At 49.1% G+C, this 64,692-nt stretch overlaps 4 protein-coding genes and 1 pseudogene across 4 annotated transcripts in view; 1 reads left to right on the forward strand and 4 right to left on the reverse strand.

Moving 5' to 3' along the window:
* Nucleotides 1–309, reverse strand: part of LOC122473619 (keratin, type II cytoskeletal 2 oral-like) — a gene marked incomplete at its 5' end in the record, with an annotated part of 12,531 nt that extends 12,222 nt beyond the window's left edge. The window contains 1 exon segment of the mRNA XM_043564264.1: nucleotides 40–309. Coding sequence (XP_043420199.1) covers nucleotides 40–309 — 270 coding nt within the window.
* Nucleotides 310–8,813: 8,504 nt separating this feature from the next.
* LOC122473620 lies at nucleotides 8,814–9,425 on the forward strand (annotated as a pseudogene).
* A 4,406-nt stretch (nucleotides 9,426–13,831) lies between these two features.
* Nucleotides 13,832–24,054, reverse strand: LOC122473453 (keratin, type II cytoskeletal 2 oral-like). Its single transcript, XM_043564024.1, has 9 exons — nucleotides 23,440–24,054; nucleotides 21,438–21,658; nucleotides 19,678–19,738; nucleotides 18,894–18,989; nucleotides 18,129–18,293; nucleotides 17,894–18,019; nucleotides 16,818–17,038; nucleotides 15,140–15,174; nucleotides 13,832–14,720 (listed from the first exon to the last, which is right to left on the reverse strand). Exons 1-9 carry the CDS (start codon nucleotides 24,052–24,054, stop codon nucleotides 14,380–14,382), a joined length of 1,881 nt encoding a protein of 626 aa, XP_043419959.1. The 3' UTR covers nucleotides 13,832–14,379.
* An 11,514-nt stretch (nucleotides 24,055–35,568) lies between these two features.
* Nucleotides 35,569–41,796, reverse strand: KRT3 (keratin 3). The gene is made up of 9 exons (XM_043564021.1): nucleotides 41,035–41,796; nucleotides 39,779–39,999; nucleotides 39,179–39,239; nucleotides 38,734–38,829; nucleotides 38,291–38,455; nucleotides 37,742–37,867; nucleotides 37,190–37,410; nucleotides 36,759–36,793; nucleotides 35,569–36,271 (listed from the first exon to the last, which is right to left on the reverse strand). The coding sequence occupies exons 1-9, from the start codon at nucleotides 41,710–41,712 to the stop codon at nucleotides 35,922–35,924; spliced, it is 1,953 nt and encodes a 650-aa protein (XP_043419956.1). The 5' UTR covers nucleotides 41,713–41,796; the 3' UTR covers nucleotides 35,569–35,921.
* Nucleotides 41,797–53,266: 11,470 nt separating this feature from the next.
* Nucleotides 53,267–60,070, reverse strand: KRT4 (keratin 4). The gene is made up of 9 exons (XM_043564022.1): nucleotides 59,521–60,070; nucleotides 57,498–57,712; nucleotides 56,489–56,549; nucleotides 56,007–56,102; nucleotides 55,326–55,490; nucleotides 54,941–55,066; nucleotides 54,302–54,522; nucleotides 54,015–54,049; nucleotides 53,267–53,906 (listed from the first exon to the last, which is right to left on the reverse strand). The coding sequence occupies exons 1-9, from the start codon at nucleotides 59,980–59,982 to the stop codon at nucleotides 53,719–53,721; spliced, it is 1,569 nt and encodes a 522-aa protein (XP_043419957.1). The 5' UTR covers nucleotides 59,983–60,070; the 3' UTR covers nucleotides 53,267–53,718.
* Between the last annotated feature and the right edge of the window lie 4,622 nt (nucleotides 60,071–64,692).

Genomic DNA, 64,692 nt, shown 5'->3' on the forward strand with positions numbered 1-64,692 from the left:
TTCGTGTTCTCAGACCTCTTCCCCACCATGAGCCCTCACCTTGTCGGCGAATGAAGCAAACTTGTCATTGAACATCTTGATTTGCTCCTTCTCTTGGTCTTCACCCTCCTGATCTAGAAGGTCAATTCCCATGTTCAGGGGCTGAAGGAGGCTCTGGTTGATGATCACCTCCTGGATGCTGAAGGGAAAGCCCCCTGAATCCCCAAGGCCCCCTGATCCACCAGGAATACCTCCAAAACCACATCTGTCTCCATTGCCCCTTCCTCCAGCCCCACACAGGCTTCCTCTAAAGACACCTGAGTAACCCCATCAGAGCCCCCAGCCTGGACAGCACATCTGGCCACACTGAGAGAGACCTTCCTTCTCCTCCCAAGGCTGTTACATGCTCTGGCTGCCAAAGGCACCCCCTATCATGGCACAGGCTGTGGAGGCACTGCCTCCCCCAGAGCGTGAGGCTAAGTGGGACCTGGTGGGGCTGATACAGCCCTGGCTGGATGCCACGACAGCAGAGCGACCCCTTGAGCCCTTGGTGGCCTGGGACAGCCTGCTGGACTGCTGGCTCATTACTTTCTCTGGGCACAGGAAGATGTCCTGGTTCAGATGTCTCTGAGGAAAGTGCACCTTCTGACACAGGGAGATAGGTGGCCCCTTTTATAGGTCCCAGTGAACTGGTTCATTAATTGGATGATTTCCCAGGTTTCATTCTCTGGCTACAACTAATCCCCACACCAATTTCATTCGCTGTAATCCCAGAGTCTCTATTTCAAGTCTTTCCTGTAATTAGCCTTTTACAGACTTTGCGCACTACTGAACCAGGGCCCTCCCTTGATGAATGAGCTTGGCTCCTGCCAGGCATGGCTCAGTCCCAGGGCCCCAGGCACCAGCTTCTCAGGAGGCAGCAGGTTCAACTGGGTGACTGTGGCTTTTTCATTCCCCCAAAACTCTGGGCGTCCACTGGTGTCACTGTGCTGTCTGCCTCCCAGACGAACTCTACACAGGAGTCTGGGAAGAGTTTGGGAAGACAGAGTGGAAAGTGGGCTCCCTCCTAACTGTAGCACCTACAAATCTCACAGTGTGTCCCCATGGAATTCACCAGAGAGCCTCTGCTGGTGCATCCCTGGCTCTACAAGCAGCACCTCTGCTACCCCAGTCACAGGGGTGAGAATGTTCCAGACTGACCCAGAGGCCTGAGTAAGTGGACTCAATACCAAAGACATTCATCTGAGCATAAACAGTGTTCACTATTGGGATGACCAAGAGATCTCTACTGTCTCCTCTGTCTCCCTGTGGCTCCCTGCATGGTTTTATTGCTCCTGTTCAACTCACTGCCCTGGGAGCCTCCACATCCCCCTTTTCACTCCCATGCCAGGTTTCTTCCCTTTTCAAACGTGCCTCCTCGGTTCCCTTTCCAGAAAGCCTCCCCCTTTCAGGCTCCTGTGGGTTCTGCTACCTGCATTCCCTTTCTTCCTCTTTCCTGCATGAAGGCTGCAGCCCTGTCCCCTCAACAATAGACACCATGGACAAGGGTGGGGGGGTCTTACCTGTCTGGTGCAACAGTGACCCCCATCACCCAGCACTGCACCTGGGCCCAAGTTTTGTAGAATGAATGGCTACCCAGCTTTTCCTGCTTCTGGTACTGCCCCTCTACATGGGTCCCTGTGTGTGTCCCACCTCCATTGTCACACTGGATAAGAAAGCCTTTTCCCTTAGGACATTCCTCCCACCCAGATTGTCTCTTACCCCAAGCTCAGGACTGAGCCTGGCACATGTGAGTTCAGGATACGGTTTTAAGACAAAAACTGGTAAATTAGCTGCCATTTGTGTGGATGGCTTCTCTCTCTGCTAAATATGCCAGCTGTGTATCAAACCCATTTTAAGCGCACAAGAAATGCAACCAGATAGCCCATGGGTGGGAGAAGGGACCCGACTCATCAGAAGGCCTTGAACCTCCCTTGAACTCTCACATTCTCTTATCTTCATAAGCCCCCTTAATCTCACCTTGGATGCTTGTTGTGGCAACCTGACCACCTTCGGAGCCTGGGAGAGAGGCTGCATTGTCCTCAAAATTAAAAAAAAAAGTGATTTCATTAAGAACTCCACACTTGGGGTAATAGCAAAAGCCACCCTAGCTACAAGGAGAGATCAGAATCTGGTGGTTTCTGGTGAACCTGGGCCAAGGAAAAGGACCCACTACAGTGGGAGGGATGCCAGAAGACCTTCCCAACAGAGAGGTTGGGAGAGCTGGAGCACTCGGGGCTGCTGTGGTATCTCCCCTGGAAGGAAAGGAAGTCATGATTGGGTGTCAGACATGGATCCATTGCCATCTGACCCTGTGCGAGAGACCTGAGTACCTTCTAGTCACACGAGGTGGAAAGAAGGAAGGGAAAAAGTCAGGCAAGGTCAGGGGCACTAGAGTTGACAGAGTTCTTTCTGCTTCCAGTAAGAGCTTACACTGGGCTTGGAATACACATTTCCTCACACCTCAGCATCTGCATGGACCTAACACCATGCCTTGCCTCTATAGACAGCACCATGGGAATAGCTCACCAGATGGCAAGTCAGCTCTCAAAGATTTGTGGGAAACGTACTCATTGCAAGGCACACAAGACAGCACAAGAGCTAAAGTTTAGGCAAAAACAGGTCTATTCAAACATTTATTGAGCATCTTTTGGTCATAGAGCAAGGAATTCAGAGGAAAAAGGAGATGTGTTCTATATATGTAGGAAGCAAACAGTCTGACACTCTCACCCAGAACACGAGACAAGTACAGATGGCGCCAGTAATAGCCATGTGTCTATTGCAGTTATAGGAGGGGATGGAAATGGGATCTGTGGAGGGAAGTTAGCCATGGAAGGTTTCCCAGAGGAGACATCATGAGCCAATTTGACAAAGAAGATGCACAGCATCCCATGTTGGGATGAAAAGACTTGCAGGAACCAGCCTGTGCAGCAAACATTACAGTTTTATTTGAAGCAGGATCATCAGAAGCTACTTAAGGCAACAGAGGGTAGTATGTTATATACACAGATGCGGGGGCATGTACCAGCATGACCCATTGCGTGGGACGAAATTATGCCGGTCATGGCAACCTGGAAAACTATGGTGGGTCATGGAATTGGACATGGTTCGCTTCTCCCCCAAAGACCCACCCAGAACCTCTAGTCTCTCCTTGCTCCCATCCACCCCTACATCACTGCCAACATGATCTTATACAAATACCACTTTCAACCTGTCACTCTTCCACCCAGAAAATGACTAGGCCTCCTGTTCTAGAAGAATGAGCTTCTCCCTTGACCTCTAATGCCCTTCCTCCTCTGCCTCTTATTCTTTCCTCCTTCCCCAGTGCCTCCCTTTAATATTAAGCCCTTACCACTCCATCCAAGTCAGTTTTCTTGCTATCGTTTGGTGGGAAGTTGGATCAAACCACTTCCGAAGTTTCTTCCACCCCCTGGGTTCTGGGATGCTATGATGCTTCCCCACTTTCCCTCGCCTTCACCCTTGAAGACTTTTGCCTCTGAGAGTATGACCCACCCTGCATCCTGACCCAGGAATTCCTTGATCTCCTCAATTACACTCATCTTCTTCCTCCTCCACCTCAGCCACCCACTCAGGGCCATGCCCTGGGTCATCACAAAGAAATGTTCCCTCTTGGAAGCTTAAATCCCAAATCCTACTCTCTGGCCATAATCTTTCATCCTTCAGTTTACTCCCACCTACCTCCCACCACACCTGCTCTCCAGTGTTATAAATACTACCATTGTCTTCATCCCTTCATTTTCTCCTAGCCTATTAGCCCTCTCACGGCCTCTTTTCCTGTTACTCCCAACCTAAGCATTACTCATTCATTCAACAAATACCTTTTTAGTATCTATTATGTGCCATGCACTTACCAGGTGGTAGGGAGTGGTGAACAAAATTAATACTGTCTCATCCCTCATGGAACAGTCTACTGACCATCTGAACAACCTTCTCACCAGCATCCTCCATTTCCTTATTCTGCTATCTTCCACCAGTCACCTAACGAAGTCCCATGTCTAGGAGGAGGCTACAACGTTCCTTTCCCCTCCTATCCCAAGAGCTGAGCACTGCCGGGAGAATCACACAAGCATATAATCTGGGGCACAACAGAGTCCTGATCTCCACTTCAGCTGGGGGTTCAATCCTCTCTTGTCCTGTCATCTTCTCATTCATGCCCTTGACCTTTGCCCCAAACTTCCACCACTCTCTTCCAGCCGCTTCTTAGTCCCCACTTTCTGTTCAAAGAAGATGACCTGGCTTCCTACTTCCCTGGGAAAATTCAGGTTATCATAAGTGATCTCCTTTTGGCATCTCTTCCATGCCTTCACTCTTAGCTGCCTCCACACCCACCTTATTTTTCTTCCTCTTGTACAGGGTTACAAGACAGCCTCCCTACCCACCTCCTCTAGTTTTTTACTCAGTTACCCTCTTTCCCACCATGTCCTCAATCTCTCTTCTATGCCCAAGTCTTTCCCATCTTTAAAGTCCCTATCTTGACCCCATGACACCTTCTTGCTATTATCCTGTCTGTCTCTTACCCTTCTCAACTAAAGGTCTCAAACGGGTAATCAAAATTCACATTATCCATTTCCCTATCACTGGTCAACTCCTAAACCTATGAAGTCTTCTTCTGCATATAATCACCATATTATGGGCACCACAGTCCTGAGAGTACATTCTTTATGGCTTCCTAAAAGCCAAATGCAGTATAAACCCTTAGGCCCTCATCTCCTCATAGATCTCTCTGCTACAGTTGAAACATGGTAGTAGCATGTTTTCATGAAAACCATGGTTTTCAGTATCACTTCACTAACTTGCACATATTTTTTTGAATCTCGTCATTCCTTAAAGGGCTATAATACACATAAATAGGTTCCAGTCTTCATTCTCATGTAACTTGGCAATTTTCTTTCGGATGTGGTGGATAAACCATGGATAGATCCAATTTATCAGGAATTTGGACAGAGCATTCCTTGCCAAAGAAAGCACATACCCATTCTTTGCAGGCTGAAGTCAATCTAAAGCCCTACGATTCTGTGGGACCCTGGGCCACAAGGGTAACTTGCTCACTTGGGTGAGCAAGTTAAAAGAAGTGGTGGTGTTATTACTGTCTCGTTCTAGAAAGACAGTGCCAACCCTGGATGAAACGGTGTAGAAGCAGGCCAACTACAGAGACTAGAGACCAATGAATCAACAAGGAATTAGAGATATTTCCCCTCCTCCCAGATCTCAGAGTTCAAACACAAAACCACCTGGGTGGCCATGTACATTTATGTGGGTTGTGTCCTTCACAAGAGTGATAAAGAGCCAAAATTTAACTTATGCTCTGGTAACCAACCTGCGTGTGGTGGCATGGGCTGTGTCCATCTGGAGCACAGGCATCTTTTACTTTACACAAAGTGTTGTCCTCTGCCAAGCCTGTAGAGCTGTAGCTGCACAGAGTGGACACCTGTTTCTAATTCACAGAAAGACCAGCCAGGCCAAGAAGACCTTGGAACACCAGAGTTGGACATAATAAGCCTTGGGACAAAAAGAATCCACTACTAGAAAACATTTGCTTCTCTTGTATCCCACTGGTATTTGGGTCAGTCAAGTCATGTTGTAGTAAAACTACCTGAGTTCAAATTCTGACTCTCCAGCTCCTAATTACATGATTTTTCATAAGTTGCTTAATTAGCACGCTGTGCCTTGGCTTCCCTCAATAAGCTAAAGATAACAATATGATCTACTTCACAATGTGGTTGTAAGAATTATTTTAGAACAGGCCCAGGTGTATAACAGCGCTCAGTACACATTAACTCTTAGCTAATAGTGTCATCCTATGTATAATGACGGAAGATCATCTCTTGCATATCAACCAAACAACATAACTGCCTATTACCAGGGTCCTTATCAGGGGTGTGTGTGTGTGTGTGCATGTGTGTGTTTGGCGGCGGTGGGGGGGGGGGGTTCCCTGTTGCTGTTTAGTGTGTTAAAAAGAAAGCCACAGTCCCTTGGGGCGCCTGGGTGGCTCAGTCAGTTGAGGGTCCGACTTCAGCCCAGGTCATGATCTCGCAGTCTGTGAGTTCGAGCCCCGAGTCAGGCTCTGTGCTAATAGCTCAGAGCCTGGAGCCTGCTTCAGATTCTGTCTCTCCCTCTTTGCCCCTCCCCCACTCATGCTCGCTCGTGCTCTCTCTCTCTCTCTCTCCCTCTCTCTGTCAAAAATAAAAACAAAAACAAAAATTTTTTTTAAAGAAAGAAAGCCACAGTCCCAAAACAGAATCATTTAGGACAAGTCAGCAAACCAAGAGTTACTACCTAAACTAACTGCACTTTTTAACCGCCCCCCCACCCCAGAAATGTAACCTTTAACTAGCCAATGCAGAATTTTCTCATCAATACTAGGAAATTTACTGATAAACATCTTCCACTCCTCTTAAAAGGGTTACCTTGTCTGAACAATGATTCCTTGCTAATAAATTCCTTTCTCCTTTTTTTATGCCCCCTCTCTGCCTTAAAAATCCTTTTGTTCAGTTCAGTGGAGCCTCTCTATACTTGTTAGTCAGGATGCAGCCCAATTCTTGAATCATTTAATAGAGCCAATTAGAGGGGCACCTGGGTGGCTCAGTTGGTTGAGCTTCCAACTCTTGATATCAGCTCAGGTTGTGATCTCACAGCTGTGAGACTGAGCCTCACGTTAGCTCCATGCTGAACGTGGAGCTTACTCGAGATTCTGTCTCTCCCTCTCCCCCACTCCCCGGCTCACACGCGCATGCTGTCTCTCTCTCTCTCTCTCTCTCTCTCTCTCTCTCTGTAAACATTTTTCTAAAAAGCCAATTAGATCTTCACATTTACTCAATTGAATTTTGTTTTTTAACAAGTGTTTCTCTGTTTCAAAAAGGCAGGCATGTGGGTGTGGGTATGTGTATGTCTGTGTGTATATGTAGGTGTGTGATGGGTGAGGCAGGAGTTACAGTCAAAAGACTCAGATACATCAGTCATGTGCAGATGCAGAGATTGGGTAGACCCATTCAACTCTATACTAAAATTTGTATTTAATTCTAACTGAACAGCAATAATTATGCAAAGCTTAAAATAACTGTTAGAAATGCCTCAGGTCCCAGACTTTCTTTGTACTTCCATCACAAAAGATTATTGTCGGACAGCTAAGACGCTGCATCTTAATTACCAGTTTCTCAGGGCAAAAGGTGCATGAAATAAATTTATGGGCATTCAAATGAGGACTGTGTAGGCTTCGACTGCAAGTAACCGCATCTTTAATAAGGCAGAACCTGGCTTGAAACAACCAAAAGACTAGTCTAAGCAGTAGCATGAGAAGGAGCTCTAATGCACACTTTTGTCAATTGCTCTCCCCAGATGCCAATAAAGGGTAGAGTGGGGGAGGTGATCGATCCCCAGCAGCTTGGAGGCAGGGAAAATGCTTAGGAGTTTATCTCTATCAGCCAGGGATCAGCTAATAAGGGTCTTGACTTCTGACCTTTGCCAGAGTGGAGTCCTCAGAAACTCAACCAGGGGGATAAAAAAAAAATCCAGAATGGTCAGACAAGGCAGAAGGTGGGCTGGGGAGACACATCAATCCCTGCCCCAGCCACAGCCCAGCTTTTCTGAATATTCCAGGCAAGGTTTACAAGTAATCAGATGGCAGCAAGCCAGGGAAGCCAGGGAAGCCCACTTCCCTCCGATTCCCTGAAGAACTTTGTAATGACTTCTCTGGTATAAGGCGGGCTGCCCACTGCCTCTGGTTCTTCACCTCCAGGGTCTTCAAAGATCTCAGGGTATTCTCCACTCTCCCCAGGAGAACTAGCTCTTACCTGAAGAGAGGCACCCTTCAAACCCCAGTCAAGCAGCCATCTAGCTGCTCCCTCAGCCTTTGCCTCAGGTCAGATTCCCCACCAGACAGACTCTGAGATGGAGATTGCAATCAATTCTGTAAAGGAGTTATTAAAGCAGGATTGGGAGTAGAGGGCCATTCACAACAGACCCCTCATCCCTACATGACTGACCCTGCTTGTTTCTCTCTTAGCCTCCCCACCCCACTCCATAATCCCATCTGCCACAGCAGACTTGATTTTGGAAGTGACTCCTCCCCATTTGGAACTTGGCCTCACGTTCCCACAATCCTGTTAGCCGCCTCTGGCCTCCCTCTGCCTGGGCCAAGTCCTGTCTTCCTCACCCCACTTCCCCCACAGGACACTCATTCTGGCCCAATTATGACTGTTGCCCAGATTTTGGCCTCCTGAATGGCTCGAGTGCTGTTGGAATCCTTGCCTCTGACAAGTAGATTAATAAGAAAACCAAAATGACTATCCAAAGAGAAAATGGACTGCACAGAGACAATTCACAGAAAATGAAAATTAAATAGCTAATAAATGTATTCATAATGTTCAATCTCATTAGCAATCAAAGAAATGAAAATCAAACCAAGAAAATTGTCGAACACTTTAAAAAGAATACTGCAGTATTCATGCAGCTGGAGAAACAAAAAGTCTTACGCATTACCTGTAAAAGTACCAGCTGGCATACTCTTTCTGAACAGTAGTTTGACAATATAAATCATAATTTTAAAGTGGCCTAGCAACTCCACATCTAGGAAGTTATCTTAAAGAATGAATAGGACAAGTGTTCAGAGACACGTGTGTTCATTGCAGCGATGTTTATTATTGTGGAAAAAGTGGACATAACATAGGCAACAAAATGTGCTATATCCACATAATGGAAATTGTGCACTCATTAGGAATGATAACCTCGGCCACTGTGACAGGAGGCAGGGCGTGGCTCCTGGAAGTCATGGGGCCATGGGGCCCCGGTGCAGGGCAGCTGGGCAGAGCATGGAGGCCTCTGGGCCCGAGCACAGGTGCAGACTCACCGGCCTCAGACTCCAGGGAGGCCGACCAGCCACTAGCCAGGGTGGAATGGAGGCTGCAGAAGTCTTGGAAGAAGAGAGCTTTGCACTGTCCACCTCTTCCGCCTCTGAAGCTGAATTTGCTGCTGTGGTTGGATCTATCGAGGACATTGTCATGGATGCAGAGTTCCAAGTACTGCAAAGAAATTTCATGGACAGATACTACCAGGAGTTTGGAGACATGGAAGAGAATAAACTCACCTACACACCCATCTTTAATGAATACCTCTCTTTGGTAGAAAAGTATATTGAAGAACTGCAGCTGACAGGGATTCTGGGATTCAACATGGCTGCTTTCACAGCAACATTAAAGCACCATAAAGATGAGATGGCTGATGACCTATTCGACATGCTGCTCACATTTACAGACTTTCTGACATTTAAATAGATATTTCTAGACTACAGAGCAGAAAAAGAAGGCTGAGGACTGGTCTTAAGCAGTGGCTTAATAGTGACTTTGTTGTGCAAATCCTCTTCGGTGGCAGCTTCCCAGAACAACCCCTAGCACTAGCTCCCACCTGTGGGTAATGGCGGCCTTCTGGACAACATGGGCCCAATAGGCCAGGGGAGGGTTGCTCCTGATGACTGGAGACCACACCCTGGAAAGACTGACTCTTTTCTGCAACTGTTTATTAATGTTAGGTATTGATGGGTTGAAAAGATAATTACCTGATGCTCCCAGGACTTCTCTTTTTCCTGAAATACTTTCTTCTATTCAATAACCCCTAGTACTCCTGCCAAAGTAGACACCTCTCTCAGGTGTTTCGGAGAGTCAGACTGCTCTGGGACAAACACTATGTCAAGCATTTCATCTAGAAGGCCCCTTCCCCCGGAATACGTGTTCCTGTGACAACCAAGAGGAACAACACCATCGTAAACTCTCCCTGTCTGCAATACCACAGGCAGGTTTTGCATAAATCTCCCCCTGCTCACAGCTCTTTCACTTGATTGAGAGTTTCAGTCCTTCAAACCCAGTGACCCACCTGTGTGGAGTTTTTTACTATTTAGGAATGCTTATCTATGGTGTTAAAACAGCTGGCCCTGTCTTCAGATTTCTGAAACTCCTATTTTCAGCCCACCATCATGGGAAAATTAGAACTAGTCTTGGCTATGGGAATAAACTAAAACATGATGTCTTTTACCCAAAAGCTACATGTGAAAATCAACTCTTAGTCTTGGGTTTACAGTTCTTTTATCACTATCTTCTTCTAGTCTTGATGGAGTCCTACTGCGGCAAAAGAAGCCTTTTTTTAAAAAATAAGAATCATTTTTGAAAAAAACATTTTTATAGATGAATACTCACACTAATCTGGCAGATTTAATCTTAGAATTTCTTTAATTATCCAGTTAAAGATCTAAGTATTAAATGGTTGTACTTTTTTTTTTAAGTTTATTTATTGATTTTGAGAGAGAAGAAGGGAGACTCGGGAGGGACAGGGAGAGAGGAAGAGAGAGAGAATCCCAAGCAGGCTCCGCACTGCCAGCACAGAACCTGATGTGGGGTTCAAACTCATGAACCATGAGATCATGACCTGAGCCAAAACCAAGAGCTGGATGTTCAACCAACTGAACCACCTAGGCTCCCCTAAATATTTGTACTTTTTAGTTGTTAGCACTATGAAGGCAAAAATACTTTCTTCATTGGAGTTACTATTTTACTGAATATCAGCGAATATATACTATAGTCTGGAAACAGACTAAAGTTATCCTTTTCTTATTGCATATTAAGTATTTATGCAGATGTGCTTAAAATCCTTCCTGTATAAATTACTTTGCTAGGTTTTGGGTTGGGGTTAGAATGAGTTTGGTAAAAATGTGATTCTCCAAGCTCTGCCCTTCCAGCTCTCTTCTTCTCCCTGCCAAAGTGGTATTCATTGGTCTAACTCGGTCTGAATAGGAAGGGATAGCAAAGAGCTTTAATGGCCTCTGTCTGGCTTAGGTTAGTAAAATGTTTGGTAGAATATTAATGACCAGAAAACATGTATGTCACACCTTTAGAAAGAAGGAAAAAATAGTAATTTAATTCCCAATGTGTACCTTTGGTTTTTTTTTTTAACTAAAAATAAGAAACTGCACTGAAAAAGAAAATCTCCATCTACATTGGTTGTTATGGTAAGATACTATTTGGTAAGTTTCTTCCCAGCTAGACTGTAAACTCGATGAGAGCAGAGACTGTATGTGTTCTCCACTCTATTCCTGAGCCTGGCAAAGTGTCTGGAGAATGATAGGATCTCACTCTAGTGTCGACTCGCTTAATGGATAAATTCCACAATAGATTAAGTGAAAAATCAGGTTACAAAGCAACATGTATTTTAAGGCCCTATTGTGTAAAAGATGATATATTTACATGTACCTATCCATATGTATGTGTGTGCGTGCATGTGCATGCATACACATAGGAAAATGTCACAGGATTGTGGAATTATAGATGATCTCTCTTTTCCTTTTTTTTTTTAACTTTGCTAAATTTTATGCATTTTTTGCTACAGGTATGTGCTGTTTTTGTAATCTAGAGGAAGACCTTTAGAAGAAGAGGGAAAGAGTGGGGGATAAAGAATAAAAGATAAAAGATGGAGAATGAAAAAACAGTTGCCTCCAGGAGACAGATTGTTTAATCCTAAAGACGTAACTGGTAGGATTTCAAGCTTCAATTTGGAAAGGCTCCTGTCACCTCTCTGACCATTACATAAAGGTGAATACTACCTACTCTATATACCCTGGCTACCTTCAGAAGCAAAGAGCTGCCCCAGCTCTGTCTTCACATGGGAGATGGATTTGAGGGATTCTTCATGGCTCAGAAAGCTCAGAATTGCCAGCTTTCCATATTAGAGATATTCCATCCTCTCCAACCCTTAGCCTGGCCTCAGACATGGTGCCCTCACCTTGGAAGCTTCCCTGCTTCACCGGCACATGGTTTAGTCCCAGCCTGTATCAAGAACATGAAATGTGATGCTAGCCCTAGAATTCTCCTGGGCTTTGGTCTGGACATCTGCCCTGTAACCTTGCCCCACCTCCATGTTGCCCAGACTCTCCTTCCCAGGACTGCTCCAGGCTTCTGCTCCAACATACATTGATTGACCCCCCACTCCCCTGATTCCAAGTATCCTGTAGTCTTTTGCCAACTCCCTCCATAGCCCCCTTGCAAGAGCTCATAAGAAGGTACCAGGCTCTCACTGTCAACTTTCAGCTTCATCCTGCCTTGGAGTGTGACCTATTCTGGGGTGGAGGGAAGTCCTACTCTCATTACTCTCTTCATTCTTTCAGTTGACCCCCAAACTTTCACTGTGTGCCCCACATACTTTGCAAGGCCCAAGACAGCACTCAGGAACAAGCTCTCCATACGTGGAATGGATGGATAAGAGACTGAGTGGCCATCCCCAAACCCTGCTGCTTCAGTCTTATGAGAGCTGGGTTAGTCCAGTGCAGTCAGCCTCTACCTGGAAAGTTAGGCAGCACAAGGAGCAGAGCATCTGGGGTGTCTTCCTAGGGATTGGTGATGCTTCTTGTAATGTCTCTAAAAGGCCAGTAAGAGCAGCAATACAGAATAGACTGTTCTACTTGCACAGTACCTAGAGCTATGCCAAGGGTATATGGGGAAGGAGCTACCTCCTGCCAGCAGGCCTTGAAAGGATAGGCAAGGATTTATTACACTCTCAAGTGTAGGAACTTTAAAATTAGATTCCTCCAAGGCTTGAGACCAGGTCTGCTATATTTTGGAGATCAGATGGGGTAGAGCGTAGAAGATCAGATCAGACACAAGAACATGGAGGCCAGGTCCTGGTACTTTTCTTGGACCATCAGATAAATGTACAGATGACCTCTCATTAGTCCAGCTCTGATCTGACTTTGGGAGGTGTGGGGAGATAATGTATGATCTACAGTGACCATGCTCAAAGGCATTTTACCATGCTCAAAGGCATGCAGATGGGATTGGATTTGGGAGTCGGGGAAGGAACAGAGACTCCACTGAAGTTCTCAGTTTCCTGGTTTCCTTCAGTGGCTGTCTCATTGCCCCTCTCCTCCCCAGGTTTAGGTTTCAGCTTCCTGAGAACAGCTGGGAAATGCCAGTATAGAGCGAGTATGCATCTTCCTCAATCCTAATTTTTCATCCATGTGGAGAGAATTCCACTAGTGGCTCTACTACTCTCTCTCTCTTGCCTGATGTGAGTTTGGAAGGAAGGAAGGGCATGCATAGCTTTGTCCCTTCATCTCTCAAGATCGGACTACCCAAAGCAAGCTTATGCTTTGCTCTCCTATGTCCCATGAGGCGTCTGAACCCATAGGAAGGCTACAATGACCCTATATTGTGTCTGCCCAGGTAGGAAATCTGGTCTAATCCTGAGGTCCTATAAATGAACCCCATCCCACCAGAGATATAAACAGTATTCTCCAGTATCTGCTTTGCTGATAATAAAGGCAATATTGGCTCTCCATTTGCTCATTCCTTTGTCTTATTTTTTAATTGGCTCAGAATCTGGTCTGGGAAAAGAGGCTGTCATGCATTGACCTCTTCAGACTCTAGGAGCTGTGTTTGCAGAAAGAGAATTTGCTGTGTCTGGCCAGCATGGGATTTGGAGCAAAAGAGCCACGGTCCCAGGAGAATCTCTTCCCTTGATGAACTGCAAAACCCTCTTTTTCCAAGACTGGATCCCAGAGGTCTGCTCAGAGGCAGGAGGATGGATGGGAAGACTTCCATGGGAGTGGAGGGGTCTTCGCTTAAGCAACATAAATACTCTTGGGCAGACCTATCACAAGAACCCAGCCAAATGGATAAAGGAGAAGCTAAGACTATTGAGCATCCCTTATACCTACCATAACTTCTGGAAGACCACCAACCACACCTAATTTCTCTCCTCTCTTGGACCTCAGTTTATTCTATGACTCCCTGAATGAAAGCCAAACACCAGAATGTGAAATACAGTGCAATTTATTGAGAAAAGAAAGTGCAACATAATCATCACCAGAGGATCCACAGCTGGGGGAATTAAGGGGACAGAGGCAAGGTCAGGACATGATGCCAATGTGAAGAAGGCACCCTGAGAACCAACAGTCTAGAGAACTTGACCATTCACCCTCTAGCACCCCCGCCTCCTCAGCGGGGCTGAAACATGCCTACTTCAGACCATCGATCGACTCCCAGTGAGAAAGGGAGATGGGCCAGGGTAGGAACAGGCCAGGCTGGAAAAGCCCACAGTGGTATGGGCTCAGGTATTGCTACCGTCATCAGGAGCCATCACAGGCTCATCTGGGGGCATCATCCTCTGGGACTAGCAGCTGGACCTTCCTAGCCTAGGAGAGGTCTTGGGGATGGAGGAGCCAGGAAGAAGTTCAGCCCCTTCTCCGGGGAACTTGAGGAAAAGCGAGGCTGAGGTTGGCATTTGTTGATGCCAAGCAAAGTAGGAGGTGCTGTGGCAGGCCGAGAGGGATGCAGGTGGGCGTGGACACGTGACCCCAGAGGATCACTTGGAGCAGTGCTGGCTCGAGCTGGTGGTCTGGGAGAAGCGGATGCTGGTGCTGCCTCCACTGCCAGACTTATAGCTGCTGCCTCCCGAGGTCTGGATGCCACCAGAGGCGGATCCAATTCCACTCCGGCTCACAGAGCTGCTGCCTCCGCTGCTGAGCCTGCCCCCGTTGCTGCCACTCTGGTAGCCGCCGCTGCTGCCACCACTGAGCCCTCCATAGCCACCACTGCTGCCTCTGCTGCTGCTGCCGCCTCTGTAGCCACCGCTGCTGCTGGCACTGACCCCTCCGTGGCTTCCAGCAGAGCCGCTGCTGGTGCTGGTGACATTGCTGATCACCGCTGCAGAGAACAGGCACTCAATTCAGGCAAAAGCCTGGGTCTGCATCACAACTCTACCCTGCTTGGCTTGTGAATTGGAGGAAGGTGCTTAACTTCTCTGAGGCCTCAACTTGTAAATAAATGACAAGTGTGAGCCTGGCTCTCTGGCGTCCTTCCCCAAGAACAAGAGCCAGCAGCATCCATGGAAATTTCTGGTTCTCCAACCTAAGGAATTCCCCAAGACCATGGGCATTTTAGCTTTGGCCTTAGAGTTTCCCAGCCTATGTGAGGCGGGGAGTGTGTGGCCATGGCCCTAGCACTGTTTGGTGGCCTGGTCTCCTTGTATGGGCCAGCCTCTCCTGCTGTAGATCAGTCAGTGAAGGTGTCTCTGTGGCCACCCTTTTTGCAACCCAGGAGAGAATTTTTGAAGGGCTACTTACAAATGCACACGGCACTCTGACACTCTCCAGACATCCTACAAAGGAAGAGAAAGAGATGTGGACTATTTCTGCAATGAATCATTAGCCACAGAGCTGAGGGTTCATTACCTTGGGAGCCACGTTCCCCTATTTGCCCTACTAGAGGTCAAGCTCTCGGGGGAAGAAGGCTATTCCAAGTGTCTCTATGACCACATCTCCCCAGGAAAAGGAGCTTGTGGGGCCAGGGGATGGGGTTGAGGTGCTCAGAAGCTTCACCAGCCATCCTCCATTTCTCCATCTGTCTGCCCTCTTTCCCTTAGTTTCCAGAGCATCTGTTCCAGGCAAAGTGCTCAACTACCCAGCCCCCAGTTGGTTAGTCCTGCCTCACCACTCTTCCCCTACTGAGACCGTCTTTCTTCCTCCCTCACCCAGCCCTGGTTTTCTTCTGATTTTCCTCTCCCAGGAAGCCTTCTCCAGTGAGCCTTCCCGGGGTGGGGGTAGGGGTGGTGGTTCAAGGTAAGGTAAAATGTGAGAGGGGCTGACACTCAACACATGAGGAGCTTGAAAATGTCCTGCCCACACAGCCCATCTTTCTGTGCCTCATTCATGTTCATGGAGCAGGCACGTCCACACATCTGAGCAGACATGGAGTGTGTCTGCACCCCTTGCCAGTGTGGGCCCCCCTGTGGTCGACCACTCTGTCCTTATCCCACAATCCCCAGTACACATAGCACCATCTTCACTCTCACACCTGTCATTGATTTATTAAAAAAAAAAAATCCATAAGCTTCCTTCTCACCCCTGAGTTCTGCTTCCTCCATCAGATTGGGAGCTGCCTGAGGACAGAGGTTCAACACAGTATGCATGGAGCAACTAGTCAGCAGAAAGATCTCTCAATTCTTGACAATCCTTTGGCATTTGATATCCACTCCCTAAGCCCTTAACTGCTGCTTGATGCTGTGCTATTTTTCCAGAGTATGTGTGCATCGGCCACCTGCCCTGTGGACTCAGCCTCAGGGGTGGAAAGTTACAAGACTCTCTCTACTGTGCTGTCCAATATGGTAACTACTAGTGACATGAAGCTAGTCACATTTATTAAAATTAAATTAAGTATAAAACTCAGTTCCTCAGTTGCACTAACCATTAGTACTCAAGTGACTAATGGCTATGGTACTGGTGAGCACATAAAACATTTCTGTCATCTCAGGAAGTTCCAGGGGTACCTGGATGGCTCAGGTGATTAAGCGTGCAACTTTGGCTTAGGTCATGATCCCACAGTTAGTGAGTTTGGGCATCGCATTGGGGTCTCTGCTGTCAGTATAAAGCCTTCTTTGGATCCTCTGTCCCCCTCTCTCTCTGCCCCTCGCCACCTCAAAAATAAATAAACACTTTTTAAAAAGTTCCAGTGGACATCACTATAACTTTTGTCATAACCCCAAAGCACTTTTCCATACTCATTGCTCATAAGAATGATCAACAGAGCTGTGTAATACATATATCCATGGTAAATAGGAGAATTGGACGATCTTGATTGACAAAAAAAAAAAATGGGGGGGCACTTGAATCCTAAATTCTGTTGTTCAGGAGGTTCCTTACCCTGTGTCTGAGTTGTCCTCTCCAATCATCTTGCTCTCTTTCTTCATTATCAAAGGTCACTCTAAAATCCTATCTGGAGAATGCTGGCCCCACAGCCCCTCACCTGCATTCCTCGCCCTCCAGCAGCTTGCGGTAGGTGGCAATCTCCATGTCTAGGGCCAGCTTCACGTTCATCAACTCCTGGTAGTCCCGCAGCAGCCGGGCCAGGTCATCTTTGGCCTTCTGTAAGGCAGCCTGCAGCTCTTGGAGCTTTGCATTGGCGTCCTTGAGGGCCAGCTCCCCACGCTGCTCAGCTTCAGCGATGGCCACCTGCAGGTTGGCGTTCTGGGCCAGGAGGAGGTAGGAGACTAATTAGCATAGTGATCAAGAAACAGCTGATTTTTCCTGAAAGTTCTTTTCTCCATTCAGCATCCCTCCATCCCTTACCACAATGGCACATGCCCAGAAAACAGAAGTCCATTTTGCAATTGGTCTATTTATCTATGGCCCACTGAAACTAACTCCTGTCTCATCAAGAAAAGGAACACTGGGGCACCTGGGTGGCTCAGTCGGTTAAGTGTCCGACTTCAGCTCAGGTCATGATCTCACAGTTTGTGAGTTCAAGCCCCACGTCAGGGTCTGTGCTGACAGCTCGGAACCTGGAGCCTGCTTCAGATTCTGTGTCTCCTTCTCTCTCTCTGTCCCTCCCCCCACTTGTGTTCTGTCTCTGTCTCTCAAAAAAAAAAAATAAATGTAAAAAAAATTTTTTTTAAAGAAAAGGAACACTGATTCGCTGGTAAAGGCAGTAGTGGTAACTGGTAACTGGTTTTTTGCAAAACTGTTAAATACTCCCCTGCCTAATCAGTTTATTCCAGTGACACAAATTAGCCATTGAGGTAATGTGAAGCTCATGACCAATAGTTCATGGAAGGTAGATCCTACTGAGAACGGAGTGTTTAAGGCCCTCCCTACAATTGCAAGATTTGCTGGGAAAGCCAGCAGGAGCAACCATCTCTCCTTAGGGAACTTGGAAGATTTCCAAGGGAATCTCAGGGAGAATGGAGTCTCCCAGAGTCTGCTGTCCCACATGTGACACCATGGAAGGACAGAGAAAGCGCGTGGCAGAGGCACAATTGTTGCTACTCTTTCTCCCCATGGCCCAGAAGACCTCCAGGATCTCTCCAATAGGACCAGACCCACCTGCTTCTTAACATTCTCGATCTCGGCCCGCAGCCTCTGGATCATCCTGTTGAGCTCCATGATCTCACTCTTAGTGTTCTTGAGGTCATCTCCATGCCTGCCGGCCGTGGTCTGCAGCTCCCCAAGCTGACAGAGGGGAAACCAATCAACATAGCTTCACAAAGTGTTAGAATATTCTTGATGAAGGTCAGCGGGACCTAAACCTAGAGTATGCAGGCAAGGAGAGGGCTCCCACCTTGGTCTGGTACAGAGCCTCAGCCTCTGCCTTGCTCCTCTGGGCAATTTCCTCATACTGGGCCTTGACCTCGGCGATGATGCTGTCCAGGTCCAGGCAGCGGTTGTTGTCCATGGACAGGACCACGGACGTGTCACTGACATGACTCTGCATCTGAGACAGCTCCTATAGGGAACACGGATGGTCATTCTCACCATCCCTTGGCCCCAGGAGATGCTGGGAATGAATAAGTCCAAGAATCTTCTACCAGCAGAGATATCCCAAAAATGGGGCCAGGAATGGAACAGTCAGAAAAATAAGCTTGCATTTCAGGCCTGGCTAGAGCCTAAAAGATGCCAGGCAACAAAGTTAAAGAAAAAAAGTAAATGTGCAAATAGAATAAGGTTGTCAGCCTGAGAGTATCAGTCAGTGAGTTCAACTGTGTGGGTTTCCAGGGGACTGGAGTAGGGAGGAGTGCTCTGAAGGAACTAGCTGTGATACTGGCATAGGAGCCAGAGGGAAGGTGTAGAACAAAAAGGGCTGAGGACAGAAGGAAAACAAAGAAGTCAGAGAGGGACCCTGGCCTTGTGGCCCAGGTCTATGCAGGCTGGGTAAGCTAAGTTAGCATTTCCCAGGTGGGGTGTAGCTGAGTTCCGAGCTCTGTTGCTGGTTTTGTGAGTGTTTTGCCCCTTAACTATCCCCTAAGGTCTTGCTTGGGAAGCATGCCAGAGAAGATGCAGGCAGGAAGGCTCTGGAGCTCAGCAAACCAAGAAATCAAGGAATCACCATCTCATAGAGGGTCCTCAGGAAGTTCAGTTCATCTGTCAGGCTGTCCACCTTGGCCTGTAGCTCCACCTTGTTCATGTACGCAGCATCCACATCCTGCGAGGTGTGCAGACGGGCAGTCAGACACCCAAAAGAATGACCCGCAGCCCCCTTACCACCCACAGCTCTTTCCTAAGCCTTTGTCCCTCCTCTTGTCCCTCCCCTGTCCTCCCCCTAATTTCCACTTCTCACCTTCCCTCTTAATAGAAAATCAAAGTGGTTTTCTTCCCTTTAGTTGCTTTGACCAACAAAACCCTGATGCTTTAACAAAATATAAACCATATTAGCCAGGCATGGAGTATGGGTAGATAAATCACATTTATCTAACATGTGACTTCGGAGGTTTGGTACCAGGTAACCAGCCTTCTGAATAGAAAGGAGGATATTCTATTCTTCTCACTACTTCATCTTTACAATCAAGTCAGCTGCAAATATTGGCTGATTGTTCTTATTAATACCATCCAGGGTACCCTGTAGGCTGCAAACCTTGATTAATGCTACACATAAATTCTTCATTATTTGTTCGCATTACTGATCAGTTCATTAGTCACAGTGACATTGTAAGGCGTCTTTCCTCACCAATAACCTATTTAGAGCTGTTTCCTTCGTTTCCAAAACTGTCAGGAAAAATATAAACCCCACACCCAGCATAGGGTCACTGTGCCCCAGAGCTGCTGGCTCTGCTGACTCCATGAGGGTGGTGCCCAGAAATAGAGCCTTGATCTGTTCCTCCCCACTTGCTCACCTTCTTGAGCCCCACAAACTCATTCTCAGCCGCATTGCGCTTGTTGATCTCATCTTCATATCTGGGACAGAAAGAAGCACACATTTGGACAGTGACATTCCAGAAATAAAAAAAAAAAATTGATTCTCATCAAATTGATTCTGGAAGATTCTCATCCAGAATCTTCTCACCAGGGGACAGGACCAGCTTCATGGGCGTGTGACCTGTGCAGTTTACACAGGTCCCTGGGTTCAGGAAGTCCTAACAGTTTAATGTTCTGCTGGCACCAACCCGATTTTTTAACAAGGGCCCTGCATTTTCGTTGTGCACTGAGCCCCTAGAATTACATACATAACCCATCCTGCTTGGAGACCTTTCAAAGCTCAGGCGGCTGCCTCGTTCTCCTTCCTCCAAGCCCAGGTAACAGGCTGAAGTGTGGGGAGATGGGAGGGGGAGGAGGGGAGGAGGGGAGGAGGGGAGGAGGGGAGGAGGGGAGGAGGGGAGGCGGGGAGGAGGCGCCAGGGGCGTGACTTCTTGTCTGGCTGTGACAAAGGTCACAAAGCGCCATGTGTGTACGTGAGACCCAGAGAGGTATTTGCTCAGACTGGGTGCTTCTGCCTCTGCCCTCTCTGTTTCTCTTTCCATTAAGAGTTGTTTCTTACAGGAATTTGGGTTAAGAATGAACTCATGTCTCCTGAATGCACCAGAGTTATGAGATTCCTGCTCGTTAATGACTAAAATCTCACCCAAAGGGTCTGGATCTCATGAAGACTGAAAATGGAATGATTCCAGGAGAAAAGGTTTCTGGGCAACGTCAATCTGAGTTGCCACTGGATTCCCAGAGCTCAGCACTGAGCCTCGCACAGAGCGGTGCCTGCCAGATTTGTGCAGTTGACCCAAGATGGGGCTTCCTGGAAACGGGTGAACCCACCCCTGTGGGTCCTGACCCCATAGATATCTGGAGCTCCCTCCTCACCTCACAGACCTCAGAGGGTATCAACTACAACCCCAGACATGCAGGACAAGGTCGATTGAAGCTACAGAAACAGAGTACTAGACTGGACACATTGAAAGAGTGTTTTACAGGGGCGCCTGGGTGGCTCAGTCGGTTGAGCGTCCGACTTCGGCTCAGGTCACAATCTCGCGGTTCGTGAGTTCGAGCCCCGCGTCAGGCTCTGGGCTGATGGCTCAGAGCCTGGAGCCAGCTTCCGATTCTGTGTCTCCCTCTCTCTCTGCCCCTCCCCCATTCATGCTGTTTCTCTCTGTCTCAAAAATAAATAAACATTAAAAAAAATTAAAAAAAAAAAAAAAAGAAAGAGTGTTTTACAAAGTGTGGCCCTAGACCATCTGCCAGGTGGTCTCCCCCCTGGGAACCATGGGGCACTAGACTCCTGGGACCTGCCCCACACCTACTGATTCACAATATCTAGGTCTGGAGCACAGGAATATGTGTTTCTGACAAGCTTCCAAGGTGATTCCCATGTACAGTAAGTGTGGAGGGCTCTTCATCCCAAAACGTTTTTAATTCTGGGAAGATTCTCTCATCCACCTAAGTTAGTGTAGGAGGGGCCTGCCCAGAGCCTGAGAAACGTGTCAGAATCAGCCACCTAGAAGTCTCAGTTCCCACCCTCTGACCCCTTCCGCTTGGTCATGCCTCACTCAATAAGTCCATCCAAGAATATTGACTGAAGGTGCAGTCAGGGACAGTTAAAATCTCAAACCAGGGCTACACCTCCCTGCTAATCCCCTGGAAGGCGGAACTCCCCATTTGGGGCCCTCACTTCTTTTTGAAGTCCTCCACGAGGTCCTGCATGTTCTTCAGCTCTCCTTCCAGGTTCCCCCTCTCCCCCAGAACCAAATCCAACTGCCTGCGTAGGAAACTGATGTAGGATTCAAAGAGAGGCTCCAGGTTGTTGGGGCCTGAGCCAGTGCCTGTGGTCTGCTGCTGGAGCAGGTTCCACTTGGTCTCCAGGACCTTGTTCTGCTGCTCCAGGAACCGCACCTGCATCAGGTGAGAAAGACAAGGAGTCAGTCTCCTGAGATGGGCAAGTGGGGCCACGCAGCCCGAAGAGTAGAAAATGAACCCCGTTTTCCAATCAGCGATAGCCTCTGTTGTGTTGTGTTTTGTTTTTAACTTGGAAGAGTGAGAATTTAGACGAGGGAGAGCTAGAATGTTTATACCTAGTATCTTCACTTATTCTATTTCAGTTAATCCTCACAGCCACCTGTAAAGGAGGTGTTACTATATCCCCTCTGTAGACAAGGAAACAGAGTCTCAAACAGTTTAACTTGCCCAAAATGATGTGGCTACTACATGACAAAACTAAGGGTCACACCCAGCACTACCTTATTCTACTAGGATCCTTTGGAACACCTCTACAGGAGGCCAGCGTAAATAAAGTTATTTATAATTGTTTTTCAAGTGAACGTTTTACCTCCCTACAGGCAGTGAAAATAGTCAACAAGGTCTAACTTTTCCTAAATTGGGCCATATTGTCCCTAATTGTTTCCCCTTCCAGTTACTCAGCTTACAGCTGACTTGGGTTTAACTTCACACTCCCGGTTCATTCCCCCAGACCCAGCACACCTTTCCCTGCCCCAGCATAGACAGCTCGAATCAAGAAGGTGAGCCTGGGTGGCTCAGCTGGTTGGGCATCTGACTTCAGCTCTGGTCATGATCTTGCAGCTCATGAGTTCAAGCCCCACGTCGGGCTCTGTGCTGACAGCTCAGAGCCTGGGGCCTGCTTTGGATTCTGTGTCTCCCTCTTTCTCTGCCATGCTCCTGCTCATGCTCTGACTCTCTTTCACTCTCAAAAATAAACAAACATTTAGGGGCGCCTGGGTGGCGCAGTCGGTTAAGCGTCCAACTTCAGCCAGGTCTCGATCTCGCAGTCCGTGAGTTCGAGCCCCGCGTCGGGCTCTGGGCTGATGGCTCAGAGCCTGGAGCCTGTTTCTGATTCTGTGTCTCCCTCTCTCTCTGCCCCTCCCCCGTTCACTCTCTGTCCCAAAAATAAATAAACGTTGAAAAAAAAATTTTTTTAACAAAAATAAACAAACATTTAAGAAAAAAAAATTTATTTAAAGGTGAGTCAGTTGCTGAGACCCACCACTAAGAGATAGTTCCACAGTTCTTAGTAATGCAAGTTTGAGTTCCAGCTCAATTCCAGTTCAATTATCCAGAAGTTGCTTTGCAAGAGAAATTGAATGTTAGCTATAATAAGCTCATGGCTAATACCCCAGTCTTAAAAGGGAGAATGAGCATGTTTGGACCCTCACTTCATTTTCCCTAGTCCTATCCCTAGAAGGAAATTGGGAACTGGATTCCCTTTCCTTCCCCTGTTTCACAGCTAGGAAAACGGGGTCTGAAGAGCAAAAGAGTCATGTTCGCTGTCCTAAAGGGCCCAAGGCAGAACCAGGACAAGAAGCCAATACCTCAGGGGTGCCCAGGTGGCTCGGTTGGTTAAGAGTCCGACTTCAGCTCAGGTCATGATCTCACAGTTCATGAGTTTGAGCCCCACATCGGGCTCTGTGCTGACAGCTCAGAGCCTGGAGCCTGCTTCAGATTCTGTGTCTCCCTCCCTCTGCCCCTCCCCTGCTCATTCTCTCTCTCTCTCTCTCTCTCTCTCTCTCTCAAAAATAAATAAAACATTAAAAAAATTAGAAAAAAAAAAAAAGAAGAAGCCAATACCTCGCCTATGAGCCTGGCAGATCCTACTGGCATCTTTGTATACCAATCCCCTGGCAGCCAAAACCATCCACGCCACCTTTGAGCTTTGCCCTCACCTTGTCGATGAAGGAAGCGAACTTGTTGTTGAGGGTCTTGATCTGCTCCTTCTCCTGGGTCTTTACTTGCCCAATCTGGGGGTCGATTTCCACATTGAGGGGCTGCAGGAGGCTCTGGTTCACAGTCACTTCCTGGATTCCCCCAGGGAAGCCACTAGGACCAAAGCCACCGGGCCCACCAAAGCCACCGGGCCCACCAAAGCCACCAGGCCCACCAAAGCCACCAGCCCCTCCAAAGCCACCAGCTCCACCAAAGCCACCAGCCCCTCCAAAGCCACCAGCCCCTCCAAAGCCACCTCCCATTCCTCTGCCACCACCAAAGCCACCTCCATAGCCACCCCCAAAGCCACTGCCACAGCTGCTACGCCCTCCCCCAAAGCCACCAGCCCGGGAGCCACCAGCCACGCTGATGGAGATGCTCTTGTTGCCACCCAGGCTGTAGAGGCTGCGACTGCCAAAGCCACCCACACCACCCCGGAACCCGCAGGCCCCTCCGCTGGCTCTCCCCGAGCGGGCCACACAGCTCATCCTGCTGCTTCCTGAGACCACGGCAGAGCGACCCGAGAAGCCCTGGCTGCCGCCACTGAAGGACTTCTTGCAGACTTGTCTGTTCATGGTAAGAGAGCTTGGAGGTCAGCTAGCAATCCCTTAGCAAGAGCCTAGAGGGATGAAGGCAGAGGATGGGGACAGAGAAGAGGCTGGCCTTTATATACTGAGGAGTTAGGCTTGGCACAAGGAAAGGCAAGCAATTAGCTGAGAGTCATCTTGGGTTTGGTTTGCCTCCCAGGCAATAAGTTGCTTCTAGATTTGCAACACACCTCAAAACTAATCCTCTGGACCAAAATGACTTTGCTTTTTTAGCTTAATCACCCAAACTTGCCACAGCTGACAAAAGACAGGAGCTCTGCTCCCTCCCTTCCTGTGATCTCTTCAGGGGGCCTAGGGAACTCAGACAGCACCTGACCCAGCAGGATGAATTGGATTTTGACACCAGGGAATTAGGAGCCACTGAGCTCCATGACACAGGGGTAAGGACCAGACAACCTCTTCCATATGGGCTGAGTCCCTCCCTGTAATGCCAGAGTGTCGAAGCCCCAGTGACATGTCATCTGTGCCCACCTCTTCAGAGAAATATCCAGAGGAGGGCTTGGAGTGGGGGAAGTGGGGAGAAGAGGTGCACTGATCCCACAGAGTCCACTCTGGCACCACTTCAGTCAAACGCATCCATTTAAGCCAGCCTGTCATTTGAGATGAGCAGTGCTGCTCATGGCAAACAAAACAAAGATAAAATGACCCATGGGAAAAGTGAGGGTCATATTTGAAGCAAACAAGTATAAGGCTTGGGAAGAGGACAAAGACAGGCGCAGGGAGGAGCCTCAGACCAAGCTCCTCCACCACCACCCTTGACCCACAGCAGGTGATTTCCGGATCCAGAAGCAAGAGAGGACAGAATGTGGGGACCCTCCAGCTGGTGGGTGGAGTAGTTTGAAAGATCCCATTCATCTCAGGATGAGAGTGTGTGCTGCGTCAGTCCTGGTGGCCTTAGGATCTCCTACTCCTCCACCACGTGGTCTGGGTTAGATACCCCTCCCTGTTTTCCCACCATACCCTGTACTTTTCCCATCATGTCTTAAAGTAAACTTATATGTTTACTTGTCAGTACCCCTGTAGGCCCTGAGCTCATCAATGGAAGGGATTGAGTCCGACTCATTCTGAATCACCAGCTTCTTGCATAGGGAAAACACACCACTGATGTGTGTTGTTAACTGACCAATGACCTGTGTCTAAGAATAGAACCATCTAGACCCAGATCTCACCTCAGTTTTATGGAATGAAAATCTTCAGAGCAGAGGCTTGAGTGTCTATATTTTTAATAAGCCCTACAGGTAATCCTTATGATCAGGGGAGTTTGGGAAGCCCTGGTCTAGACTATGGGTATTCCATCTGGGCCAGGGAGTTAGGGGGAGGAAGGGTGGGGGATACTTGGTAGCAGACTGGGTACACTGGTACACTACTGTTCTAACTTCCAACGGCTCAACTATCCCCCATCCCCATGCCAACCCATCTCCACACCCAACCACACCACCCATGGCAAGAACATGTTTTCAAGTTGTTATCCACATTGAAGACTCTACAAGGTATGACGGAGCAGGAGGGAGTGATTCTGGACTCCCCAAGAAGTAGGTGGTTGGTATTATCTCCAGAATTGCAATCAAATCAGCAGCACTGTGTCTTTCTGGAGGGGTTTCCAGACAAGGCAATCTGGGGCAGAGGATTAGCCTGAAGATCCTCAAATCCATCAATTTTAAGTACTACAGCTAATTCTTAATTTTCTGTTCTGCAGTTTGGCAAGAGCCAGTCTGCCTGGTTAGAATCCCAGCTCCACCACTCACTACTAGCTCTTTGACCTTGGCCATTGCTTAACTTCTATGTGCCTTGGTTTTCTCAATGATAAAATGGGTATGATAATGGCGGGTACTTCATGGGGGTTTTGTGAGCATTAAGTTAAATAAATATAAAATGTGTAGCATGGTGTTTGACACCTAGTAAGACACTGTATACTGAGCTATTGCTAGTACTCTATTTAGAGATATGGAGAAAGGAGATAACTTAAGTTTGGACTTGGTTGTTCTCAAAACAACTTTGCACCCCTGAGCAGCTCACCAAAGGATGGTAGCAAAAGGAAGCCAAGTGAGGATGGAGAGTAAGAAACCCAAGTTGGAATAGTAGAGAGCATGACCTCTGCTGGGAGGGATTTGGGCTGGTGACCTTGGGCTGTGATTTAGCACACTAAGTCTGTGTTCTCATCAGTCAAATCCCTTCCTACCTCAGTGGTTTGTAGGGAGCCTCGTAGGATATAACATAAGTGAAAGTCCCTTGAAAATCATTAAATGCCTCACAAGAGTAAGGTAGCTGTGGTCTAACAGAGAGCCTGTCATCATGAACTTCAGACCTGGTTCAAACCCCTTGTTTACTTCGCACTATGGAGTGACCTTGGACAAGGTACTTGACTTCTTTGAGCCTCTCTTTTCTTATTTGTAAAACGAGGATCCTACCCCACCTGCAGGATTGTTTTGAGATTTAAATATGGTCCACCAACAAATGTTTGGATATTGCAGTCAATATTATCCATCCATAGACAATCCATGAAGGGGGTCTGTGTTGGGCTCTTCACTGAGACATTTACTCCACCCATCAACTGATGAATGCCAGCCCCTCTTGGTGAGCTCTTTAGTCTCATTCTTTGGAATTCCCTTAAAAGCAGAAGAACAAATACCTCGCTGGGAAGAGAGTTGAGCCAGGCTCACCTGAAGCTCCAAGTGAGAGCCCAAAGCAAACAAAACCAGACATCAGTGTCTCTGATTGTCTTCCCCTCCCTTGGCTCCAGTGCTGAGGCAGCGGATGGCAGTCTCCTAAGTGTGGCTTATGTCAGTCACCCTAGCCTATAATGGGGAAGAGGAATAGAGAGACGCAATGGGCAGATCACAAAAGCACAGGTTTGGGTTGGGCTCCCCTAATCCACATTTCCTGAGCCTGCCAAAGCATCGCTTTCTTTAGCTGGTTGGGTTTGTTCTCTCAGCTGTTGACTGAAGCTGCTAGAAGGAGACAGAGTTAGCATCTTCGGCAATATTTCTCTTATTCACTGCAGGATCTTTTAGAGCAGTGGCGTCTCAACGGGCTGCCTGCTGCCAGTAGTCTGAGCTCTTCTAATCCCTGGCCTTCCAGAACCTTCTTTATAAAAGTTGCCGGATGGCTGAGTCCTCTGGATCCTTATTGCCTTACCTACAAATTAGGGGTGATGGTCACCAAGCAGAGTTATTCCCTCTAGCCAATCTGTTCTCTGATGTTCAACTGCGGTGAGGACGCATAACAGTTGCCCATAATATAATTGTGAGCGGAAGAATGAATCATAAGACAGCAGTCACTACCTCTAGGTCAAAGCAAGAAGACATCCCTCTCCACCTGGGAGCTGATAGCTACATGCCCTTCATACATGTGGATTCACAGATCCAATTTTCAAGATAACCATTAATTTGTTCTCCAAAAAAAAAGAAAAATGTACAGTCATTCTGGATCTGCTGTCTCTGGACTAGGAATTGTCATTTTCTATTTTCTTACCAGGTTAAAATAAAAACTTATATCGGACATTACACAGTATACAAATGCATCGTTCAAGTAACATCTTCTCTCATAAAGATATAGGTTTTTTAATCTTTATTTATTTTTGAGAGAGAGACAGCGTGTGAGCAAGGGAGGAGCAGAGAGAGAGGGAGACACAGAATCTGAAGCAGACTCCAGGCTCTGAGCCTTCAGCACAGAGCCTGACACAGGACTCGAACTCACGAGCTGTGAGATCACGACCTGAGTCGAAGTTGGACACTCAACCGACTGAGCCACCCAGGCGCCCCAAGATATAAGTTTTTTTAAATAGGTGATGGGAATAAGGAGGGCACTTGTGATGAGCACCAGGTGATATAGGGAAGTGTTGAATCACTATATTATGCATCTGAAACTAATATTACACTCTGTTAACCAACTGGAATTAAAATTAAAACTTTAAAAAAATAATGTAAAATACAAACTTATCACTACAGAAATAACTTTATTTAACAAATGAACAGTAAAAATATATTACTAGCTAACTCTCTTTATTGGTCCCTGAAGACCAATCTCCTGTAAACCCAGATCTCTCTCTCTTTTTTTTTTTAATTTAAATTTTTTTCAACGTTTATTTATTTTTGGGACAGAGAGAGACAGAGCATGAACGGGGGAGGGGCAGAGAGAGAGGGAGACACAGAATCGGAAACTGGCTCCAGGCTCTGAGCCATCAGCCCAGAGCCTGACGCGGGGCTCGAACTCCCGGACCGCGAGATCGTGACCTGGCTGAAGTCGGACGCTTAACTGACTGCGCCACCCAGGCGCCCCCCAGATCTCTCTTGCTGAGTCTTTCTGAAAGTCATTGATCCTCCCTCGGGAAGCACCAAGTGAAAGAGGTCTCATCCCTTTTGATTGGCATACTGAATTTTCTGGAAGTCAAACGACAGCACCTCCTTTCCATCCTTCCTTGTCTTGGAGGAGTGGAAAACATAGAAGCCTTGGAGTTAGGCATGTGTTCAAACCCCAGCCTCACTACTTTCCAGTTACAAGGCCTCCAGCGAGTCATTTTACTCTCTGCCCTCAGTCTTCTGTTCTGTAAATGGGGGTTAGCATAATCACCTCACTGGGTTTCCATGAGGACTATGGGAAGTAGTGTTAGAAGCCCCTACACAGAGCAGGTGGTCAGCATATGGCAGTCCCTTTGGTGACGATGTTGATGTACAGAGCCCTCCTAGAAGTTATCAGTTTAGAGGCTGAAAGGTGGGAAGAGTTCTAAGGGGTAGCCCAGTTTAAGGTCAATGAGGCATTGAAGTCTGATGATTTCTGCATAAAGTGACAAGGAATCACAGCATCGGTATTGCAAGTTACATAAAATCCATTCTTCCATGCCTGGCCAAGCCAGTTTCCTGCTCCGGGGGCTCATCAATTAATGCAGTCCATAGGTCAACAATATTTACTGAGCTACTGCATACTTCCCAGGATTGTGGGGACTATGATTTAGTGAAAATAATTTCCTCTTTCAAATCTTTGCGCCTTTCACCCATCTGTAAAAAGAATATAAAAATGGCTAACAGTGGCTGAGTGCCCGCCATAACACCAGGACTGAATTAAGCTGTTTACAAGTATCATTTCTTTTTTTCTTTTTTACCAAAAGTTTTAGATTTATTTTTTAATATAATTTATTGTCAAGTTAGCTAACATACAGTGTACACAGTGTGCTCTTGGCTTCAGGGGTAGATTCCCATGATTCATCGCTTACATACAACACCCAGGGCTCATCCCAACAAGTGCCCTCCTCAATGCCCATCACCCATTTTCCCCTCTCCCCTACCCCCACCATCAACCCTCAGTATCATTTCTAATTGTCATAAAAACACCACTAGGTCAGAATTTTCACTCACATTTTTTTTTACTCACATTTTTATAGATAAGGACACAAGCTTAGTGAGGTTAATTAACTTACTGACGGACCTAGGATTTTAATTAGCTTATCCAAAGCCTGTCATGAATTCACGTGAGCTTCAGCAAGTCAAATTACAGCACCCAGAGAGAAAAGTCCACTTCGTTATTGAAAGAACTCACCCACATGGGGAGACTAGGTGGCCCAGTCAGTTGAGTGTCCAACTTTGGCTCAGGTCATGATCTCATAGTCTGTGGGTTCCAGCCCCACATTGGGCTCTGTGTTGACAACTCAAAGCCTGGAGCTGCTTCGGATTCTGTGTCTCCCCCTCTCTCTGTCCCTCCCCTGTTCATGCTCTGTCTCTCTCTCTCTGAAAAATAAACATTAAAAAGAAAAAAACATTTAAAGAACCCACCCCCAGAATGTGATGTGCCTGGAAGCATCAACTAGTGTTAATGAAAATAGTTTTAAACCTTACAAATTCCTCTTTGGCATCAAAGAGATTAAATAAAATTTAAAAATTAAAGAGAGAAAGAGAGATCACTTTCTCTCACTATCAAGATATTTCCCCCGATTGGCCTCTGGCTTCTCTACTGGAGAGCCTAACTCTCTAGACCTGAAGGTGGACCTGCTCCCTCACAGGGCCTCAGAACCATGGAGAAACCTCTCCTACTGACATAGGAGCTTCGGGTTTGGTTTGGAACCAAACCAGGTTTGGAACTTCTGGCAACTCAAGACTCTGCAGAGTTGTTAGCACCACATGCCGGAGCTAGCACAAGAGAGGGCATCCCAGAGGCCGGCAGAGCACGGTGGTTACAAGTGTAGGCTTTGGATCTGAGGATGCCAGGCATGTTACTCTGCCTTTCTAAGCCCCAGTTTCCTCATCTAGAAAATGGGGATAATTGCCACCCGCCTCCTCTGGTGAGGATTAAATGAAATGACACGTGCAAATTGCCCAGTGTGCAACTTGTACCAGGAGGTGCTGAACAAAAGCGAGCTGTTTAATCATGTTGTTTTTGTTAAATGTGTCAGGACAGCAGTCGAAGAGCCCACCCTGTCCTTTTCCAGCACATCATCAGCTTAGTAAAATTCAGTGTCTCCTGTGTGACACTGTGAACAGCGAGAAGCGTATAGATGAGGAAGGCGTGTCCCTCCCTTCGAGTTACTTCCATTCTAGTGTGGAGAACAGACATGAAACTAGTCATTTTCATCTAAAAGGGCAAGTGAGGAAAGGTCCAAAGGGAACACAGACAGACCCCAGACTCAGCAGTGCCCGAGTGATCTTCCACGATAACTAAGAGCTGGTCTAGTCACTGAAGCTGGAGTGAGTATTCCTGGCAAGGGGAACAGACTGTCAAAAGCACAGAGGCATGAAACAGCCAAGTTTATTCCAGAACTGCGAGACCCCCCGGGCCATTGGCACAGGTCTTGCAAGTGCCCACATAAGGTCACATTGCTTGCCTGGCTCGTTTCCTGTGCCTTTGCCTAGAATAGAAGGGCATTTCCATTTTTTTTTTCAGTTTATTTATTTTGAGAGAGAGAGAGAGAGAGAGAGAGAGAGAGAGAATCCCACACAGGCTCCACACTGCCAGCACAGAACCGAATGCAGGGCTCGAACTCACAAACCATGAGATCATGACCTGAGCGGAAATCAAGAGTCAGACGCTTAACCGCTTAACTGACTGAGCCACTCAGGGGCCCCTGGGCATTTCCATTTTAAATGAACAAACTTCTAAAAATATCTCCCTCCCTCAAATTCAGAATGGTCTCTATTCAGCTCAGCTATAACCACAACCAAGCTAGACAAGTATCCTTCTCTAAGGAGAGGAGTGAACGAGAGGACCCCTCGCGTGGGTCCAGAATTTCTCAACAGCAGCCCTATTAACACTTCAGTTTGGATAATCCTTTGTTTGGGCTCTGTCCCTGAAATGTAGGATGTTAAGTAGCAACCAGTCCTCTCCCCTCTGGATGCCAATAGCACTGTCCCAGTTGCAAAAGCCAAAAATGTCACCCAACGTTGCCATATGTTCTCTGGTGGAGGAGGGGAGATTGCCCCCAATGAAAATCACGCCTTACTGCCATCTAGAACCATCACTTCCTGCCCCTGTCTTCTCCAGAAGTTGATGTCACCATGGATTCCAAGGCTATCAGATTGTTCCCACATTACCTCCATCAGTTTCCTAGGAGAACCAACTAGACTTCAGTCTTCAACCTTCAGCCTGTGCCAATGGCACTGGAGGTATTATTGGTGGTGGTTAACTTGATTTTAGGCACAAGAGAGATGTGTACTGTGCAGTCTGAATCCCAGAAGGGCTAGTGAGGGACATAGATAAAATAGTGAAGAAGTGTTTTCAGAACTCAAGTGGGTTTTTCTCAGGCTTCCCAAGATTGTTGTGGGGTGTCTACATTTCTGGCCTTGGAGGTGGAGGGAGAATCCACATGGGTGAAACTGTTGAGAAGAAGGGAAGGGGCCACCCAAATCCCAATAGACGAGATCTCTGATGGTTGGCTAACCAGCCCCCACCCAGCTCTGGGCAAAACAGAGAAGTCACATAGAGATTTTCCTACAAATTACCCAGAACTTTCTATGCAAATCCGGATCATCAGCAGTCTGGATTATCCAGAGGCAGATTCTTGTGGGGGAAACAATCCCCTGGTTTCTTTAACTGAGACTTTTGTGGCTGTGTTACCATCACTGTTGATACCTGCTCGGGCCCATAGCCTACATCCCAGAAGGAACAAGAATGAAATAACCTGAAATCTAAAAACCCATCTTGGTTTCCTTAACGTCAAGGAATGTGTGAACCAGTGGGTCAAGAAGCTCTTAGAACAGGAAGGTGCTGTTTTGAGCATTCTTTCCAGGTGGGGGTTGGGGAGGGAGGAGGCAGAGAGGGGTGGATGGGGATGGGAGTGGGGTGAGGGATAGTAGTTGGGTCCCCGTGTCACCTCAGGAGGATGTATCATTCTGCAGCCAAGGAGGAAACGTGCAACAAAGCAGAGAGAGCAAAAGAAATGCTTCACCACTGACCAATGGCCCCAAATCCCAGTTTAGGGCATACAAGTCAGCATTGTTCAACAATCTCTGAGAGCTTCCCCGTGAGCAAACAAGCATGTCTCAGAGGACAGGAGAAGAATGGACAGCACAGCACAAATTGGCTCCTTACTCAGAGAATAAAAAAAGTCTAGTCAAGGGCAAGAAACCCAACCCAAGCCCAGAGACTTAACAGCACCTGAAAAATCACCATAGAATTTCACAAAGAAATTCTGTGAAAGCTGAAGCCAAGAAGGAAAAGAAGGAGCACTTGGGAGCAGGCAAAGTTCCCTGGAAGTGTTTTCAGGCTAGATTAGAAATGATCTGGGGCGCCTGGGTGGTGCAGTCGGTTAAGCGTCCGACTTCAGCCAGGTCACGATCTCACAGTCCATGAGTTCGAGCCCCACGGCGGGCTCTGGGCTGATGGCTCAGAGCCTGGAGCCTGTTTCCGATTCTGTGTCTCCCTCTCTCTCTGCCCCTCCCCCGTTCATGCTCTGTCTCTCTCTGTCCCAAAAATAAATAAAAAACATTGAAAAAAAAAATTTTTTTTTGAAGAAATGATCAGGGCTGGGCGGAGACTATCCAGCCAAGCATGGAGTTAACTCCTTCAGTCTCAGGGCTTGGCACCAAGTTCACCTGCCTAGTCATCCCTCTGGGACAATGACATCTCCAAGAAATAGCCCTCTCTGTGGTGCCATTCTTCCTGAGCCAGACTAACCCCTGGCTACTCTCTCTTTAAGAAGCTGTATGGATCCTCCCTGCCACCTGAAGGCTACTTAGGTAGGGGAGGTCTCCTATAAATGCCCACAGGATGCACAGGGGCCGGTGGGCATAGACCAGAATCCCGGGAGGAGCAGCAAAGGAAAGAGGCCACTGGCTGAATGTGAACTCTGAGACCAGTGGACAGTGTCCCAACGAAGTCTGGCCCTGTTGTGGCTTTCCTTTGGAGCCCATTTAGAAACCCCTTGACTTCTCAGGGACAGGCTTCCAAGTTTCTGGAAAACTTAGACCAGGCTGTGCTACCTAGCTGACTGTTCCCTTCTCCCTAACTCTAGATGCTGGAGCTCAGCCTGGTCCCTCTTCTCTTTCCTCTCCCTGGGAGAGCTCATCGGTTCCCATGGCTCTAGAAACTCCCCTAACTGTCCTTATGCAGACAACATCCAAATGTGAGTCTCCGGTCTTAACAGGTGTCCCTTCTGAATCTACATTCACTGCTCCAACTGTAGGCCAGATGTCTACCTCATGAGCAGCTCAAACTTGTCTAAAGTGGAGCTCCTGAAGGGCCTCGTCTGACCCATCCCACCCCTCCACCCCTCCCTTCCACTGCCCTCCCCTCCCCACCCATCTGCTCCCACCCAGCCACCCAGCTGCTCCCACTGGGTGGGAGGAAACCAGGAAGCACAGCCACACCTTCCCTCTCCTTTACCCCCACATCCAGCCTGCTCACAAGCCCTGCCTTTCTCCAGCTCGGCCCCTGGGTTCTCGTCTTCATGCACTTATTACAGCTTGAAGTTATTTTATTTGTTTGCTTACTGTGTTGATGTGCTCCCTTACCACAATGAGAGCAGGGCTCACAGCTGTATCTCCAACATTTAGTCCAGTGCCCGAGTGTTAATGAATATTGGCTGAAGGAAGGAATTCATTAATAATGACTTCATCCAAGGGGAAGCAGCTGTCCTGTCACTGGCCTGGCACCTTCCCACCGGGCCAACCCTCTGAGCTGGGGCAGGCATTGGGTCTCCCCACCTAGCTTGGTCCACAGAGGGATGCCAGCCAGAAAAGACACCTTCCTGCCCAAAGGTGAAGCAATAGCTACCAAACCCCACCTCCTCCAAACAGCCTTCCTGGGAGATCAGATAGAACTGGCATTGGATTGCTCTGCTAAGTGTGAACATGCGATTTCCATATGAATCCTCAAGCCCCAGTTTCTGGTTTTCTTTGTTTAATTGTCATTTCCCTTCTCTGAAAGAAATTCAGCTTTGGACTGAGTTGGATATATTGCTTCCCTGGCCTGGCTTGGCTAAATGTTTCTACTCCATTGCCTGTGTGTTCTCTGGGTACCCAGGCAGCTGGCCATGCCAGGAGGACAGCCACTGTAGTCTCAGAGACAGTGTGGGCCAGTGGAAGGAGCTCGAGACTCAGGATACCCGGCTGTACTCCCGGCTCAGACCCTCAAGCGCTCTATGACCTTAAGCAAGCCTCTCCACCTCTCTGAGCCTCAGTCTCCTCCTTTGCAAATGAAGCTCCTGGACTCCTTGTGCCTGAATTTCTTCCAGCCATGACCTTCCAGACAGCACTGCCATGGCCAGCTAACACTTTATCAGGGCTTCCTGGTGCTGGAAGTTTCCATGGCTGGCGCACCACCTGAGGACCCAGAGTGCATGCAGACAGGTGCAGGACATTTTCTGAGGGGTCGGTAGTCGTCTACCCAGAAGGGAGGCCCTCTGTGGGAAATGCCTGGTTAAAGACAGCTAACAGGTATTCTTTGCTACAAAACTTCTCAGAAACGCTAATACGTATTCCCAGGAGGAAAGATGTAATGGACACAGAACGCTTTTTTTTTTTTTTTTTTTTTTTTTTTGCAGAGCTCTGTCGGCAGACTGGCGTTGTTTGGGCCCAACTTCGAGATAGGTGACTCTCAAGAAATCCCTGCAGCCCTGGAGTTCTAGCAGCTCACACTTTCCCAAGTGCACCTTGATAAGGAGAAAGCTTTCAGGATGTCAGCTGGAGTAGGGACCAGGGCCAAGGAAAGAAACCCTCTGTCCCCAAACCCCTCCGCCATTCAAGGTCCTCTTAGGTTCCCCCAAATGAGAGAAGGCCAGGAGGGAATCGATGTGTGCATGGTCAGACCTTCCCCTCTAAGAACTGCCACAACGCCTCCTGGAATGTCCTCCCACCAGGCCCCCAGCGCTCAAAGAACAAATGAACCACCAGCTCTTGCCCGTTTTGATACAGTGGACAGGACAGTCGGGAGTAACTGCCTTAGTCGCGGAGGAAGAGCACTCCAGCTGTTCTGTGAACAGCACAGCCCACTGGCACGGAGCGAGAGGAGTCAGTTCAATGGGGAGAAAGGCGGCCAGAGAGGCCCCGAGGCCTGATGTGAAACACAATGCACTTTATTGGCGACAGAACGGTTGGCAGAGGGGTCCCTGTGTTATATACATCAGCAGTGGTGACCATTCCACCAGGGGCGGGGGGGACCCCAAGGGCAGGAGAAGGCGGTGGCTGAGGCCACACGTGGACAATCACAGGCACAGACCGGAGCCGGAGAGGGCGCCTGAAATTCTCACGGCAGCGCTCGGCCAGGAGTCTGGATGGAGGGGTCTTCCAGCCCCCAGAGAGCGGGCCCCGGGAGGGTGGGCTGGGGTCGGGAGTGGGGGGTGGCACTGAGGATGTCGCTGACATGGGCGGGGAGCAGGGGCTGGGGGCGCGAGGCGCTGCGGCGCGCGGTGTTTATCTGGAGAAGCGCTGCGAAGACTGGGAGAACTTGACGCTGCCGCCCCGGCTGCTGCCCGAGCTGAAGCCTCCGCCACTGACCCCGCAGCGAGCTCCGGAGCCGAAGCCGCCGCTGCCGCCTCCGAAGCCGAAGCCGCTGCCGCCGATGCCGCTGCCGCCGCCAAAGCCGAAACCGCTGCCGCCGATGCCGCTGCCGCCGCCAATGCCGATGCCGCTGCCGCTGCCGCCGCCGAAACTGAAGCCGCTGCCGCTGCCGCTGCCGCTACCGCCGCCGCCGCCTGCCCGGCCGAAGCCGCCGCCGTAGCCGCCGCCGTAACCACCTGCAGCGCCGCCGCCGCTGACCACTGCTGCCGGGGAGAGGACAGAACCACGATCAGCGCCCCTCGCCCTCCTAGCTGTATCATAATTAATGACCCACGGGGCCCGGGATGACGGGGAGGCGACCAAGGCAGCTTTGCACCGGTTGATCATTGTGACACGTTCTAATGGCATAGGGTGCTCATCCCATAGTGCTAAGTGGTTATGAATTCTCCAATAGTTCCTTCTACTCGTGGTCAACTCTTGATGCCCCGCCCCCCACGCTGGAGACAATCCAGAATTTCTCCTCCCATAAATAGGCTCCCTACTGCATACTCCCCATCCCATAGACATCTATTAATAGTGCCCTGAACCCAAAATAATTACAGAAGCAGGTCTGCTGCCCCTTCTGCCCACGGAAAACCTCTCCAACTTCCATAGAAATTTTTTTTTTTTTTAAATAAGGTGCTACTGCCCTGTGTGATTGCAGGTATTTCAGATTCGGTTCTCATGGTCATTGTTATTCTGGCTACTTACAGATGCTCACAGCGCTCTGGCACTCTCCAGACATCCTACAGGACAAAGCCAGAGAAATAGCTCTGTCACAAAGCAAATAACCAGAAATTTTTCATGGATGAAGGTGATGAATTGCAACCAGAACTGAATTCAGAAGCCAAGCAGAGCAGTACCCTAGCCTTGTCCACAGAGGGATGCCAGCCAGAAAAGGCACCTGCCTCCCTGCCCAAAGATTCTGTTTCATTCAGAACCCCTGTGCGCCCTTGGTCGTGAGTGCACTTTGGCCATCTATGGAAAGAGTGGGTGGGTGAAGTCCTCTTCAGGGCCTACTGACAATGATGGGTCCTCTCTCTATACAAAAGGCCTCCATTCCCATTCACTTAGTCACTCATCTGACCCTCAGCATGTGCACCAGGTCAGGAAAGGTAGGGAGAGTGAATTGGAAGCCCCACCTGCACTCCTCGCCCTCCAGCAGCTTGCGGTAGGTGGCGATCTCCACGTCCAGGGCCAGCTTCACGTTCATCAGCTCCTGGTAGTCCTTCAGCAGCCGGGCCAGGTCATCTTTGGCCTGCTGCAGGGCGGCCTGTAGCTCTTGGAGCTTGGCATTGGCATCCTTGAGGGCCAGCTCCCCACGCTGCTCAGCTTCGGTGATGGCCACCTGCAGGTTGGCGTTCTGGGGGATGGGGGCAGGGGGGGAAGCAGGGGAAGAGATGAGCCTAGCAGGAGGGTCCCAGGCTCTCTGAGTCTTACCATAGCTTACCCCATAGCAAGCATCTGAAAGCCAGGCAACATCCCCCTCTCCCCAATACCTCTATCTTTTCCTCATCTATGGAGATATTTTCCCCATGGATTACCAGCCATCTGGACTGGCTCAGTCTTTGAACTTGCCGGAGGTCAATGCTGCCTGAGATGACCCCAGCAGTCCATTCCAGACTAGGAGTCCTGAGATCCCAGCCCCACTCCCCACTGGTCCATCCAGGCGCCTATATGCATTGCCCTCCCACCTGCTTCTTAACATTCTCAATCTCGGCCCGCAGCCTCTGGATCATTCTGTTGAGCTCAGAGATCTCACTCTTGGTGTTCTTCAGGTCATCTCCATGCCTGCCGGCCGTGGTCTGCAGCTCCCCAAGCTGGAGAACAGAAGGGAAGATCGGGTGTTAACGCGGCTTTGCCTGACTTGTTTCTCTATCCCTAACATCACCCACCCAACCTTGAGGTGCTTAGTAAGCATTTGTTAAAATGACATTGAATCCTATTTCAGCAGGGACACTTCTGTGGCAGCAGGGAAGAGAATATCTGGGTCACCGTGGTAGGAATTCCCCTACCCTGCAGTCTCTGAACAAGCTAGAACCAGTCCCATGTGGCCTGGCAAGGGACAGTGGAATCACCTTCCTCCAGGGATAGCCAAGCAGCCATTAGAAGGATGTCTCCAGAGGGTAGAAGCGAGATGGGTCCACCCAGTGACCACCAGGGACCCACCACCCAGCAGTCCCCACAGGCCACAGCTTCCCTGAGACCCTCAAGGGATCCTCTGAGAGGTGCCTAGCTCCCACCTTCGTCTGGTACAGGGCTTCGGCCTCCGCCTTGCTCCTCTGGGCGATGTCCTCATACTGGGCCTTGACCTCAGCGATGATGCTGTCCAGGTCCAGGCTGCGGTTGTTGTCCATGGACAGGACCACGGAGGTGTCGCTGACGTGGCTCTGCATCTGGGACAGCTCCTACCAACACAGAGGGGCCTGTTACTTCTCAAGCAGAGGCCTGCAGAGAGACTCCTGAACAATAGACCCATTCTCCAGCTCAGTTCTGAATGTCCATCTGCCCCACCCTGCCCCCCCAGCCCCTCAGAGAACCCGTGTCTATTGTCCATCCTGTGGAACCCCAACAAGGGGCCAGCCCTATCTCTAGGCTCAGTCTTCCTGGGCCCTAGATACCAAAGCAGCCCAGCCTCTGAGAATATCTCACCCTCCCTGGCTCCCCTCTTAGTAGGAAACGTCACCATGTCATAGAGGGTCGTCAGGAAGTTGATTTCATCCATTAAGGCATCTACTTTGGCCTGAAGCTCCACCTTGTTCATGTAGGCAGTGTCCACATCCTGAGAAAGACAGAAGCATTAAGGCCTCGTTCCCCACAAGGAACAAACAACAAACTGCACGTGTCACAGGAAAGGGTCAGGACAGGCTGGTGATTGACCGGCCCTTGTCCAAGACTGGTCTCCACGTGAAGGAGTGACTCGTGTCTCACTGGAATGGTTACTCAAAAATGAAAAACCAATGAACTGACTCTTGGGGATCTTTCCAGACTATGATGCACCTGGCTTCTGTTTTTTTGCTCCAACTGCCTGAACTCGGCAGCTCTGTGGCAGTGGAGTAGGAAGGTTCCCCCAGCTCAGCTGGAAACCCGTGCGTGTCCACAAGCCCCGGGAACCCCACACACAGCCTTACCTTCTTCAGGGTCACAAATTCATTCTCAGCAGCTGTACGTTTATTGATTTCATCCTCATATCTGTAAGGGTTAAAAAGAAATAGCTGAGTTTGGGTTTCGAGGTAGTCATAAACACTTTTGTCTGAAACTCTGAAAGTTCATCTCTCCATCCCTCTGCTGCCCCTCTTAGCTGAACACACCCTCTTTACTCGCCCCTTATTAGCTAGGAGAACCAGCCACTCCAGTCTGTCCAAGCACACTGGCCTGGTTTTAGCCCTGGAAGTCCCACCTCCTGGGAAACCCCTCGGTCCCAGGGAAACCGGACCATCGGTCAGCATGCCCTGAGTTGTCCCGGCAATCTTCAGATCCTAGAACCCGAATCTTCCCCAGCCGGGATCATGAGAAAGTACTTCCTCAGCCCTAAACTCATCCCACTTGCCATGACTTTACTCGTCCTTGGGGAAGGAGGGCGAGTGGGGAGCCCAGCAAATCGAGCTGCCCTCTGCGAAGGTAAGGAGAGGAAGATGAGCTCATTGGCACCACTGCCAGCGGGTGGGAGGAAAGCAGTAAGGGCCGGGGCTCCGACACAGGGCTGCCCCGCTCGTGTCTCTGTCACTCACTTCTTCTTGAAGTCCTCCACCAGGTCCTGCATATTCCTCAGCTCCGAGTCCAGGCGGCCCCTCTCCCCCAGGATGCTGTCCAGGTAGCTCCGCTGGTTGTTGATGTAGGTCTCAAAAAGGGGCTCCAGGTTGCTGGTGCCCGTGATGGAATTTGTGCCCTGCTGCTGGAGCAGGTTCCACTTGGTCTCCAGGACCTTGTTCTGCTGCTCCAGGAACCGCACCTGCCGCGCGTCGGGGGGAAGCCGCATCAGGCAACACTTGTGGCAGAGGAGCAGAGGGGCCCCGGCTCAGGTGGGACTGAGCCTCTGAATCCCCCCATCCCCCGGCACAGAGGCCCAGAAGGGATGCGAAGCTAGGCTTCTGCTGTAGCTGGAGAGGCTACGGGCGGATGGCTGCTCGGGTCGGGCCGCTAAAGATCCAGAACCACTTTGGAAAGTTACAGAAGGAGGAGAAATGGGTGGGGAATCTGGAAGTAGCCCCTGTCCAGAAGCGGAATGGCAAAGATGACCCCTTGGTGTTCCCCGGGGACTTCGTGACTCTGTCTCAAGGTCCAAAATGACAGTACACTCTGCAGAAATGTGCTTGAGCCTCAGCGGCATTCTTCCTACCTAAAGCCTTGCTGACGCTCAGCCCTTCAAAGGATGTGAATCACTGGGAGCTGATACTGATTGAAATGCTGCAATCAGCACCACAGAAGAGAGCCCACAGCTGTGAGCTACCCTGGTCTGGGGGACACCAAGCACCCTTTTCCTTCTGACCTGGTCAGTTAGGGGTGCAGACTGGTTGCTAGCTCCTCTGCAGCCCTGTTGAGACTAAAGTTTCCAGGTAAGCCCCTCTAATCCCTTCTCCAGGGCATGTGTCTCCTTTGCCCGGCACAGCAGCGTGGAGGGAACAGGCCTCCTGGGAAGCCTCATGTCTGATAAACGCCCACTCCTGGGTCAGACACTTTCCTGCCAGTAGCCATGGCTCTTTCCATGTGTTCCCAATGCTGCCAGCCTGGGCATAGATAAGGCAACAGGCAGGAGACTTGAGCAGGGAGCCAGACAGGTAGGACTTAGGATGTCCAGATCCAAAGAGGAGCCCATTGTCTTTCCTACTCAGGTACCACGTCGGCAAATTCATCAGCCCCGAACATCTTCCCAGATCCTAGACTCTTCCTAACCATCTCCCTCCAGCCTGGCTCATCCAAGATTGATCCTAAATGTTAAACTCAAAGTCCCAGCCTGGAAACGGGGGCCCGGTCAGAGTTTCATCACCTTGTCAATGAAGGAGGCGAACTTGTTGTTGAGGGTCTTGATCTGCTCGCGCTCCTGGGTCTTTACTTGCCCAATCTGGGGGTCGATCTCCACATTGAGGGGCTGCAGGAGGCTCTGGTTCACAGTCACTTCCTGGATTCCCCCAGGGAAGCCACCAGGACCAAAGCCACCAGGCCCACCAAAGCCACCAGGCCCTCCAAAGCCACTGGACCCTCCAAAGCCACCAGCCCCTCCAAAGCCACCAGCTCCACCAAAGCCACCAGCCCCTCCAAAGCCACCAGCTCCACCAAAGCCACCAGCCCCTCCAAAGCCACCAGCCCCTCCAAAGCCACCAGCCCCTCCAAAGCCACCTCCCATTCCTCTGCCACCACCAAAGCCACCACCAAAGCCACCTCCATAGCCACCCCCAAAGCCACTGCCACAGCTGCTACGCCCTCCCCCAAAGCCACCAGCCCGGGAGCCACCGGCCACGCTGATGGAGATGCTCTTGTTGCCACCCAGGCTGTAGAGGCTGCGACTGCCAAAGCCACCCGCCCCACCCCGGAACCCGCAGGCCCCTCCGCTGGCTCCCCCCGAGCGGGCCACACAGCTCATCCTGCTGCTTCCTGAGACCACGGCAGAGCGACCCGAGAAGCCCTGGCCACTGCCGCCAGATGTCTTGCTGACTTGTCTGCTCATGGTGAGGGAGCTTGGTGAAGGAAAAGTACCAGAGTTAAGCAGGACACTGAGAGTCAGAGGAAGAGGGAAGGGAACTGAAGGCCTGTGCAAAATAAATCCCTTTATATACATCAAGGAGGTTGCTGGGCTCAAACGAAGGAGAGATAATTAATCCCAAATAGTCATGGGTTGGGTTTGCCTCCAAGGCAATAAGTTTGTTCCAGGCTACTAAACACACCTTGAAAATAATCTGAAATGGTAAAAATGCTAAGGTGGCAGGCTTACCTGGCAGGGGGTGGCTCCCGGCACTGCCCCATGCTTGGGCATGGCCACCTCCTTAGCTTTGTCTGACAGGACCCAAGAGGCACACTCCTCTTTGCCAGGTCCCCAACGGCCATTTGTCTGCCCTCAGCTGTGACAAGAATGGAGTGAAAGGTGGGTGGGGGACGTTCTGGTTGTCTGGGTAGTGGAAACAATGAAGCCCACCCAAGCACTCAAGGGAAGTATCTCAACAGAAGGGGTGACTCAGTTCACTCCACAGACAACACATGGTCGTGGAGTGTCCCCGGCGGGCCCCACTCTGTGCTGGATTTGGGGTGAAAGGATGACCTACCTGCCTCCCTTTCTGGAAACAAAGCTCAGATCCCTGAAAACTCTGCCTCCTGCCTCCCCGTCCCCTGCCGCCCATCCCAGGCTGTAGTTCAGGAGACAGAGGTATTGGGATTCATGACTGTTTTCTGAGAAAAGGGGCAGTAAACACCTATGCGCTTTGATGAGTCGGTAGCAACATTCAGTATGAGAAATGTTTATTGGTTTGCTCGTTTGTTTGTTTTGAAAACTTCCCAGAGGAACCATACACTATTCCACATTTTGGTGTAGCTCTAAAGCTTCCTTTCTTGCTCCCCACATGTTGGGCACTTCTCTGGTTTCAGCCCAAGACCCAGAGGACTAGAGATTCAAACACCAGTTCTACCACCAATTCAACAAATAGGTACAGATGGCCTACCTCGTGCCCGGCACTGTGCAAGGTACAGAGACTCATTGGTGAACAAAATACATGGATCCCCTGTGAGACCGCTCCTCGGGCTGAGGGGCTGTGCTCCTAGAAGTCTGTGGCCTCAGCATCCATACCCCACCCCCGGCCTCGGGAAAACAGACCTGGCAGGGCCCCAGCACTGCCATACGTGTCTGACTCCAAAAGCCTGAGAACTGCCAACCTGGTGTTTTTCAGAGGCTTAGGTACTGGGCTCGGCTTGTCCAAGAGGAAAGCCTTCCTGCCAAATTAGCCGCTTATCTCTCCAGGACAGGCCTTTGTTCGTTCAGTCTGCTGCACGTTAGGCCCTGCTAAGGGTGTAACCTATGCAGCCTTGGCAGCAGCTGTCTCAGATTAGGATAAAGGAGGAAAGGACAGGGGCTGTTTCAATGCTGGGTGGGGCTGGGAATGGCCCGAGTGCAGAGGAAATGAAATTTTCTTCAGTGACCTGGTTCTCCTATTTTGTCCTTCTCTCGCCCATTTGTTGCCCACAGGCTATGCATCCTCTTGGCCCCTTCCCCAGAATAAAGCCGTAAGCTTTCCGGGAGTTTATAGTCTTGGTAATGTACTGGATCCCTTCGTTCTTAGCACAGTGCTTTGCCAATAACAGGTGCTGATAAAAAATTGTTTGGTTGAATGAGTCAATCAATTAACTGACGAATTAATGAATAAATTAAGCCTTTCCTGGATTACAACCAAATAAAACTGGTCAAAAATGGGTTCATGGGGTGCCTGAGTGGCTCAGTCAGTTAAGCACCTGACTCTTGATTTTGGCTCAGGTCATGATCTCACAACTCGTGAAATCAAGCCCCGCATTGGGCTCTGTGCTGACAGCACAGAACCTGCTTGGGATTCTCTCTCCCTCTCTTTCTGCCCCTCTCCTGCTCACATACTCGTGTGCTCTCTCTCTCTCAAAATAAATAAACTTTCTAAAAAAGAATTCAAATCCCATTACATGAGGTACCCCAAGTTAATTGAGATCATCTCAACATGAGGAATCTGGACACCTCAAATTTGGTGTACAGCTTAAGAAAATATACATGCAAAATGAGTGTCGCCTCTTTTCCAATGGAAAAAATGTTGTAAAATCACAGTATCAAGAATCACTGATCAATCAATCAGGAACCACTCAATCAATTAAGGCACGCACTTGTCGCTATGAGCGCTGGGGGAGGTATGGAATAGTTGGATCACTATATTGTACATCTGTTAACTGTATGTTAACTCTACTAGAATTAAAATAAAAACTTTTTTAAAAAGTGGTCATCCTAGGGGCACCTGGGTGGCTCAGTCAGTTAAGCGTCCGACTTCGGCTCAGGTCATGATCTCGCGATTTGTGGGTTCGAGCCCCACGTTGGGCTCTATGCTGACAGCTCAAAGCCTGGAGCCTGCTTTAGATTCTGTGTCTCCTTCTCTCCCTGCCCCTCCCCCACTTGTGCTCTGTCTCTCTCTCTGTCTATCAAAAATAAATAAATGTAAAGAAAAAAATGTTTTTAAAAGTGGTCATCCTAAAAAAGGAAAAAAAGAACAATCACTCAATCAGAGGGGTGGGGGGATGAACAAAACAGGTGAAGGGGATTAAAAGATATGAACTTCCAGTTATCAAATAAACGAGCCTGGGGCCTGTGAAGTCAATAGTCTTGTAAGCCTTTTTATGGTGACAGGTGGTAATTACACTTATCGTGCTGAGCGTTTTGTAATGTATGTAATTTTGGAATCACTATGTTGTACACTATGTTGCACATGAATATAATACTGTATGTCAATTATACTTTAAATTTTTTAAATCTTTTAAAAATTTAAAATTTTAAAAAGAATCAATCAATCACAGAATCAACTTGAAGTTGACTGGGCATTTGAGGTCCTACAATCTGCCCCCTGCCCAGTACTGGGATTTCCTCTCTAGCAGGTCTGAACTAGATCCCTGACCTTCCAGAGCTGTTGCCCAAGGCTTAATGACATGTGAAGTGAGCCCATGGCCCAGAGCGTGGCCGCACACAGACACGCTCCTCCACTTGGCTCCCTCCGAAGAACTAGACTTTAAAGAATGAACCAAACCCAGAGTTGGGCCAGCCCCACCCCATGACTAACCATGACCAAAGCTGCATATCACAAAAAATTAGGCCATATTTCTTTTTCTTAATATTAAAGAGTGTGCACTTTGAGGCCAAATAGACCCAGTTGTTTGATGTTTGTTTTTTAATGAGGTATAACTGACGTACAATGTCATATTAGTTCAGGGGTACACAGGCCCAGTGTTTAAATCTCAGCTTTGTCATGACACATCCATGAGCAGTTTCTCTGTGCCTCAGTTTCCTTATCGAAAAAATTAAGTTTTTAATGATACCTCTCTCATAAGGTCATTGTCATGCCTGGAAAGTACCTAGCACACTACCTGAGTTCAAGCGGTGTTCATTATTATTGTTAACTGTGTTTGCAACCCACGCAGAGAATTTCAGCTTCCGCACCCGTCAAAGAACCGGCCCCATAAAATGATGAGTCCATTTGCACTTATCCATGGTGGTCCTACAGGGGATGTGAGCAGTTTGTGGCCCGATAGATAGCTAGATAGATATCAACTCCATGACCTGGGGTGAGGGGAAACAGACTTCAGCTGCCAGCCTACCAAAGAGAAACCAGTGAACAAATATGAGAAGTGTTTACTGAGCCTTGACTCCTCAGTCGCCATGTGATAGAATGGTTTTCAAAGAGCTCACAGTCTAGGCAAGCCAAACAAAGCAAGACTGTAAAACTACGTGCTGTGTAATGAGTGCTCTGAGGGCATGAAGAGTCAGAAAACAGAGTCGCATGGGAAGGCTTCCTGAAGAGATATGGGCCAGAGCTTTCAAGGAAGGCAGGACTAGACAGAAGGAAAGCATTTCATCCCAGGAGGTCATGAGCCAAGGCTCAGTGTTGAAAACAAGCACAGTTGGATTCAGAAAATGGAGACCGTGGTGGACTTTTGTCATTTGTGACCATGCAACATCTGTGAACACCTTTCCTACGTTTCAGTCATTTCCCACATTGGGATCCCCACCTTCCTAGGACAAAATCCCGAAAACACATTCCCAAATTGCTTTGCACCTGGAAGCCAGGACTGTGACCTACAGTGTTCCAATGAGGTAGACCCTCGTGAGATTTCGGATTCTGATATAGACAATGTAAGGAGACAGCCATGGACAGACAGAACAGTTTAGCTTCTTGGAGGGTGCAATGATGGAGACATCTGGGCCTCCATGGGCAGAGGTGGGATGTTGTCATTTTGCCTCAGGCATCACCGGTGCAGCAACAGTGGTCACACTGTTGTCACCAGAGATGCCTCCAGGTGCGACTGTGCATGGTTCCAAGCTACCCAGCTCCCAGAGAGCAAACGAGCAATAATGTCCTTTCATATATTATATTCAGTTTACATAAGACAGAATGGATGCTCATATTTGCAAGCATGAGCCTTGATCAATTCAATGATGAGATAGACCTGGAAGGCAGAACGGATGGAGGGCCTGCCTTTTGTGCCAGACAGAACAAGGCTGCTGCATGGCCAGGTGCCAGCCCTGAAGTCTAGGGAATGGATCCTTGGGATTCTGAAACTCCCAGTGAATTAAGATACCCAACTGCCCCCCACTGGGGGAAGCCATGACCAGAGCCCACTGATCCTGAGCCATACTTGCCATTCCTCCAGAGCAAATTAGCTTGGAGAAGAATCCTTGAGAAGCAGAGCCACAGCCACCACAGTCATCACCTAGTACTAGAGCTGGGACCTCCCCAGCCAGGGGCAGAAAGAGTGAGAGGAAGGGCTTAATCTATTCTTACTCTACAGCCAGGGTTTCAGAGCAGACATCACTCACGAGGGAACCGGAAGTAAACCAGGGATTGGGAGTGCCTTAGTAGGACTAGAACGTCAACTCTGATTGGAGAGTCATGAGTGATACAGGTGATGCCAGGGGAGGAAGCAATCCCAAGTTGAAATTTATGATGGTCCAGCCCAGCCCTCTGGACGTGGGGACCCAAAAAATATTTGGAGAAAACACTTGTTGGTTTACACTCACCCTGAACACCTGGATTATTTGAAGATTAACTAAATACCCTAGGTTCTTTCTCCCTAGATAAATGAGTGACTCACTGTGTTACAGTGTATAAAATCAGAGCCTCATAGGGTGCTGCACCCAGAAAGCCAGCCAGAGCACTCCTCTGCCTCCAGGTGGTCCCCTCACTTCCCTGCAGCCTCTCTTTGCTCTTCGGGATCCCCACGGAAGGCTGTTCATCAAATCTTCTGGCCTGCCCAGGCCAGCAAGCCACCACCCTGAGCTGAGTAAGTTCTTCTTGGCTCTAGCTTCAATGCCCTCTACTCCAGTAGGAGCCTACCTCTTCTTCATGAAATCAGTGAAGTTGGGGTTGGCAGGGGTCTCACCCACCTGACCACCATACCACCATGGCACCCACCCATCTCCAGATCTGAAGGCCCCTTTTGACATTAAAAATTATATTGACAGGGGCACCTGGGCGGCTCAGTTGTTAAGCGTCCAACTTCAGCTCAGGTCATGATCTCGCAGTTCATGAGTTCAAGCCCCACGTTAGGCTCTCTGCTGACAACTCAGAGCCTGGAGCCTGCTTCGGGTTCTGTGTCTCCCTCTCTCTGATCCCTCCCCACTCACGCTCTGTCTCTCTCTCTCAAGAATAAATACACATTTTTTAAAAATTATATTGACCTTCACGTAGGTTAGACTCTATCCTTTCAGGGTCATTTGAGAACACCTATTTTTACTGTGAATTCAACTCTGCCTCTCTCCCTCAAAATAAATAAACATTAAAATTGCCTTTTATACTCGCCTACATTTCAAAAGGGTAACACACGTGTGTGAAAGACATTTGATTTATTCAGTCTATGGACACGTGTGTGCGTTTGGAGGGTCAGAACCCTGGAAGTAACCCAACAACCACCTGAGATCTTTAAGCCCCAGGTCTCAAACTCCTACCGATCAGCCTCTTCCACTGTCCGTTACACAGGGCTCACTGTCCCCTGCTGGAGCTCCCCGCGGGACCACTCCCCTCTGCGTGCCGTCACTGCCAGCCCTCCCTGCCTTTGTGTCCATCAGCATCTGGTCCCATCAGGCCTTCAACGGGTGTGAACTGAACTGACATGACTTCACTCTTGTCTGACCCTCCAGAGTAATACACACAAAGCTCCCTGACTTCTACACAACAACTATTCCAATATGAGAAAATGCTGTTGAATTTCCAGAAGCTGTTCTCTAGGTTCAATACACCCAGACCCTCCTCCCAGTCTTCTTTCTGTGCACGTGCCTTCCAGGACTCTTCATTCTGTCCACGAAACTCTTAAAATCACAGTGCCTAATGAAAATATAATGCTCAGGGGTGACGTAGTGTGTGGCAAAACCCCTAGGAGGACCCTCACTGTCTGTGATGTGGACACTGCTTCTTTCACTGCAGGTTAAGGTTCTGTCCCTTTCTTTAACTGTTGGCTCATGTGGGTCCCACCTGGAGATAAGATAGGGGCTTTACCCAGATAAATCACGCAGTCCTGGGCTTGAATCCTGGCTCTGCTTCTCACTTGTGTTCTTGGGCAAGTTACTAAGCTTCTCCAAGCCTTAGTTTCCTCCTCTGTAAGATGATAATAATAGCAAATTAATCTTCCACAGTTGTCGCAAGCATTGAATTAAATAATGCATGGCAAACTCTAAGGATGTTACCTACACATACTGAGTACTCAGGAAACAGTCACTATTATTTTCCATTTGTCATTGTGTGTCACTTTGAGATGTGCTTCTGTCCTAATGTGAGAATAGGTAGGGCCCCTTCTGTTGCTCTGGAACATTCACAGGTTAATTCAATGAATTAATTGCTCTAGCAAGGACCCAAGCACCCTGTGTTCTCCATCATATTCTTGACTTAATATCCTTCTTCTTCCACGGATGCAAACATCAGCTCTAATCAGCCTTCCTGGGCTCTGTCTACTTATAAAATGAATACTTATTGAGCACTTAACTATTTACCAAGCACCATTCTAGGCACCAGGAAAGCAATAGTGGACACAATAGATGAGTCCCCACTCTTCTAGAGTCCACAATGCCAGTGGGAAACAGACAATAAAGAAATAAATACATGCTTGTCAGGCAGTGGAAGGCACTACCAAATAAATACAGCAGGAAAGGGGGGTAGACATGACAAGGGGCGCTATCTCATAGAGAGTGGTCTAAGGGGACCTGAGCAGATAATCCGAACACAGTGAAGGAACAAGACATGCAAACATGTGAGTAAAGGGTGTCCTGGGCAGAGAGAACCACAAGTGCAAAGGCCCTGAGGCTGAGGTAGGAGAATGGGGAGCATTTGAGGAACGGCATGGGGCCAGCAGAGCTGAAGCAGAATGAGGGAAGAGGTGGGAGGAGATGTTACTGAAGGGTTTCAGGAAAGAGAGACAGAGCGTGAGCAGGGGAGGGTCAGAGAGAGGGTGACACAGAATCTGAAGCAGGCTCCAGGCTCTGAGCTGTCCACACAGCCCAACTCAGGCCTCTAACCCGCTGACTGCAGGATCATGACCTGAGCCGAAGTTGGACGTTTAACTGACTGAGCCACCCAGGTGCCCCGACGTGAGGTGACTTGTAAAAGGATGAGTCTGGCAGCTGTGTAGAGAGTAGGTTATGAGGTCAAGGCAGACTGTGTCGAGACCCATTTCACCTTCTTTACCTTCCAAGACAGAAACTTGCATCCTGATTTTAAGAAACTCACTTCCACGTCCCGCTGTAAGAATAAACTGAAAGAACAATGGCCGCAAAGCAGACTTACAGAGAAGATAAAAAAGACAATAAAACCGAGAGGGAGGCTCGCCCTCAATAATGCTTTATCTAAGCAAGATTGTCCTGAGTGATAGGAGCTCTCCACCATGTTTGTGCTGAATCGTGTTTGTCCAGTACACTTCTCAAACTGGAGATTGTCAGTAGCAGAAATCCCATCTTGTCCTCCGTGGGAGATTCCAAAAACAACTTAGGAAGTTATGAAATAAATTGCCTGAAACAAAAACTAAAAGAGGCGGGGGGGGGGGGGGGTGGGAGGTCAAGTGATCATTTAACCTGGGAAAGAGAAAGTTAACAGGAAATTTAAATGTATTTTTCCGGGCAATGATTTGAAAAGCAGGACTCTCCTCTCTGCTGCAGCTTTGAGGGAATCCAGTTGGACACCAGGCAGAGGGTGCTATCACGGTGGGAAATAAGGGGACCACAGGATACTATGTAATTAGTGCAAGGAGACAGCACCCAGCATAAGGAAAGCACGCAGCAAATATCGAAGGAATGGATGTCGCTAGGGTAAAGACGATTCTACCAGGAAATAAGGGAGTGACGACAAACCTGTTGGGCCCCAGAACGTTTGCTCACAGTAAACAAGAGTGGGAAAGGAGGCAGAGCAGGGCCAAGGTTTAGCATTACAGCTGCCTGAAGGGGAGAGAGGTGCACATGTGGCACTTCCCAGATGTGAATCCAAAGCATACCCTGGGCCTGAAGGCCACACCCCAAAAGCAGGTGGCCCAGAGTTCCCTCTTCGTCTCTTCCAGGTTATATATGTGCATGATTTTATCTAGACATTATTACCCTGATTGAAAACTCCTTGAAAGAATCGTCTAATTCTTATTAGAACATTGCCTAGGACATCCGTTCATTAAACCAACTCACATTGGTTCATTAAACCAACATTTGTGAAATATCTACTATGTGACAAGCACACTGGCCTTGAAATATCAAAATGAATAAACACAGTCCTTGCCCTAGAAAATTGAAAAGCTAATAAATGGGTGGATGGATGGGTGGATGGTTGGATGGACAGATGGATAGACAGTAGATGGATGGATGGTGGATGACGGACAGGTGAATGGCAAATGGCAACCCAAACTCTTTCTCCCCAAAACCTCTTCCTAGCTCATCTAGCTTCTCCTTTGAAGTTTTGAGGACCAAATCCACAGCACTTCAAGTAAAAACCCCACAGATGCAAGAAACCATGGGCAGCAACAAGCCTGAGTCCTGGGGCTCCCACCAAGACCCTTCATGGCCACGGTCCTACACTCCCAGCCTTCTTCCCATGGGATAGAAAGATGACTGTTAACTCTCTACCTTCAAACAGCAAAAGGGTGGAACAGGTGCTAAAATGGCTTCTTCCTTCAGCTTGCTCCTTCTCTTTGCCCTGGCCGGACCCACTATTCCCTTGCCTCAAGGGCTAACAAAGGAGGACACAGCTCCCTTAGTTATTTCCCTAGATCGCTGTCTCATTAAACCTTGACCATCACTCAAGACATGGCAGTGGACCTGCCTTATTCTGAGGTCCTCTGGTCCTAGAATCCAAAACCTGAGTCCCCATAGCAGGCAAAACCAAAATCCCACAAGGGAGCAACACTAAATAAATCCCGCTCTGTTATATCCTTCAGTTTTACTAGCAACAAGGCAGGAAGACTTCAGAAGTGTTGGCAAGAATTTTCTGAAACTGGGAGGGCTGGACTCAGAGCAGAGGGTCTTGGCAAAGGGGGAGGGACCTATGCAAATAAGGTCATTGCTTGTGAGCCTGGAGCCTGACCCAAACCACCAGTGAGGTTGCAGCCAAGGCTGGAGGTCAAGAGCCTGAAGAGTGGGGGTCAAGGCAGATGAACCAAATATAATGAGTTAAACATCTGCCAACCCACATTTGGGCCATTACAATGTGAGAAGTGGTTTTAGTACTCCTCACGTTAAAGCATTTGGGGGTGGGGGGAGGGTGTGGAGACTGCAGGGCCTTCCAAAGGGTAAGTAATACAGTCTGTGTCTCCATAGCTCCCTGAACACAAAGAGCTGGCCAGATCCAGTTCAAAGATCTAAGAGAAGAGCGGTGCCTATCATCTCAGAATTGGACTTTCCCCACAAATAATAATCCCCTTTCAATAGCCAGCCAGCTCCAGACCTATGGCTCATGGCCAGGATCCACTCCCCTGGATTGTTCTGGTAACAGAGACCAACAGGAATGCTTTTCTTCTTGTAGGTGAACCAGGAGTCTTCTTTATAGAAATGAAACACAAACATACTCACATAACCACTTTCCTGCAGAAACACATTTATTCAAAGACACACACGCACTTGACCTGAGTTTCTTGTGTAAACCATTATATCCAACTAAAGAGGCCCTGGAGGCCTAGCGGTGCCACTCAGGCTGGCTAGTCCCACACTTGACTTGCTCAGCGGGTATGAGAAATTCGGTAACCTGCCCCCAGCTCCTCAGGGTGGCCCATCACAACCCGAACCTTCCTGGTGGGTGAACTTGAGAAGTCCCTCCCTTACTGCTAACCTTTGACTCCTCCTCCCAGCTCCAGGAACTTACAAAAGAGCCAATTCAGCATGTTCCCAGGGGAGGGGCTCAGTGGTGGGAAGAAGTCAAAGACTTCCTGGTCTGACACATGGGGGTGAGCCCCAAGACAAAGGGGAGATTAGGGCGGGGCTGAAGAAGGACCAGCCTTTCCAGCCCAGGGAGCACAAGCCCCTGAGATTAACGCTTTGTTGCCTGCCCGTGCTGCCCTGAGCCCACCTCCAGGTCTGTGTGAAGGCCACTTGGGCAGGGACAGGCCCTGGGCAACCCGTGTGCCCTTCTGTCTGCATGCAGAAGGGCCCCATGGGCACTGTGCTGGGGGGACTGGAGTCTGAATGAATTGCCTGGCAGTCCAGGGTGGGAAGCTCCAACTGAGTGGCCAAGGGAACGAGTGCCTCCTGCATCTGCAGTCGGAGGGATTTAGGTCAGACCACACAGGGAACGGTGCAGGAAAATTATGCTCCTCGGCATAGCTTGAAATTGGTCCAATATAGAAACAGGGTGTCCACAAATGCTATAACCAGACCCCCACCTCTCACTGCCCTCACCTCATCTTCATTTCCTCATCTTCATTTCTCCAGGGCTGGCCCAATCAGGCAGCCTCACCTTCTACTGCTCTAGCAGACCTGCCTCCCGTCCCCCACATCCTCACCACTCAGGGACAGCAGTATGGACATAACCCTAGACATAATCACCTGAGATGGGAAAGTGGGCAGGGCATGAAAGCTCTGCGAGAACAACATGCTTCCATCCCTCCATCCAGCAATCGGGATCTTGTTGATTCTTGGAAGAAGTTCCAGAAACCCTTGCTGGTCCAGTTAGATTGAGTCCCATGTGTGGATTTTCATGAAAGTAGGGAGGCCTTGCTAGACACTGAGTATAAACTCTCCATAAGCTCCCTAACCTCTCATTCCATATTCATTGGAGACCCCCTGACTGCCTCTCCTCTACCCCTTCCCTTCAGGCTCACTGCAGGCTCCACACTGAGATGGACCTGCTCTGATTGTCTTCCATCTTTGTGTACTTGTTGGTTGTTGGGAGTCTGTGCCCCTGTTCTGGAGCAGCCTTCAGACTCCACACACAGCACGTCTTCCGCAGATTAGATGATGACCTTGATCTGTGCAGACATATCCCTCAGGCTCCAGCCTCCTTTGCTCCCACCTGAATTCTGGAGACTTCTCCCCAGGGAACAAGGACAATGACTCAGAGTGAATGACAAAAGCGTTTTATTAGAGATTCACCCAAAATGGATAGAGGGGAGGAGAAGAGGTGGATGGGACCCTGAGTGGTTCCTGTCCTGACCTTGCAGGCCAGGTTGCTGCCAACTAACAGAGGAGTTTGGTCCTGATGTAGAGAGATATCCAGGGCCACAGGCTGGGAGGGGACATACGTGACCCTGATTAACCAGGAGATGAAACTCCTGGTTGTGTTCTCCTCTGCCTGTGGGAGGTGAAGAATCAGCTGACACCCCTTTCATTCCGGGTGGTAACCAGGACCAAATCGAGAGGAAGATACCAAACTCCAGGAGGGCAGAGTCCACACTGAGGTGACACTGGGAAGATGAGCCCCAGAGAGGGAGGGTGGAGGCAGGGGTGAAAGAAGCACAGAGATACCAGGGCTGGGCCCAGCTGGGCTCAAGGGCTGCAGGGACCTTGTCTCCTCTATCGGTGGGACCTCTTGATCATGGTGCTGGTAGAGATGATCTTGCTGCCAGAACTGCCACAGACACCGCCACCAAACCCAAAGCCACTTCCGGAGCCAGAGCCAAAGCCACTGCCCAGGCCAAACCCAGAGCAGCTTCCTAATCCTCCGCCGATGGTCCCAGCACTAGCGCCACCACCAACCACAGCTGCAGGAGAGAAACAAAGGGTATGGTTATTCCAACAATACTGGCACCCAGGGGTCTCGCCCGAACCGGGGTGAACAAAAGGCCATGGAAGGGGTGGAAGGTACTTACAGATGCTCAGGGCACTCTGGCATTCTCCAGACATTCTGTGGGGGAGAGAAAGAGCAGTGAGTCACAGCAGAGCCCGGAGCCAGGCTCCGTTCAATGAGCGGGTCTCAAACACATATCCCATCCTTATGTGGCCAAGTTAAAGGTCTGAATGTGAACCTGTTGCCCACACTGCCCTGCTTCATAACACACCCATGCAGCACTGAAGCAGGTGGCCCAGCAGAGGTGCAAACTCAAGGCTCCAGAATATCTCCCTCCCTCACCTTCCCTCTCTGCCTTGCCCATCCCACCTGCACTCCTCGCCCTCCAGCAGCTTGCGGTAGGTGGCGATCTCCACGTCCAGGGCCAGCTTCACGCTCATGAGCTCCTGGTAGTCCCGCAGCATCCGGGCCAGCTCCTCCTTGGCCTTCTGCAGGGCGGCCTCCAGCTCTGTGCGCTTGCTGTAGGCATCTTTGAGGGCCAGCTCCCCACGCTGCTCTGCATCAGCCACGGATGCCTGCAGAGTCTGGCACTGTAGACAACGGCATTGAACAGGCAATCATCAGTGCCCTAATGTCAAGCCTTCTCCATCTGCCCCTCTGCTGTGCCAGCTTCACTTGGGCTAAGATGTCAGGATTCTGTCCTTCTCCCCAACTGTCTTATTCATACATTTCCTTTACTACCACCAGGGCCCGCCAACATCCCTACCAGACTGATTAGATAAAGATGAGCAAACACCAATGAAAAAGAGCCAAGAAACCTTATTTACCAGGGTGTCATGTCAGGTTAAGTAGAACATTGCTAAGAAGACCTGAGTGTGGTTTACATAAGGAGTCACAAATCCCCTGCACACAAGCTTAGGATCTCCTGGCCTGCTACCAGATCTGTTTGTCTGCTATGGAGACACCTGCCCTGGCCCTGTTCCATGGCTAGAAGGTGGTGACACTTACCTGCTTCTTGACATTCTCAATCTCAGCCCGCAGCCTCTGGATCATCCTGTTGAGCTCTGAGATCTCACTCTTGGTGTTCTTCAGGCTGTCACCATGTTGGTCAACTGAGATCTGGAGCTGTTGGACCTAATATCCAGGAAAACACAGGGAATGAAAGGTCAGGGCTGTTTGGGTAGGGTCTACTCTCAAGTGAAGTCAGCAAGAATAGGTGGCAAGGATAATACAAAATATCATGTAATCTCAAATTAGACCAGGACCAGTGATGCCCGAGACATGAGTTCATCTCTGACATCTCTCAGGCTTGAGTGGTGATCACCTGCTCACAAACATTAAAAGCAGAGTCCCAGAAACCACCCCCAGCTCCTGAGAGGTCCCCAATACCCACCTTGGTCTGGTACAGCGCCTCAGCCTCCGCCTTGCTCTTCTGGGCGATCTCCTCATACTGGGCGCGGACCTCAGCGATGATGCTGTCCAGGTCCAGGTTCCGGTTGTTGTCCATGGACAGGACCACGGACGTGTCTGAAACATGAGTCTGTATCTGGCACAGCTCCTGCAGGGGAAATGTCTCATGTCAGTTTCCCCAGAGAGTCTTCCCTAATCTCTGACACCAGAAATCCACTGTGGTGATGGAAATGGCCATGCCACAGACTCAGATGGAAGTAGGGTTGGCATCCCAATGTGTAGGGAGAGTGCAGTTTTTATGTAGAAATCAAGTGATTGGTGGTGACATTTCAAGACAAAAAAAAGTAATGCTTCTGGTCTTTGCTGCTCTCTGGGAACCATAAGCAGGTGATCAATGAATGGATTCATTTCACCAGGGAAATGCTGGACAGCAAGAAATTCCATCCCATGCAATCTTGGATCTAATCACTCCTCCTAAGACCACATCTGGTTTCAAAAACCTCCGAGTTGAGTCTCTCACTTCAATTCTTTCTACCCATGACCTTGCTGAGAGTGCCCTCAGCAAGTAAGGGAGCTGGAGTCCTTTCAAAGAACTGTGAATGCCTGCAGCAGCCTCACACATGAGGGACTGCCTTCTTTGAATGGACGGGGATGGAGTCCTCACCGCAGCAAAGAGGACCCTCAAGAAGTTGATCTCATCGTTCAGAGCATCCACCTTGGCCTCCAACTCCACCTTGGTCATGTACGCGATGTCCACATCCTGCAGAGGTGGGGGATAAGAGACAAAGGTACAGAAATCACAAGCAGGGCAAGGGAACGAATGTCAAGTGACACACAAAGATGTTCTCAGCAGCATGTAGGGAAGGCTTCTCAGTACAGGTGAGGTGACAAAGGACTCATCGTCTGACATACTCTGCCCCTAAAGCCAGCTGCAGAAATGGAAACTACTTATCCAAATGGGCTTTTATTCCCAACTTCAGTTCCTTAGGGTCTGGTGCAGTTACCCACTCCTTTGACCACATAGATCTGGAGAGTACCAAGGGGGGTAAAGATGAGGCCGAGATGAACCAAACCCATGATTCCAGCCAAAGACCACTCTCAAGGGAAGGGATACCCTCATAGCCCCTCCCACCCTTCATCTCTTACCTTCTTGAGGACCACAAAGTCATTCTCGGCAGTCGTCCGCTTACTGATCTCATCCTCATACCTGGGGGGAGGGGTGGGAAGGAAAAGACAAAAGCCGCACAGTGAGCTAGTGTTTCCCCGATCTCTGCTGCTGGCTTTCAAACATCTAACTCTTTGGAAATATCCAAGTAATTGGCTGCATTTTGCTGTTTTCATGCAAATGCTCATTCAACTTACATTTGTTAATTGCCATGTATGAGAGACCAGTCTAGACCCTGGTTTATTCAGAGAAGTGAAAAATCAAACTTTATAAAGACTGTCTTCAAGAAATAAGGCGTGAAGAGGAGAACCTCGCATGGTCTGGTTGGTTTTATCTTTATAGAAGGGCTGACCCTTTGCTGGATTAAATTCTCAGGAATGCTGCCAGTGCTCCAGCTCTCTTTGTTTGGTGCGAGAGCGAATGGAGAGAGCGGATCAGTATTTTCTCAGGTCTACACCATAGTAAGTATAATAAGAGGTACTGCATTAAATGTTCATGTTATGTCCATTGCTATGCTACCTCTTTTCTCGAACTTATTTAATTTCATTTAATTCTCAAAAGCTAAAAGGTAGGATTATTAGCCTATTTTAAAGATGAAGAAAACTAAGGCTCAGAGAGGTTAAGCAAGTTACCCAAGATCACACAGCTAGTAAGTGGAGGAATCAGTATCCAAACAAGGTCTGTCTCCACAACCTGTATTCTTCTGACCATGCCCTACTACTTTTCATCTGTGCAGTTTCTGATCTTGTTTGTATGCAGCAAGCCCAATTCCCCAAATGCATCACTCATTTTCTATTTGGGGCAACAAGGCCTCACACCATTTTTTAATGGGACCATGTGGATGAAGGGGAACAAACTAGAAAACCTTCCTGACGCTTTTGGGATCTCTTCAGAGGCTGAGATTCTAAATGACTGGACTGGAACCCAGGGACCCTGGGGCGTGGCTGGGCAGATATTGGCAGGCGGTGCCCCTCCGTGCTCCACACATACTTGGTCTTGAAGTCCTCCACGCTGTCCTGCGTGGACTTCAGCTCAGACTGCAGCCGTCCTTTGTCATTGGCCAAGGTATCCAGCTGCTTCCTCAGGACACTGATGTAGGCCTCAAAGAGGGGCTCAAGGTTTTTGCTGGATGTAGTTGTCGTCTGCTGCTGGAGGAGGTTCCACTTGGTCTCCAGGACCTTATTCTGTTGCTCTAAGAACCGCACCTGTGTTAAAAAGGCACCAGCCAGCCCATGAGGGCCTGAATGAAGCTTTGGCAGGAGGATTGGCCACAGCCACCCAGGTGACCCAAAAGCCATACAAGTAGGGCCACCGTGTCACAACTCCAGGCATCATCCATTGGGGTCAACATGGCGGCCCTGCTCCATGGCAACGATGGAACGCATGTGATGCAGGCACCACTTCCTGACCACAGGGACCCAGAGGCCCTGAGGCAACTTGCTGAGAAGAACATTGAACTTCTATGCAATAATAAAATAAACAAAACTAGGAGATAAAACCACAGTCTGGGAACTCTTGCATTCAAAGTGATGCTGACCCAAGGCAAAGGCATGATAAATTCACTGAAGATTTTTGGAATAAATGGGCCTGAGGTGTCTCTTTAAACCTGTGCACAACTGAGTATCAATAGTTAGCACCAAGGTCCTAGACACATTCCCAGTCTCGGCCAGGCTCGCTCTCCAAGGGGACTTCCCTGAACCTTCCCTCTCTCTACAAAGAGATCCAACAAGATAAGCCAAGGTAGCAGTTTGGCACAATATTCCCACTGTATGTGCTTCAGAGTTGAAAGAAAAGCAGGTAAGGGTGACTGATCACAGTCTGAACCCACAAGATGCGATGAGGGGAGATGAGACAAGGAAGCACCGAACTCTGGGCCTTGCTTTTATATCTGTGTGTCCTAGAGTCACCATAAAGCCTCTTTAAGCTACTGACGGCTTATCCAACTAGTAAGAAGAGAAAACGTTCCCACTCAGTCTACTCCAAGATTGTTCATTCTTGCCCCATACGTTCTAAGAGGACTGAGATTTCGATGCACAGACAATCAAGGCACCCTTGACTAAATGTACTACACTCATCCACTCAATCATTAATCTTCAGATGACTTAGAAATCTGGGCTTATCTGCTTGCTATCATCCATCATACTTGGCTGTAACTGAGCTTCAAGGACATGAAGCTCTAGGGGCGCCTGGGTGGCTCAGTCGGTTGAGCATCCAACTTCGGCTCAGGTGGTGATCTCGCGGTTCATGAGATCGAGCCCCGCGTCGGGCTCTGTACTGACAGCTCGGCATTCTGTGTCTCTGTCTCTCCCTACCTCTCCCCCACTCACATTCCGTCTCTCTCTCTCTCTCTGTCTCTCTCTCTGTCTCTCAAAAATAAATAAATCTAAAAAGAAAAAAAAAAAGGACTTGAATCTCTAGACCCTGCATGGAAAAGGAAGTTAGAGTACAAAGAGAAAAGGAGAGACCCAACCCCTCCTCTCTAACAGACCCAGAAATGAGCAAGTCTGCCCAGAGTCAGGAGGATGAAGAAGATGACTCTCCAGGGTCCCATTGGTCCCTTTTGCCTTTGGGAAACCAGCGTGGTTTTCTTCTGCTCCAACAACAAAAGTGCCAATAGTTAAATTCTTATATTAACTATAATTAATTTTGGCTAATCATTAGATTATTAGCCACGTTACTTCCAAAACCAAACCTGAGAAAACAGCAGGGAAACAATGCACCCAGGGAAACCGTATAGCAGGGATACTTGGACTCAGCAAAGTTGAGCAATTTGCCCAGTGTCACAGAGCACATCTAAGACAACTCCCAACACTGCATTGCTCTGAGTAGCCTGTCTTCCCACCCCCATGGACAAAAGAGGAAGACTTGGAGGAATGAGCCCCCTTTAACGGCTAGAAAACAGAGGCCCAGAGAAGTTCAGTGGTTCCCAACGCTGTGGCAGGCTCAGGTCTGAAAGCCCAGGACACAGGACCCCTGGTTTCTACCACCGTGTCTGGCCAAAGGGGAGGCTCACCTTGTCGATGAAAGAGGCGAACTTGTTGTTGAGGGTCTTGATCTGCTCCCGCTCCTCAGTCCGGACCTTCTGGATCTCGGGGTCGATCTCCACGTGGAGTGGAGTCAGCAGGCTCTGGTTGATGGTGACCTCCTGAATCCCCCCAGCAGGGCAGACGGGGAAGCCAGGACCACCCCGTCCACCAAAAGAACCCCCAAATCCACTACCAAAGTTGCCAACGCCAAAACCTCCAGCAGCCCCGAAGCCAGAGCCTTGCCGGGACCCGGCCATGCTGATGGCGATGCTCTTTCTCCCCCCGAGATTGTAGAGGCTCCTGCTGCCGAAGCCCCCAGAGGAGCAGCGGCCCGTGCCCCCAGACGTGGAGACTGAGCTGAAGGCAGGCCTCTTGCCCCCGCCGACGACAGCCGAGACACAGCTAAAGCCCTGGGACCCGCCTCGGACGCACTGCTGTCTGGAGATCATGGTTGCGGAGAGGAGAGCGAGCTTGGCTTTCTCAGAGAAACTCGAGGGACCAGGCCCGTGAATGCTGCAGCCCCAGCCTGGGTCTCTTATATGTGCTGAAGCAGCAGGGCTTGGTTGCAGGGGCATAAAGGGAAAAATCTGAAACATCTCTGGGCTTGGCCTTTGGCACAGGCCCATCCTTCCCGTACCTGCTGAGTATGTCACTAAACACACCTACAGATGTCATTCGGAGGGCACAGGTTACAGGATCCCAACACATTCCCCTCCAGGAGAACCTGAACCGGTGCCCCAGGGCCTCCTGAATCACAGGCCCCTGCCTGGACCCAGCCCTTAGGGGCCCCCACCCACTGCCCCTTCCATCTCAACAGCCTCTCAGGGGCTCCCCCCTGGCTCCACACAAGATGGCCCATTGCCCATTCTCTCATTCCACAGATTTTGGAAACCGAGGGCCTGGGTTCAAGTGCAGGGCCCGCCCTCCCCTGCTCCGCAAACCTGGAGCGAGTCACTGCCCTGGGCTCAGATGCTTCCCCCGGAAGTTGGAAATAATACAAACATTTACCTGCAGCTCCTCTCAAGATGCAACGAGATGATAATCGTAAACCATCAGAAGCTGCCCCCATGTTTATTCTCCTCGTTATTATTCCTCCACGCACAGTTGGGGCCCATATGCACACACAAAAGGAGAAACCCTATTCCAGCCTTATAGCCTTCCAAACCTAGATCAAGACTCACCTCAACTTGACACGGTTGTCGAGACCCTACTATGTGCCAGGCATGGAGCTGGGGACTGAGGAGACAGAACTCTGTCTCTGGCCCTCAAGACTCAGGTTCCTTCTCTGGCCTCTGTTCGGGTCTGTGTTTGTGGGGTTCTAGATCAGCGCTCTCCAGCCTGGGTCCCATCCCCACGGCATGTGCCCCACTGTTCCGTTTGCTGTCCAGCTGTTCCCTCCACTCCACTGGGACAGGGCATGTTCTGTTTTCCTGTAATGACCCCCGCATTCGGGGCAGGAGTTTGTAACTCTTTTGGTGCTGAGGACCCCTTAAGCAGAACAGTGAAGCCCGTGAGCCCCTTCTCAGAGCAATGTTTTTAACACAAAATCCCAGGGGCATCTGGGTGCCTGAGTTAAGCATCTGACATCGGCTCAGGTCATGATCTTACGGTTCAAGGGTTCGAGCTCCATGTCGGGGGCTCTATGCTGACAGCTCAGAGCCTGGAGCCTACTTCAGATTCTGTGTCTCCCTCTCTTTCTCTGTCCCTCCCCTGCATGCACTCTGTCTGTATGTCTGTCTCTCTCTCTCTCTCAAAAATAAATAAACAGAAATAAATGAGTGAAAATAAGTGCAAAATCCTAGTTTTTAAGCCCTAACTTAAACTCTTCCCCACTGAGTGACATGGATCTGTGTTCAAATCCCACCTGGTGTCACTAACTAGCTGAATGCATTCGTTGTTGTTTTTTTTTTAATATGAAATTTATTGGCAAATTGGTTTCCATACCACACCCAGTGCTCATCCCAAAAGGTGCCCTCCTCAATGCCCATCACCCACTTTCCCCTCCCTCCCACCCTCCCCCATCAACCTTCCGTTTACTCTCAGTTTTTAAGAGTCTCTTATGGTTTGGCTCCCTCCCTCTCTTTTTTTTTTCCTTCCCCTCCCCCATGGCCTTCTGTTAAGTTTCTCAGGATCCACATAAGAGTGAAAACATATGGTATCTGTCTTTCTCTGTATGACTTATCTCACTTTAGCTGAATGCATTCAAACCATCTTCTCATCTAGAAACTCGACACCTGCCTCTTACGTACCTACGGGGCCTGGCACATAGTAGGTCAGTGGACACTCATTCCTACCCGGCCCAGACCTTGCCATTGCCACTTAAGATGAGAAATTAGACAAATCTGTGGCCCTCCTCCTCTTCTAAAGCCCTGATGAGACTGCCGTTGCAAATCTGAGGCACAGCAGTGATTGGGGCCTGGGTAATTCCCACAGGCCGGAGCTGACCATGACCTACAGAAAGCTGGCCACGGCAGAAATGAACAGCTCCCTCCCTCCAGAGAGAAAGGGCAGGGCACGTGGGGTGCAAAGAGGGAGGCGGTGGGTCCAGTTCCCAGGGATGGGGCTGCACGGAAGAATGGACTGGCGGGGGGCTCTCTCCTCTCCCCCTCCCCTCCCCCATCCCCTCTCTCCCTCTGATCTGTAACACTCCCCCCGCTCAGTCCCACCTACCTCAGCCTCTGCGGAGCTCCACCTGTCAGGGTTCAGGTGGAAGGGGGGTGGAGGAGCCGTGGCCGTGAAGACAGGAGGCCCCCCAGGCTCCATGGAATGTCCACGGAAAAAAACCCACTGGGTAGTCCGTCCCCCTGGAGTAAGTGAGCACCCTAGAGCGAGGACCACCTCCTACAAGGGATGCCACTGACACTTCACTCCCTCTTTCCATGAGTATTTATCGAATGCCAGCTTCATGCCCTCCCTGTGCTGAGTGCTTTGCACACAGGGCACCATTCTGTCTTCCTAAAGGGTCTCTGCAGGGTCACACAGTAGCACGTGGTGGAGCCAGGACTGGAACCCACATCAGTCTCATCCCAGAGGCTCGGTGCCCCTGGCCTCTCACCATATCACCCTGCCCAGCGTGAAGCCGCTTGTCTAATGTCTACAGCAGCCAGTCCAGAATTGGTCACCTGAACAAACCTGGCTAACCCGACCATTCAGGTCAAGGGGGCTCTGAGGGCACTGGTATCCCAGGGTCTACTGCCCTCCACCCTGACCGCAGGTATGGGCATGGCTGGGTAGGAAGGCAGAGCCACTCCAGGTGTCTAGGAGCAGAGGAGATCTGGCGCCACCCCCTTTGTGGAGCTGAGGTCTGATGCTCGGCTGTCCTGCCCTGAGAGGAGACAGGAAGGCCACCAGGATTGCAGCCTGAGCTCAGACCCCAGCTGCCTCACCTGGGTCTCCACACCTCCCACTCACCGCTCCATCCTCTTGCCCCTGAACGGTTGACGAGAACCTTCCTGGCTAGGAGGAAGGTTTATATCTGCAGAGGTGAAGCCCCAAGGAGGCTCCTGAGATGTCCATTGTGCCTTGTCGTCTGTGACTGTGACACTCCCACGCTAGGAGAAAATGATGTGGTGTTGCACCTGGAGTTGTGTCCACTCGTGCCCAGAGCCTAGAACAGAACGCAAGTGGGGATGGAAGGGATTTGGGGCGAGATGATATATAACATTCAACTTATTTTGTGCCCGTGGGTGCTTCTCAATTGAGGTACTGCTCATGAAGCTAATGCTAACGCACACACCACCCTGAGACAAAAAATAAAACAAAGGAAAGGGCTTAGTGCTTTCCAGGTAGAAGGGACTGTCATTTACAGTTGCCATTATGTGCGGGACACTGGGTGCTTTTCTGATAACAGTTCCATTCCTTACCACAACCCTGTAAAAGAGGTGTTGCTATGCTCAGTTTAGGGCTGCAGGCATTTAAGGCTCAGAGAGCTTATGCAACTTGCCTGAGGTCACACAGCTAGGAAGTGATGGCAGTGGGAAACCAGTCCTATCCGTCTAACTGCAAAGTCTAATGACCTTAACCTCTATACCACTTGACATCAGTGACTCTGCCCCACACAACACCTGCAGGAAAAAAAGAAAAAAAAACATACAGCAACTTCTACAGAACCATAGTTTATAATCCAACAGGGCATCAACAGGGTCCTTAACGAGCATGCTCTGTAGAGCTGTCTCTGCTCTTTCTGCCCTTTCTCCCGTTACATGATTGGTTGTTCTGTTTACATTACCTCGTCCTTGCAAGTATCCAATTAGGTAGGACATTGTCCCAAGAGACCGATTCTGTGCCGTTCAATTAACCAGATCCAAATTAATGTAATTACATTTGGGCTTTTTCCATAATTTGGCTACTGTAGACAAACATCAGGGTATAAACATCAGGGTGCGTGCCCCCTTCGAATCCGCATTTTCGTAACCTTTGGGTGAATAGCGCAATTGCTGGGTAGTAGGGTGGTTCTATTTTAACTTTTTGAGAAAACTCCACACTGTTTTCCAGAGTGGCTGCACCAGTTTGCGTTCCCACCAACAGTGTAAGAGGGTTCCCCTTTCTTCACATCTGCTGTTTCCTGTGTTGTTCATGTTAGCCATTCTGATGGATAAAGAAGATGTGGTGTGTGTGTGTGTGTGTGTGTGTGTGTGTGTGTAATGGAATATTACTCCGCAATCAAAAAGAATGAAATCTCGCCGTTTGCAACAACCTAGATGGAACTGGAAGGCACTATGCTAAGCAAAGTAAGTCAGTCAGAGAAAGACAAATACTATATGATTTCACTCAAATGTGGAATTTAAGAAACAAAACAGATGAACATAGAGAAAAGAAACAAAAGAGAGAGAGACAAACCATAAAACACTCTTACATACAGAGAATAAACTGAAGGTTGGTGGGGGTGGGCGAGGTAGGTGACGGCATTAAGGAGGGCACTTGTTGTGACTGGGTGCTGTATGTAAGTGACGAATCACTAAATTCTATTCCTGAAACCAATATGACCCTATATGTTAACTAACTAGAATTTAAATAAAACCTGAAGCATTAAAAAAAATAAGGTATGCACCTACCAAAATTGTTTAATTTTTTTCCATTAAAAGCAAATTAACTTAATTACACATCCTACAATAAACCCAAGCCAAACAGGAAGAAAGTTCTAGACTACAGCCATAGTC

The sequence above is a fragment of the Prionailurus bengalensis genome, chromosome B4 (assembly GCF_016509475.1).
Source record: "Prionailurus bengalensis isolate Pbe53 chromosome B4, Fcat_Pben_1.1_paternal_pri, whole genome shotgun sequence".
In the NCBI taxonomy this organism is placed as follows: Eukaryota; Metazoa; Chordata; class Mammalia; order Carnivora; family Felidae; genus Prionailurus; species Prionailurus bengalensis.

Excerpts from the sequence above, each read along its gene's own strand:
- LOC122473453 (XM_043564024.1), bottom strand. The coding sequence starts at position 24,054 with ATGAACAGACAAGTCTGCAAGAAGTCCTTCAGTGGCGGCAGCCAGGGC. Across the intron at positions 21,659-23,439 it reads TCGCTTCCTTCATCGACAAG|GTGCGGTTCCTGGAGCAGCA; the intron begins GTGAGGGCAAAG and ends CACCTGATGCAG. Across the intron at positions 18,294-18,893 it reads TGAGGACCCTCTATGAGATG|GAGCTGTCTCAGATGCAGAG; the intron begins GTGATTCCTTGA and ends TGTTCCCTATAG.
- KRT3 (XM_043564021.1), bottom strand. The coding sequence starts at position 41,712 with ATGAGCAGACAAGTCAGCAAGACATCTGGCGGCAGTGGCCAGGGCTTC. Across the intron at positions 38,830-39,178 it reads AATTTGTGACCCTGAAGAAG|GATGTGGACACTGCCTACAT; the intron begins GTAAGGCTGTGT and ends TGTCTTTCTCAG. Across the intron at positions 36,272-36,758 it reads CCAGAGCGCTGTGAGCATCT|CAGTGGTCAGCGGCGGCGGC; the intron begins GTAAGTAGCCAG and ends TCTCCCCGGCAG.
- KRT4 (XM_043564022.1), bottom strand. The coding sequence starts at position 59,982 with ATGATCTCCAGACAGCAGTGCGTCCGAGGCGGGTCCCAGGGCTTTAGC. Across the intron at positions 57,713-59,520 it reads TCGCCTCTTTCATCGACAAG|GTGCGGTTCTTAGAGCAACA; the intron begins GTGAGCCTCCCC and ends TTTTTAACACAG. Across the intron at positions 54,050-54,301 it reads CTGGAGGGCGAGGAGTGCAG|AATGTCTGGAGAATGCCAGA; the intron begins GTGGGATGGGCA and ends TCTCCCCCACAG.